This window comes from Perna viridis, chromosome 3 (assembly GCF_037379345.1).
Source record: "Perna viridis isolate PV_CMFRI_1.1 ecotype Kerala chromosome 3, ASM3737934v1, whole genome shotgun sequence".
NCBI lineage: Eukaryota > Metazoa > Mollusca > Bivalvia > Mytilida > Mytilidae > Perna > Perna viridis.
In genome coordinates, this window is record NC_142447.1 from 58,801,602 (window position 1) to 58,873,690 (window position 72,089).

Here is a 72,089-nt window from a genome sequence, read left to right on the forward strand (position 1 = left end):
ATAATTGATTAAAGATGTGCACTTACTTGTAAGAATATAATTATAAGGAGAAATGTAGCACTTTTCATTTTCTGAAAAATGGATTATCGAAATTAAATATCATCTACAATTGGTAGTCAGATTGATAGATACTAGTAACTTTGACATGTTTGTAAATGCAAAAATACCAATCATATATATATATTGCAAATTTCGATATGCTGTACACGTGTTTCAAGGAGAAACCTCCAATCAGGAGCATTAGCTACTAATATATAGAAAGATCTAAATATTAGTTTCATACAGGAAGTACTCAAAACAAAACAAAAATATTGAAATAAGAAGCGAAATCCATTAAAAGAGGTTCTACAATGTGCAATACAAAGAATGAAGCCTCATTTTTTTTAGGTATTTTGAAATTTGTAACACTACAAATATTGATAAATATGATAAAAAAATGTGATATAATTCGGGATCAGACAAGTTTGACTGATGAGTTGGTGAATACCTTCGGGGACCTGTAAAGTTGCATTTTTGCTGAAACTGTCGAAAAGAAACGAATCTTTTTTTGTTCACGATCCTTTAGTATCCTCCGTCCACGATCAAGCGGTGAAACTAGAGAAATATTTTCGATCTGTTAACGACCATTTCTCTCGCTTGGCAGTGTGGCAATGTGAACATATTTTGTACTGGACAATAATAAATCATTTGGAACCAGTTTTTTTCATTCTCGACTTTCTAAACTCTTCATCGTAGAATGAGCGGCATTTTCAAGTTTTCTGCAATGCGTACTAGTAAAATATCTTGTCGTTGAAAAAACCTCCCCGTAAATCCAATGAGATAAACCTATGGGACGCTCTTTTTTATTTTTTCAATATTGACATTTGAAGTTTCTTGTTTTAATAAAAAATCAAATTCATTTTTCGATTTCAGAAAAAAATGATACCGAAAATTCATTTTGATGTATTAAATATGATTTTGTGATATCAAAATACTGATATTTGTGATATCAGAAAATGGAAAATGATTTGCTAATACAAAAAATTAAAATTTATCATATCAGATCATACAAAGATATGTTTGTATATCAACCGATTTCCTAATAATTATCAAGAAATATTTTTGATATAAAAAACAGATTCATAGAGGTAAGAAATTTCATTTATTGATATAAATAAATAGAAACTATTTTCTAATATCAGTTGATTTTGTGATTTCAGAAAATCAAAATGACAAAAGCAATAAGCGGTCCTCAAAAATGGTTTCTTTTTTTATATCATGCAGAAACTGATTTTAAATTACATGTACCTGATGAAAAATGTGGGCTTACCTCAAAAGTCTATCAAAATCATAAGTCGTCATTACGTACTCCACCAAGGAATAATAACTGTAATATTATTTTATGACAAAAAATGCTTAATGTGTGATGAGAATATATATAATGAAAACATTCATGTGACTGACAATATCTAAACGGAACACTATATTGAAATAAAACGCTAGTATCATTCCTAACCTAGCCTCCTAATTGGATATCATACACCACTTGAAACGGTAATCAATTCCGTACCACCAACAAATATGCATATTGTAAATTTTAACAGCAACCTTTCCCCCACAATTTCATGTAATAAAATATCCATTAATTCATGGCTTTCGTACTGGTTTTAATCTAATATTATTAGTAAAAATAAAAAGAAACTACAACATTCCTGGTAACTTACCTTATGAATTCAAACAAATTAAATATATTAAACTGCGAGTCCATAACTACAAACAAGATGCTATTAAATGGACACGGATATTGATGTTACAACTTCAATGGAATCACTAAAAATGATACTGTCTTTAAACTTCTCAAGAGTAAAATAGTCAGATGACTTTTTAATGTAATAGTGGACTAATGATGTTCTTTTTTTATTAAGTTACTACCGTCATTCACCATTCAGTTTCACTCCATTGTATATTTAAATCCACTTACTTAAATAGACGGCAATATAAAATATTTGTTAATAAAATATAACCCCTCTAGGCTCTCAGCTTTGAAAACAAGAAATTCAAATTAGTGCCCCAATGACACTCAGATTAAGACGTATGGCTTTAATAGGTTTACTTTTACATCTCTCCATCGTTTCTAAATTCCATTGTGCAGTTAACTAGCTCCTACTTATAGGTGTTTATTAAGTTAATTCCAACAATAGATTTTATGCTAAATAGACTTGGAAATATTGCTCACTGCGTGTACAAAAATTGGTCACTTGAGAGACGTTTCATTCGTATATTTTCGGTGTGATATTGTGTGTTTAGTGTCTATCCGTGACAAAACCAAAGTACTGTTAATTCTTTTATATGGATATTGTCACACATTAGTCCACATTTTATTATCAAGACACTGTTATTCCGTTGTTTTCAATCTATACAAAGGTAATTACAACTAAAATCATAAACAAAAAGCATTTATTTTTTATAAAAAAGGAAAAATTGAAGATGCTGTGCATTTCCATTATTACATTGCATTTCATTTCTTGTGGAATTGTGTCCACTTGATTCAAGAATCAAACACCACGACAATTTGAACAACTTCGTTCAAAGGTTTGCTGAGATGGCTTCGAGTATAAATCAAGGGAACCAAGGTTATAGCGGAAATCAAAAGAATGTAATCCAGGGACAAAGACCAGACATGGAAAACCGACATATACAACAAAGAACACAAAGTAACTAAAATCACACAAAGTAACAAAAGCAAATGAGCAACTCGGACTCCACTCAAAACCGGGAGCATGGACAAGGTGCACCGGTAGGGTAAGCGTCCTTTACTTTTCTAGAAACACCCGCCGAGTTGCTCATAAAAAGTCAAGTCCGGGGTAGACGAAAGAGGAAAGGAAAACTATGACATATTGAACAATGAAACACACGCCGTTTTAACATAAAAAATACGATAATGCACCATACTAAAAAAACATAATTGATCCCCTTAAAGTATAGAAGTAATAATAAAAATAAGATAAATCACTCGATCTGTGTGCACTTTTTGTCACTCAAGAAACTATGTCGTTCCCCAGGATGAGGGAACGACATACTATCTTAAGTGAATGACATATCATTTTGAGGGGCCGAAATATTCTCCTCATATGTCATTGCGCATGCGCTGATTCTTTCTTTTATTGATTAGCAGAGTCTTACTTAATTACGAAGGTAACATGGAAACAATGAAATATCGCAAATTATTGAATTTTCCTTCATTATATAATACAGACGTTCATACGATGTCAATATTTAAATATTTATCTTTATTTAGTGTTTTTTCTTTTGGGTATTTCCTTTTCTATTTGAAATTTAAACTATTTATTCAAACCCCATAACACTGTTTTAGCACTATGAAGGATACCCGTTGAGATATCTTAAACATGACGACTCGAGTAGTATACATAGAACCAAAAACAGTATTGTGCTGTTTGAATGAAGTGAAAGTAATGCGACATGCCGATTTAGCTATGGCCGAAGAAGGGAGACAGAAAACAGCAAACGATTGTCGGAAGGTACGATCTTAGAAAAACTTGGTGTACATCTCTCACATTCTTCTCTGATATCAAGGGTAAATTAGAGGGAGATAATCTGGCGTTAGAAGTCGGTGTTTTTATCATGAACTCGTTGATCTTTACGGTGTATCCATCTGTGCCATGAAAACTGATCTGTTCAACGTTTTCCTTTCCTCGTTTGTCTACCCCGGACTTGACTTTTTATGAGCAACTCGGCGGGTGTTTCTGAAGCAGAGGACCCTTACCCTACCGGTGCACCTGGTCCATGCTCCCAGTTTTTAGTGGAGTCCGAATTGCTCATTTGCTTTTGTTACTTTGTATGTTTTATTTTAGTTACTTTATGTCCTTTATTGTGTGTATCTGTTTTCAATGTCTGGTCTTTGTCCCTGGATTATATTCCTTCCTTCCTCATATCCACATGCGATATGGATTTTGCCGTGTATTATTCTGTATAAATAGTATAAATAAACACTTTTTGTACAGTGAATACAGACTGTCTAGCAGGCTGAGTACAAATGTGTTGATTATAACAAATTTAGAATTTCGGTCAAACTGCTATCACTATTTTCGGACCTCCATTTGTAAAGATTTTTCCATTTTATTAAGTATATTGAGTTCGCGGAAAAGTGGTATTTGAAATGAATATCGTTTTGTACCCCGAAGAACTATCAAAAGGTCAATTTTTGTATAAACCTTTATCAAAATCTAAATATCTAACTCCATTTAACTATAGGCCTATCTTGAACAAGTGTATTCATTTATGTCGGTCATCTTGATGGAACGATATAGTAGCTTGGTGTAACGCTATAAAGTATATTCTTATAAGTATGTGCGTATAAAGAAAAAAAGTATAAATGAAAAAAAAATATGTGTATAAGGTGGGAAAAGGAACATGTATGAAGAAACGCAACAAATACACCAGCATATGTCAGTAAGAGATTACAAAAATGTCTTCAACGAGTATAAACACGCCATAAGTAATCTCTGAAAGGCCATACAACAAAAGTGATCAAATTCACAGTAACAGAACGATGTCGATTCTAGAAGTAATATAACGACACAAAGGCACATTAATGACCAACATGTTCTGACAGTGGATTGATGTATGCAATATGGGTAGGGTTTACTAGTTTTATAAGGCCTTAACCACCTCCTTTAATGTAAGGTAAAAGTGAACTGAAACAAACAAACACGCTATAAAATCCACTCGGTAATACATCCAATTCCCTCCAGGGAATACCTCAACCTACACCATATAGCCAAAATGAGATATTGGTATATCTATGAGCACTAATTGTGCCCTCTCCTAACCGATATGTTTCTTTGTTCTTACGAATCAAAGTTCCTCCAAAATCTTGTGAGACTTACAGGTTAAAGAGCCTAACATATCAATATATTATTGACGATGTTCTCTGTATTAATATCCTACTAACGTTTATTTACACAGCCGACCTAAAAATTTACGAGACTACTGATACAGCTATTTTCAGACCTTCACCTCGAATTTGACGACAGTATAGTCATGTCAGTACAAAAAATATATGACAAACGAGACGATTTGATTTTAAAATTATAAATTTCCCTTTCTTGTGCAGTTATTTATCAGCTTCCCTTGTACGTGATGTTTATATTTCTCAATCCCCGTGCAGGTCCGGGTGTTAAAAGAATAGGCCTGCAGCAGCGCTAAGCTTGTCGTAAAAGACGACTAAATAGTGCTCAGAACCCTAGCCGGGGGCTAGGATGCTCTGCCCACAGAGCAACTGGGATGTGTGCCCCAGGTGGTGTAATGGAGTGTGTTACATGCTGGGGTTGTCAGACTATAATACGGAAAACCTGACCGCAAACCATAGTGGTGCACCGTGTTGGGAAAGATGACACGTTCCGCGCACGTTAAAGAACCCTGCTGTGGTATTCTCCCGGAGTAGGAACCCTCCGGCTCCGCCACAGGAGGCTAAATTGCCCGACCCTACCCATCTCTCCCTATTTCCATTGGCAATCAAAATTTGCCGACCCTATTGTCCTTGTGTCCCATTCTTCTTCATTTCATCATTTCATGTTCATTTTATCATCAATTTCATGTTCGTCGTCTGAATATAGCTGAAATATTGCTGCTCGGACGTTAAACCCCAACAAACAAACAAACAATATATTTCTCAATTTTTAATGTATGTCAGAGCTAGTAGTGACTATTCTGACTTCTTAAGACGCCACCGTTGCCATAGAGAAAGGCTATTGGGCCAAGGAGAAAATATGTAGGCTGCCTTAAAAGTTCTATATCCGATAAAATTATATCTAATTGAAATCTATTCTGTTTCTTGACAAACAGATTATAGATGATGAATTTTTTTCATTATTTTCTGTAGTTTTTACTTTTTATTATTACTTGAACTTGTCGCACCTTCCCTAAAAATATTCAAGACATTTTGAAACTCGTGGCTTGGATTTACACAACTTTTTATTGTATTTAGTTATTTTTATTTTTTACTTATTTATTGTTCATATCTTCTGTAGTGTTTTGCTACTGAATTATCGATTTTGACTGGAGGTAATTTTATGCATTGGATTGGATAGCAGCAGCTTGTTGCGAAAAGGAAGCCGATAGCGTTAGTCTTCCCTGCAAATTATAGCTTTTCATACAGTAAGACCAATGTGGTATCCTCCCCGAGGTGACATACGGTAACTGGTTCCTCGTAATGCCAGGCCGAACCACAGGGTCTCGGAGGAGACTATAGGCCCCTAGATGCATGGCAGTCTAGGCCCACCGGCATTTGGATATGCCTGCAAATCTAGCCCTCGGCTACGGGTAAATAGCGGGCTAGATAAGGGTCACATGTACGAAAGTGAAAAGCACAAGTAAAATCAGAAATGATTGATTGATTGTTGTTGATTGTTGGAGTTTAACGTCCGAGCAGCAATATTTCAGCTATATTCAAACGATGAACATGAAATGGATGATCAAATGAACATGAAATGATGATGAAATGAAAAAAGGGATGGGACACAAAGATAATAGGGTCGACAAACTTTGATTGCCACTAGAAAAAGGGAGGATGGGTAAAGTTGGGCAATTTAGCCTCCTGCGGCGGAGAGCAAAGGTTCCTACTCCTATCGAATACCACATCACGGTTCTTTAACGTGCGAGGAACGTGACATCTTTCCCAACACGGTGCACCACTATGGTTTGCGGTCATGTTTTCCGTATTATAGCCTGACAACCCAGCAAGATCAGAAATGAGAATATATAACCTGCAAAACTTGGAGTAAATCAGAGTGGATGGACAAAATCTGGTCGGATAACAATAGAGACACGTCACGTGAGACATTGCTTTACTCGGGTCGTGAGGATCTTAAAGAAAGGAATGGAGAAAAAAATACTAGAATGGAAGCCAATAAACAACAGGCTTTTGAAAGCGAGATTCAAAGGTCGTCCATCGTCACAACAACTTTACTGTGATCCAATTTTATGCTCCTACCAATGACCAGCTACATTCTGAAATCATATCATCTCATGACCTTGTTATCGTTGCGGGTGATCAAACGCCAAAGTTGGAAATGCAACTATCGGTGTGGAACGAGTTGTGGGAAAACATGGATGTGGATGTATGAACAACAACGAAGAAAGACTGGTTGACATCGGTTCATCAAAAAACTTCGTAATAGGAGGAACACTTTTCCCACACCCGTCGATACACAAACTTGGAACTCACCTAATGGTAGAGATGAAAACCCAATTTACCAGACCATGGTAAACGAAAAATGGAGAAGATCGCTGATTGATGTTAAAATGAGAGGAGTTGCAGACTATGCAGTGATCACCATCCTGTCGTTGCCTTGTTGAATGTTACCTTGGTGAGTACTGGCAAAACACCAACATCCGGTAAACGTTTTGACACATACAAACTGAAAAATCGTAAAGTTAAGATCACTTTTGTCTACCAGTTAGCATAGATATCAATGATGTGAACAACATTTGGGATTGCGTAAAAGATGCATATGACAAAACAAGTAGACTGTAAAGGCTTTCAAACCAGCAGAGCAAGCAATGGAAAAGTGGCTTACACCTTCCACTTGGGATGCTATTGATAAAAGACAGAACATCAAACTGAAAGAACTTGACACAAAGTCACAAAGGCTAAAAGATCAATATAAAGATGAATACAGAACGGCTGATAAGGAAGTTAAGAAACTAGCAAGGAGAGATAAAAGATCATACATATAGGTCATTGCTAGACATCTAGAAGAAGCTGCTGAAAACAAAAAACAAGGTCAACTTTACAAGTTAACCATGCTAGTAAATGGAAAATACAAAGGCAACACTAACATGCCAGTGAAAGATAAAAATGGTAAACTTCTTAATACAGAGAGTGGACAAGAAGCACGATGGACAGAACACTTTGATATAATACTAAACAGACCGCCACCTGATCAAATAATTGACACACCTGAATCAGAGAATGACTAGGAAGTGAACACAACTCCACCAACAGTTGATGAAATAGTCAGCCATAAAGTCTCTGAAAAACGAAAAAGCGCCAGGTCCAGACGATCTGAATGCTGAATTGTTCAAGGCAGATCCAACTATTCCCGCAATTGTACTTCTAACTTTATTCGAACATGTTTGGAACAACAACAAAGTACCCGATGACAAGGTAGCATTATCAAGATACCAAAGAAAGGGGCATTCAACAACTGCGATAACTGGTGATGTATCTAACTTCTATCTATACTCAGTAAAATTTTAGCAAAGATTATAATAAACATAATTTCAGAAGCTATAGATGAATGCCTGAGAGAAGAGCAAGCGGGATTCAGACAAGAGGCTCCCAGGAGCCTGAATCGCTCACCTGGTTGAATTTTGCCTTTCAAGGGCAATAAATTAAAAAAGTTGTCCAACAATTTCGACTCAAGAAAACTTTGATAGGACTTATCATAAGGATCATTTCAGTAAATGAAAGTCTAAATCTATCATAGTTTTCAAGACGTTGGCTGAAAACTGTAAAAAAAAAACCTGTCATTTTCCCCTGTCAAGGGCAATAACTCTTATAAGAAAGCGTCTGACAAATTTCATGCCTGAAAACTTTTGTAGTCCTAAAAATAAGGATCCTTTCAGCTATTGAAAGAATTTGGCTAAACCTAACGCTTTTGGAGATATATTCGAAAAACTACTGTCTGACCTTTATTTTCTATTTTTAGTAACAGTGGCCACGTTTTTCGACGGATCAAAAATCCCGCATCAGCTCAATGCATGATACCCAAAGGAACATTCATACCAAGTTTGTTTCCAATTAGTCAAGTAGTGTCAGAGGAGAAGATTTTTGAAAGAAAGAACATTAAAATTAGCAAAAAAACGTCGAAAAAGGGCAATAACTCCAACGTGACTGAACAGATTAAAATGACAATTTGACCACAGATAGATCTCACCATGCTGAACACCTTTACCCCTTTCAGAATGGACTAACCCTAACCGTTTTGGAGATATATGCGAAAAACTATTGTCAGACCCCTATGTTCTATTTTTAGTAACGGTGGCCATGTTTTTCGACGGATCAATAATCCCCACATCAGTTCTATGCAGGATACCCAAAGAAACATTCATACTAAGTTTAATTCCAATTGGTCAAGTAGTGTCAGAGGAGAAGATTTTTGAAAAATTGTTAACGACGACGACGACGGACGCCAAGTGATGGCAATAGCTCACATGGCCTTCGGCCAGGTGAGCTAAAAAGGTAGAGGCTGCACTGATCAGGTATTTGTGATAAGTAATATCGTCAAGCAATGTACTGAATGGCAAGGGGAGTTATACATCAATGTCGTTGACTTTCAGACAGCTTTTGACACCATACACAGAGAGTCTATGGAATATATTAAGATGTTATGGTATTCCAAGCAAAATAATAGATATAATCAAGAACTTTTACCGTAACTTCACATGCAGCGTACAAAACAGTGACAACATGTTCCAAGTAGACAGGAGTAAGACAAGAATGTGTTATATCTTCCACCCTTTTTAACTTAGTAATCGACTGGGTGATGAGGAAAGCAACCGAAGATACGAGGAGAAGAATTAGATGGAAAATAAACACTGTTCTAGAAGATCTTGACTTTGTTGAAAACATAGCCTTGTTATCACATACAGGATAAGACCAACCGCCTTTCGAAATTCGCGTAACATATAGGTCTCAACATCAGTGAAACTAAAACAGAAGTTATGACCATAAACACAACGAACACCACACCTATTGAAAATAACGGCAAAAATATTCCGACAACAAACACCTACAACTAACTTGGTAGCATAAGGGACAATGCCTCAGGCGCTAGCGAAGATAGGATTGAAAAGGCTTAGAACATATTTATCTTTTTTCTTTATTTATCTAAGTCCAGCCAGTACAGCAAAACAACAAGAGTTGCATACTTTCAACACTCTTGTACGGCTTTGAGTGCTGGAAAATCACAGAGCAAGACCAAACAAAATTGTCAACATTTCATACCAAGTGTTAAAGACGTATCTTGCGAATATTCTGGCCCAATACCATCAGTTATGAAGAACTGTTGAGAAAATGCAACCAACTTTACATGGCAACAATACTGCTGAGAAGAAGATGGAAGTGGATAGGCCATGTCGTCAGAAAAGACAATACTTCTCACATCAAAGTAACCTTACACTGGACACCAGACTGTAAAAAAAGAGGGAGACCTAAAACATGGAGGATAACCATAGAAGTTGAGATGAAGGACAGAGGCCAAACCTGGGAAACTGTTGAAAGGATGGCCAAAGACCGTCAAGAATGGAGATCTTTGTTGCTGCCCTACATGCCAGCAGACATAACGGGCAGTAAGTAAATAATATTTTGCTGCCTATATACCGGAAATAATGAACCATAATGTAAGCAGGAGGTTTAGCGCGCTGCAAAACCTCTGTGGCGGATCCGGGGGGGGGGGGGGTAGACGGGGTTAGCACCCCCTTTTTATTAGAAAAGGAGTATGTTCAGAAAATATCAAAATCAGCCCCAAAAAACTAAAGTATTTCAAATAAATTTGAAAATTGCATAATTTAATAGTCGAATATGTGCCTTTCGTAAAAAAAAACAAAGTTTCATTGTTGTTAATGCATGTGTTGCACTAAAATTGTTGAGATGAATAACGCAAAATTTGAAAATCTAGCCGAATTGTATTAAAACAGCTTATTTCATGAGACATTTTTACGTAGAAAATATAGAGCGCATTTATCGAACTATTTGATATTTCTACGAAAATAGCCGTCTGTACCATTGCAACTCCTGACAAAATATTATGTTGTGTTGTTCATAACTTGCGCGCCATATTTTTGGATTAAAAAACTACCCATTATCCTTACATTTTTGTGAAAATTCTTCGAAAACTGTTTAGATGTAGAGTTTTGTGCCCTTCTTACGACAAAATTATCACACAACAGCATGTATTTTCTGTACATTAGTATTCAGATAGTATTTTAGCTTTAAAATAGGCAAATAGTAAATTTCAAAAAGTAAGTTGAAACGCCGGCAAAATAGTAGGCCAGAAACTAGAGTTTGTGAATTTACCCCTTTGTCACTTTTATGTGTAAAATCGACAAAAATATGGCAAATGATGTCCTGGCACCCCCTTTTTCTGAGGAAAACCGGCTGCCATCACTCTTTTTCAAAGTGTCTGGATCCGCCCTTGAAACCTGGTTAAAGGTAGTAAGGGAGGTAATCCAAATAGATAGGTCACTAAGAGTAGGCCTGCAGCAGCGCTAAGCTTGTCGTAAAAGGCGACTAAATATTGCTCAGAAACCTAGCCGCGGGCTAGGCGCTCTGCCCACAGAGCAACTGGGAGGTGTGCCCCAGGTGATGGAATAGGGTATCCCTGGCATGTTACATGATGTTGATTGTCAGGCTATAATACGGAAAACATGACCGAAAACCATAGTGGTGCATCGTGTTGGGAAAGATGCCACGTTCCTCGCACGTTAAAAACCCTGCTGTGATATTCGATACGAGTAGGAACCCTTGCGCTCCGCCACAGGAGGCTAAACTGCCCGACCTTGCCCATCCCCCCTTTTTCTAGTGGCAATCAAATATTGTCGACCCTATTGTCCTTGTGCTCCATCCTTTTTTTTTTTTATTATTTCATCATTTCATGTTCATTTTATTATCCATCTCGTGTTCATCGTCTGAATACAGCTGAAATATTGCTGCTCGGACGTTAAACTCCAACAATCAATCAATCATACAACATTCTGTGCTCGGCAATACTCTTTATTTAATATAAGTCATCATAATTTGATACATGTATGTTTAAAATAATTACACGATTTTAGCCATTAATTTGACAGATAAAGGATTTTTTAAATGCTGTACTTGGGACCATTACAGTGGTTTCCAACTTTTCGTTTTTATCCTAAATTATTGTCTTTTGTTATACGGGCTTTCCCTTTTGACTACTGCCTAGATTTTATCGGTTCGGTTATTTTGTAATTACCCTTCATCCATTTAAAGAACGCTCGCAATTACTGAAAGCTAGCTCAGAACATATTAAAGTATGACAATACCATCAAAATAATCGGACACCACGTACTGTGGACTGGATGTAGAGTAGTAACGCCCAGTTCTTTCAAAATAGGAAGGATCTGACTAGTGCAATACTAAAATATGACTTAGTTTTTACGTAGAGTTGTTGAAATTATGGATCGAATATCTCTATTTGTGAAAACAAGGTTCAATGAATAAAATATAATTAGAAAATCGCTTACTTTTAGATTAAATTTATGACGCAGGGATGCACTTAGTTGTCGAACATCTCTATTTGTGATAGCAAGGTTCAAAGACGAAATAGTTTGAAAACGGCGCTCCATGCGTCCGACTTGAGATTGTCATGTATCGGACAGGTTTTTTTAACTAGACTGAGAAAATCTGCTTAGTCTAGTTAAAACATCTGTCCGATCAGACCTAAGTCCCTATCAAATAGATCCAACTTATTCAAAACTTTCTTGAATCCCTCAATATTAAAGCTGCATTAGCTGCCAAATTGGTTAGTTTTGATTCTACTGAATTTTGCCGATTCAATGAAATAAGTTTGTAGTAATGCAATTGAAGCAATTAATGTCGATACCTACAGAATGTTGTAAAAACAATGTTTCTTTAATCAGAGAAGATCGATAGGTCTGATCTAGTTTTTTTTGTCTCGCAATACAATAAATGTATAGACACCTATTTCATGTATTTAACACATTTTATTAGTGGATATCGAATGAAATTATATAGGAAAAGTACAATTTAGTATAATTATGGTATATTTCAACAGATTTTTTACGAAAATGACAGCTAATGCTGCTTTAACTAAATATCTCGATAAAATTTTGGACTAAGAAAACTGCACGAGTTTCAGTAGTTTTGCAGTGTTGTAAGTCCTATGACGTGAATACTAAATGTAGTTATGTGTCATGGTATACACAATGTATAAACAAGATATTACGGCGATCCACGTGCACATACCTTTTAATATATACCTCACAGAAATTAATTTAGTACTACTAACAACTAAACATACGTCTGAAATATGCTCCATTGGTCTATTAGCTCTTTAAGACTCCAATCGTCATCACGAATATCCAAATGAAAATCGAAATTGGACGAGGTGTACTCCATGTTGGTGTGTACTGTACAACGGTCTATAATACAGGTCAGTCTGCTAACAGGTTGATTACAGGTCAGCCCGTCAGTCAGGATGTAAACAGATTAATACCTGTGTTGATTAACACTTGTAGTCGATGTCAATATTACGAGGGTTAAGATTGCTACTTAAGTGAAGAATGTAATTAGTTAACGTGTTTGATTGTTCGCATTGTATTTAATTGTTTTGGTAATTACAAAATCCGAGCAGCAAATATGTTCCCCAGAAAACCAATATTCAATTGATATCGAATATAAGAACTGAATTTTCCAGGTCTGAGGAGACTTAGTACGGTTTGCGCAGTGTAATTGAACATTAGCCTTTTCTGATTCTGTTAAATACTTGCATTATTCAATTATTATATACATTCTGTCCATAAAGGTATTTACGTTAAACGTTAACGTTTATTACATGTAATAATATATTTCCAGCCAAATTGTCTTCGTTCAAAAAACCGAAGTTCTAGAATCCATACAAAGCAACCGAAGGCTGTACCCACCACAAACTGATTTTTATATTGTTAATACACAAGGCCTTTATACCATGCCTATAAATTAAAATGTTTTCTTTATAGAAATGTGCTTCGTAAGACAGTTATTTTCCTCAATGGAAGGATTCAGGTGCTATAAAATTAAAATTATATAAAGTTTTTTATATAAGTTTGATTACCATTTTATTCATTAAATAATTCACCTGATGAAGAGCTTAACAAAACCAACCATAACTATAATTATAAAACTAATGAAAAATAAAAGTCCCAATGATTATACACAGCAATAATTGAGCACCTGATATATTAGTAACCCTCAATACTATCAACCACTAACTTATTCCCAAACAGAACCAGAATCTCATCTGTCTGTACAGTAGCTAACTCTTGTAGTGTAAAAAGATTAATCATTACAACTTCTATAATCCTTTCTTCTGATCTAAATCTGGAATTTCATTGATCTCTTCACTTTCATTCTGTTCTTCTTGATTATCCATTTTAGGAGGTTCTACTTTTAATTTGGGTTTTGACTTTTTATCATGTTCTCCAGCCAACCAGACCAGAAATCTCTGAATCCAGTTAATTAATGTCAGCACTATCAACAAACCCAGAACAAGTAGAACAACAGTGGAGAACAGACTGAGTTGATAAGTATAGGCTACCATGGTGTGATTTCCTTAGTACTGGTTTCATTCACTTACTAATGTTTAGTTTACAGAGTTTGGATCTTCCTTATTCATGAAGTAAACCTTAACAATTCCTTTAGAAGTTTTGACCTCTTCTTCAAATTTAATGAATATCCATGATGCAAACCCATAAGTCAGACATGGAATACCTGAAAGTGAAATGTCAACAATGATATGTAAACTCCTAAGTCAGGCATGGAATACCTGAAAGTGCAATGTTAACACTGATATGTGGCCCGTAAGTCAGACATGAAAGTGAAATGTTAACACCAATATGTGGCCCGTAAGTCAGACATGGAATACCTGAAAGTGAAATGTTAACACTGATATGTGGCCCATAAATCAGACATGGAATTCCTGAAAGTGAAATGTTAAGTACCATTCTGTGTAAGAATCAGACAATGGGCACATCTTATATGATTAAATGATTTATTACCAACGATTGGGACTGACTGTGTAAATATTGATGTGGGACATTTGATCTTTTGATGGTTATGGAAACATTGACCATGCATCCACTGAAAATGAAATTGACTATGTTTGTATGGCTTGTTTTTTCATCCAAGTCAATGAAGGAACTATGTGATTTTTTTCAATATGGAGCACTCTCATGGTCATCAACCATCAAAATGCCATAACGTAATATTTCATCTTCAGCACCTCCTGCCAAGAAAGCAAAGTACTGTTCCAAATTCAATGCTGAATGGAAGTCAAAATTAAAGTGGTGCCATGCCAGTAATGACTATTTCAAATGAAATCATTTTGATGCATATTTATGCAATAGTAGCAATTGCATCGAGTGACAATTTTTAAATGAAAATTATTTAATAACAGTAGCTATATAGTAATGATGACACTTTTAAATAGAAAGCTATTTATGTTTTGCTGTTCTTGTTATGTAAATATTGCCATTAATAAATAAAATCATTAAAATGTCCAAGTGTTACTCCATCAAAAGGGTCATTCCAACCATTCAAATCGAGTATTCAGCATATTTTCTCATGGAAACAGACTTAATGCAAGGTTTTCCATAAGTTTCACACATTTTTGACTTGTTACGCCACAAAAAGAACCGCTGATAAAAAACCTCCAGTTTTCAAACCAAATCTGCAGCTGAAAAATGATAAATCTCCAGTTTTGAAGGAATGACTTTATCACATGTATGTATATCTCAATTTGGTCTTTTCTGGCCTCAAATATATTCAATACATCTAGAAAACAACTGAACAGCTCTTTAAATTTATCCTGAAGCATATGTGACATAGATATTTTTTGACTGCTTATATAAGGAAAAAGTTTGGGAAAAATTTCCTGCCATTTTTCCCTAGTCCATTGCAACATAATCTGACCTATGAATATCTTAAAAAGGCAAATTTTACAAACACTTTGATGGTTATTTCTGGAGGTCATGAGGTATAAATACTTGCATTATGCAGTAAAATATTTACTTCAAGTGCCACAAATTATACACATTTTGCCTGATTCTTAGTCGCAGAAGTACTTAACACTGATATGTGACCCATAAGTCAGACAGGGAAAATACCTTAAAGTGAAATGTTAACACTGATATGTAAACCCATAAGTAAGACATTGAATGCCCAAAAGTAAAATGTGAACACCGATATGTGACTTGTAAGTCAGACATGGAATACCTGAAAGGGAAATGTTAACACTGATATGTGGCCCGTAAGTCAGATATGGAATTCCTTAAAGCAAAATGTGAACAATGATATATAAACAAAAAGATAGGAGTTACTAGTAAAAACCACAAAATAAAAAAAAAACAAACTTGTATTATATTATAGTAATTAGGTCAATACGATTTATTGTTAGATTGATAATATATTTGGCAGTCCATCAATGAAAAAGACATAACAAAAAAAAAACAAAAAAAACAGCACTTAGTTATTTTTTTTCAATTAGCTACAAATGAAATTAAAATGCTGGTTATTGGGTAGACCTATTGATTCCTGTACAACTTCATACAAAGATAGACAACTCCTAGCTTACCAAAATTAATCAGTTTAAGTGCTGTAAAGAACAAATCTTCTCTGTCCAGATCCTGATATGGACGCCTAGTGCAGTGGTATTTGATGAATGGGAAACAGCCAGTTCTCAACACATGGTAGTTAGTACCATCTACTGTCCAGTTAAAGTGAGAAAATCCAAATTTGTCATTTATCACATCTCTATTAAAAGAAAATTATGCTAAGTCATGATGAAGTAATGACTGGTGGGCTTAGGTGTTCTGCGTCACAGATAATTTGCAACATATGATAATATATTTTCCAAACACACAATAGTTTTCTTAATTTAGGACTAACATGGGAAACTTAAACAAAACATATGTTTATGATGGATGAAAAATATAACAAGAGGCTCCCAGGAGCCTGAATTGCCCAACTAGTTCAATTTTTGCCTTTCAATGGCAAAAACTCTTAACAAATTTGACTCACAAAGACTTTGGTAGAACTTATCATAGGAATCATTTAATCAATTGAAAGTTTTTATCTATTACAATTTTCAAAATATTGGCTGAAAACTGCTAAAAAACATCATTTTTCGCCTTTCAAGGGCAATAAGTATAACAAGGAGTGGTCCGACAACTTTAACTCAAGAAGACTTTGGTAGGACTTATCATAAGGATCATTTCAACAATTGAAAGTTTTTATCTATTACAATTTTCAAAATATTGGCTGAAAACTGCTAAAAAACATCATTTTTCGCCTTTCAAGGGCAATAAGTATAACAAGGAGTGGTCCGACAACTTTAACTCAAGAAGACTTTGGTAGGACTCATCATAAGGATCATTTCAACAATTGAAAGTTTCTTTCTATCTATCACAGTTTTCAAGATATTGGCTGAAAACTAAAAAAAAGTCATTTTTCACCTTTTAGGGGCAATATCTCCTACAAGGAGTGGTCAGACAACTTTTATCCCTGAAGATTTTTGTAGGCCTTATAATAAGGATCATTTCAGCACTTCAAATAATTTGGCTAAACTTAATGGTTATGGAGATATATGTGAAAAACTGCTGTCAGACCCTATGTTCTATTTTTAGTAACAGTGGCCATGTTTTTCGAGGGATCAAAAATCCCCACAGTTCTATGCAGGATACCCCCAAGGAACATTCATACCATTAGTTTTGTTCCAATTGGTCAAGTAGTGTCAGAGGAGAAGATTTTTAAAAGAAATGATATTAAAAAGAGCAATAACTCCAACATGGCTTTAGTCATCAGATTCAAATAAAAACTTGACCACAGATAGATCTCATCATGCTGAACACTTTTACCTGGTAAAGAATTTGGCTTAACCTGACAATTTTGAAAATAAACGTAAAAAACTATTTTCAGACCCCTATTTTCTATTTTTAGTAACGGCGGCCAGGTTTTTTTTTAGGGATCCATAATCCCCACACCAGTTCTATGCAGGATACCCCAAGAAACATTCAAAACAAGGTTGGTTCCAATTGGTCAAGTAGTGTCCGAGGAGAAGAGTTTTGAAAAATTGTTAACGACAACAATGACTGACGCCAAGTGAGCTAAAAATTGTTAACAACAATGGACGCCAAGTGATAGCAATAGCTCACATGGCCTTTGGCCAGGTGAGCTAAAAACTTAAAGTGGTTTTACATGTGAAAATACTTTAACTTAATACTAGTCTCAAACTTATGTAAGCATATGAAAACATATTTTGCAATTTTTCTTATGTAGAGACAATAATGATGAAGTATTAACTTGTGGTCTAGTGTTATGCTGTGTAATTTCAGTGGATATGTGATTTCAATTTTTCTTTACATTTCAAAGGGGTACAACTGTCTGGTGTAAAGTATATTAAGTTAATTGTTCTTATTTCAGAATTGTAGTTCAGATAACTTTTATTATACACTTAGGCTCCACTAAACCAAATACATTATGTACAGTGTACACACAATGTAGTAAACCATCCATTTTCATTTGATTTATACATATAGGACCTTTTATAAATAACAAATGATGTCCAGTGTGGTGTTTTTCTTTGTTTAAGATGACAAGTCAGCACTTCGGAACTCAATGGTTTACAGGAATTTCTATGTAGAAATAAAATCAGCCTTCTGATTATAATGTTAACACCATTCAGCATTTAAATCTGTAAAATAGAGAATCGATGATGTATCCCTATTGTTTTCTTACAATGTACTGTCTTCATTTAAAACAATATAGTCCCTCCTCTACTAGATGATTAAAAAAACATTCTCAAAAGTACCAGTATATATTTTATTCATTTCAAGGAATTCAAAAGGCTTTCCCTGCATAAAAAATATACTTTTTACAAGAAACTTACGAATCCCATATTGCCATGGTGTTGGCCATAATTTATATAGGTGATTCATTTCAAGTTTTCATGGACTAGAATTTTTAGATAAAGACATTCCTGCATTTGTTGAAATTTGTGTTGGGCTAAAGAATATATGTAGGTTGATAAATGTCTTACTTTTGTGAAGGCTTATCAGGCCTTCACTAAGTAGCATTAAAGTATCATCCTAGTTCTTTGACATTCATGTGATTTCAAGCAATATGGTCATTTTTAGACTTGATACCTCTACATGGCAGACGATGAGGCATTCTTGTAATGTGACATTTTGAGGCCGATAATTGATGTGACGTAGGGACCAACTCTGAGAGATATGTGGACCAACTCTGGGAGACATGTGGACGAACTCAGGGAGACAAGTGGGCCAACTCTGGGAGACGTGTGTACAACCCCAGAACAGACTATTATGAGGAAATTTTTGCTTCTTCAATGACTCCATTCAGAAAAGGAGATATCCAATGTACGGTGTTACAAAATGTACCTTAAATTCCATACTTTTTTTGTTAATGAAGTAGTTTACTGTGTGGTACAATGTCAAATGCTAAAACTTACAGCCTCGGATTACATAGCTGATAGTTTTTTTTTCCATTTTTCAAATCAAACCTACAAACGAAGTCCAAAGGTTGAGCTGATTTGGCTATCCAATCAGAAAACAGCTTTGGACACTAAATCCCAAAAGGAATTAAGGTTACAGCATGTATGGGAATGGTCCATTTTTTTTTTTTGCTTGGTGGTCTCCCTTTGTAGATATCAGATTGAAAAAAATGCCTTGTTAATACTTCATGATTATTGAGACTAGAATCAGTGCTTAATAATAAATACTTTGTTTTATATTGGTCCTAAATAAATGGGTATTCATTTTTATACCTTAATGTTTTCTTTTTCATCTTGTTCTATTTTAAAAATTCAATAAGGAAAATGACTTATTTCAATATTGATATTTTCACATCGTTGGGAAAAAAAATTATTCTTTGGACGATAGTTAAATTACAATTTCTGTGAAAAGTAGCTCTTTTGAAGGAGAAATTGTTCAACCATATTTATACAAACATGTAGCAATCCTTTTCTTCTTTTCAACAAACTGGGCTAGATCTAAAGATGGGCATGCAGGACTTAAGTCCCCCTCGTTGAAAAAGGGCAATAACTCCAACATGGCTTAATGAATTAAAACCAAAATTTGACCAATGATAGATCTCATCATAATGAAAACTTTTACCCTTTCAGAATTTATCTAAACCAAACAGTTTTGGAGATATATGTGAAAAACCACTGTCTGAGCCCTATGTTCTATTTTCAGTAACAGCGGCAATGTTTTTCAACAGATAAAAAAAAACCACATCAGTTCTATGCAGGATACCCCAAGGAACATTCATACCAAGTTTAGTTCTTACAATGTACTCTATTTTTTTGTGCCTACCGTTAACATTTTATGGCCATTTTGGCTCAAGCCCTGTTAAACTCTAGATAGTTGCCCCTCTAACACAATGCAAAATGTTTTTGAAAAATAAAATAATTTCCCTACCTATATGTGGTACATACTGAAATGTGTAAACTGTACTTGTGCTACAAATGTAACTTCTCCCCTTACCCAAATACTCTTTTGCTGATGTCTTCATTAGTATGTAATATTTACATCTGATTATTTGTACACATTCACAAAGTGATATGATGGATAGACTAGAATCAATGATTTTAAAATTTTTTTTTTTTCAAAAATTTGAAATTTATTTGTTTTCCAGATTTCAAAAGTACTGAAATCTGTAACTAAAAATTCCCATACTCAAAATCGAAGTCCAGTACTTTTGTTATTTGTACAATTTTATTACGTATTTCACATAAGAACACCATAATAATATTCAAGGGCAATAAATTAAAATACATGTAGTATCAGATTCTATTTATGAGACTTCCTTTTTCATTCTTGATAAGATCGTATTCATTCTTTGCTGGTACGGGGATTTGTTCTACAATATAGTATGGAATTCCAGACATTCCTTTTTTAAAACAATATCAAATCTTTCATAACATTATCTAAAGTCTTTAGGTGAAATTTTAACCTCTGACTGTTTTCAGAAAAACATAGAAGTTGGACTGGAAAGTGAGAAATGATCAATTATCAGTTTGGTATAGTAACTTCTAGTTACACATGTCTGGAACATTAAATCAACTGAATTTAAAAATATCATAAATGTTTTCAATTACTTTTAACTTCAATTGATTTTATACATCATTCAGAACTTTAGGACCTAGTGTCAGTATAAAATTCCTAACAATAATAGAAAAATTGGCAATACAGTAATTTGAGTAAAGGGAATTTGGTATGGGTACGGGTTACACATTTCTGGTTGTACCCCTACGTGTACATGTACCTACCCTATTTTTCTCTTGCTGGTAGCAGGAAATAAGACTAATATTACTTTTGGCCTAAGATAGATGAAACCATTGTCTACTTCAACTTAACCAATGTTAGTGCTAAATTAAAAGCAAAAACATTGCCAAAATTATTGGGCAAGTCTGGTGTGGAAAGTGTTGATAGATTTAAACTGCACACTGTGGTGGGACCACAGGCACTTGTCTCACAAAAAGGAGAGTGTACATGGAGTGTATATTAGAGGGAGGAGTCACTTGTAATATTCTATATAGAGCACTGCCATTGCTATTTGGCTCTTTATTAGCCAATTTTCTCAAATTTCTCTGTTTTAAATAGGGTTACTTTACTGTGTCTTCTATGTCTAATAATTTTGTCTGGTTTTGTGTTTTGGACTTCAAAATTCAAACCTCCTTAAGGCTTTTAATGTTTAGTTGTTAAAAACAATCAGTCTGGCACTGGACAAAGACTGGGGGATACTCTTGAATATGATCTGTTTAAGTTGTAATTGAACCTGCACAAGAAAATCTAATTATTGAATCAGTCTATTTGGAAGTGCTGACATGAGAGATTTACTTTCTTGGTGACAGCATTTATTATATTTTAGTTCCACGATACTCGTGGCTTCCATTGTGCTCATCATCAGTAATACGTTTGGATTTACATGATATAAATCAGTCTCCTATTCAAACGCTATTGTGACCTGGTTTTAAGCATACTTTCGGTTTTACCGGAAATGATCCGTATTATACCGGAAATTGGCAGAAATTACCGATTTGGTTAATTTTAGAGAAAAAATTAGGGTTGGTCGGGAAACCCAAAATAGACATATTTTTTTTTGGCCTAAATAAAATTAAATGAAAGAGGAAAACTTGAATGGCAATGGCAATATTTTTAAAAAATGTGCTTTGAATAACAATAACATGATGACTAAATGAATGTACCTATGTCTTGTGGAAGAAATTTTCAATTTCAAGAACTATTGACACTCCAGTAAGCTGTTAATCATTGTGTCTATCTGCTTGTTTAACCTTTTGAATTTACTACCAATTAAAAGATTAAAAAACCTCTTTAAAATGATATAATTTTTATTGCATCATAATGAGCTTAAAATACTTAATTACCAGTCAGAAGTTGACCAGTTCATTAACTTTCCCTGGGGCAATTACTGATAACTTACATGTACATGTATAATACATAAGTAATTATTGATTTTTACATTTTCATCATAGTTGAGTGTTCTGACAACACACCTTTCCTCAGTATTTTCATCAAAACTTTTTCATAGTCAATTTGTGAATTAATAACTTATATAACTAAAATCCTGAATAATTTCTCTCTCCTAGTATGTATAAGTCAAATATAAACCTGGATAATTTCTCTTATTGGCATATATATGTATGTCAAATGTAAATCGTATAGTCTTTAAAGTTTACCCAGTATAAAGACCGGGCAGGCAGTTATTTTTGTACATTATATAGACTTTGTTAGGAGTGACCAGTCCCTGCAATACCGCCAGAATTCGATACTGTTAGTATACATGTAGTACTAATGGGAGGTCATGTAGATGTACCGCCCTACCGCAGTACCGGTAAAATTATACAGCATAATAGATGGTTGGAAAATGCTCATGTGTCAATGTTTAAGAATGAAAGCAGTGAAACCTTAAGTCATTATCATACAAGTATTTTCGAGGCATGGATTAAAATTACCGTTAAATCCTCGTGTTCTCGTATAATTATTCGACTATTATTCTTAACACCAGCTGTTGTTTCAAAAACAACTTTAAGGGAAGTAACTCTAAAGAATAAAGAGCTAGAACAGGAATATATTTCGGAAGCGTGTCAAATTAATACAACATGAGGGCAAAGAAGTTCGTTCGGTAAGGGTAAAATTTGGTCTCAAAATCAATTTCTACATGACGAAATTTTTATGATGTTTCTCCAGCTCTTTAATGTGTTTTATAGTTGTTTTGATTGGTTTATGGTCATAATTTGAAAATATACGGTCATATATGCCCTTAAAACTAGGCTGCGATCGGGAAAATCTGTTAAAAACTGGAAAACACAAAATTTTGTGCATTTTTTTCAATCTTTTAACAGTGGCCACTTGTGTTGATTCTCGTACTTCATATAATTTGTGTATAATTGTTTGTTACAACTCGTGTAAAAACACCTTGAGTCAACAGATGTGTGGCCACTAAGTCTTCCGTTCCACACAAATACCACCTAGAGAATTGCAGAAATGTAAATACTGTTATTTTTGGAATAACGTTATAAATCTCGTCAAAACATTTTGTATTCAGTGTTTGCGACTATTGTACTATATTACTATTATCTAGAAATCAGCCTTAATCAAATTTTTAAAAATGCCCAAATTATGAGGTCAAAAGGGGTCCTTACCGAACTTTCTCCTTTAGCACACCAAACAAACAACACAACCCTAGAGGTATACCATTCCATCTTCAAAAAGTAACCTTAAAGTAAAAACGCAGTAATCAGTGACTTTATAGTATTACAGTAATATAAAGTCCCTTTAGTAATTCACTTTTACACTTACACTAAAGCATACTACTTTTTTATTGCCCCTCCTACAAAAAATCAAATTCCAAGATAAATGGATTAAATAATGGTTCATCATTTCTCATCATAATAATAGCAAAATGGAGAAAATATCCTCCAATTTTCAGTGGCAAAACTTTATATGCATACACACGTGTATCATAGATAATCCCAGCAAACACACAACGTTGTGCCGACGTTGGGGATTGGTCGTGACAACGTAATATCGTGAAAATACGTCGTCACAACGTTGCGTGGACGTAATTCTACAACGAAATCTTATAATGTTGTGACACCATATTATGATTACGTCCACTTCACGTAAAAGTTAAACCAATTGACAACATAATGTTATTACGTATTAACAACGTAAAAGTATTACCAATTCACAACGTAACATTTTATTTATTTATGACAACGTGCTTTACATGTAATACCTAACTTTCCCATTTGCATATTAAAAGCATTATAAAAAATAGTTTTGGAGAAAGAAATGGCTCATTTACTGCAATTCAAAATATCTCTTTTATATTTTAAAATACGACTTAAAATACGACTTTTAAAAATGTATTAAAAAATAATAAAAATGCATAACTAATCAACATGATTGAAAGTAATATAAAACAGTTTGAGTGTTGCAGAATATTGCTTAAATGTGATAAACCAAATTTTTTCAACAGTTTCAAAATTTACTGCCTATTTCAACTCGCCCTGCAAATGCGCTTTTCTACGTCCCGCTCTTCAAATTTGAAGATGTAAATAAATGCTGATCGTGAGGAATGAGAAGACAAATTCTATTATAGAACAGATTTATTTGATTCATTGGAGATATGTAAGTTATTATAGTGTAAACATTAATAGAGTATATATTTGATATCACATAATGTGTAAATAATTTTATTTTTTTTTATCAAACTGTTGTTTTCATAGAAAAAGGGGACTCATTTGTAAACAAGTACGATGCATAGCACAGATCATTTAATGAAGACAATTTAATGGGGAATTACTACAGGAAATTAAAGTAATGAATTAGTTATCAGTAGGATTTCTTTCTCTCTATTTAGTTTCATACTGAGGTTGTTTGTTTTCTGACATATTGGGTTACTTGTTTCTATGCTATTTTGATGACCAATGTTTCTGCTATATGCAATTTACATTGAATTATTGTGATCTTAAAATTTTCAAGTTAAAAGTTTATTTTTTTTTTAAATACCATTGTTTCTCACTAAAATCTGAGTCAAATACATCTTTTGAAGAAATGCCCAGTCATAGTATAATAGTATAATATTTATATATGTTCATTTATGTCAATGAATATTTTTAAACATAAAAATAAATCTACTTACAACAATTTATTTCAACTTCAGAAATTGGAAGAAAACTTAAAGGAAACAATTTTAAAAGTGATGGAAGTAGAAACCAAGTCCTGCACATGAACATGATATTCTGAGGTACAAGAAGCAGAGAAACAGAGTCAATAATTTAAAAAAAGCTGCCAAAGAAAAGTTTGAAAGTAATCTTGACAATTATATCTTAGATAATGTAAATAATCCTAAAGCGTATTAAGAAGATTATGAAAATGCTGATAAAATCAAACAAAGGTACAAATTCTATCCCGCCCCTTCAAAATATAATAAACGATGATGTATTAAGTGACATAGTATACACAGATGATGAAAAATGTTCATTACTGAATAAATATTTTTATTCTATCTCAAAACTAGAGAAGGAAAACCATCAGTTATCGGATTTCGAAAGTAAGACAAATAGCTGTATTTCAAATATTAGAATAGATGAAAACGAAATCGTTTATATATTAAAGATTTTAAAACCCAACAAAGCATCGGGACCAGATATTGTTACTCATAGGATGCTCCAGCTTTGTCCAGAAAAAGTCGCTATCCCCTTAAAGAAAATTTTTAATAAATCAATCCAACAATGCAAATACCCAACTAGCTGGAAGATGGCAAATGTTACTGCTTTATTCAAGAAAGGAGATCCCTCTTTGCCTTCAAACTATAGACCAATATCGTTAATAAGTTGTGTTGGCAAAGTCATGGAAAGAATTATATTTAAACATGTATATAATCATTTATATAGTAATAAGCTAATTTATCAGTACCAATCTGGTTTTCTGCCAAAATACTCTACCGTGCATCAACTTCTTGAGATATACAGTAACATTTTAAATTCTCTTGAGCAAAAAGAAATGAACTGTTTTGTTTTTTGTGATTTTTCGAAAGCGTTTGATAAAGTTTGGCACAAAGGTTTATTAAAAAAGATTAAATCATATGGTATTTCAGGAAATTTATTTAGTTGGTTTAAAAGTTACTTAGATGGTAGACGTCAAAAGGTAATGTTGAATACAGCATCCTCAGATGATTGCCATCTTTCAGCTGGTGTTCCACAGGGATCTGTACTTGGACCTCTTCTTTTTATTATATACATAAATGATATAGCAGGTAACTTCACATCCTTGTGCAGACTTTTCGCAGACGACACTTCCTTCAATTACTCAGATTCTAACAGTGAACAGATCCTCTCTGTAATCAGTCACGATCTGGGTGAATTGGATGAATGGTCCAAAAAGTGGCTGATGTCCTTTAATCCAGATAAAACCGAAATTTTGATATTCTCCAATTGCGAAACTCCCAACTTCACGTTCTCCTTGAATGGAATAGACATCCCAATCAAAAACCAACATAAACATTTAGGAGTAACATTTAGCAGTAATGCCAAGTGGAACGACCATGTAGAAAATATTATAGCTAGTGTTAAAAAACATCTAAATATTCTTCGGAAGTTGAAGTATCAACTTACTAGAAACACTTTAGAGAAGTTATATTTAATATATATAAGACCTTTACTTGAATATGCACATGAAGTTTGGGATAATTGTGGTGTATGTAATACCTCCAAATTAGAAAGACTTCAATTAGAAGCATCGAGAATTGTCACGGGTTTACCTATTTTTACAAAGATAGAAAAAATATATCAAGAAGTTCATTAGGAACCACTAGATGTTAGACGCAACAGAAGAAAGTTACAAATGATTTATACATAAAAATGCCCCATCTTATTTGCTTGACATAATATCACCCAAAGTACAATCCCTTACTAAGTATCTCCTTAGAAACGGAGATGACATATTACAGCCATTTGTAGATTATCTGTAACAGTCTTTTTCCCCTGCTACTATTAAAGAATGGAATAAACTTGATGTATTCACTCGACAATAAGACACTATTTCCAAATTTAAAACAGAGTTAAAGAAGGATACACGCAAACCACTAGTTCCTAATTATTATTCTATTGGTGAACGAAAACTGAATATTATTTGGACACAATTAAGATGTTCTGCTTCTTCTTTAAACCATGACTTATGTAGAGTCAATATCGTAAGTAGTTCTTTATGTAGATGCGGAGATGTTGAGGATGCTCATCATTTCTTTCTTGACTGTCCCTTACACGAAAACACTCGAGTAATCCTTATGAATAACATTAGTTGGCTGCCCGATGATTTGCCATTGAATGTAAATCTTTTGACTCATGGAAATCCAAATTTAACTTATGATCAAAATGTTCGTTTATAAAACATGTCCATAGATATATCAAAGAAACTAAAAGATTTTCTGTTGTTTGATGAAATTTGATGAAATAGTGATATGCCCATGTTTTCTTCACCATCACCACATTCCTCTCAATTCTCTTATTTTTTTTTCCTTTTCTCAAACGCTTCTCTTCTATGTCTTATTTTTCACTTTATTTTTTATCTAGTGTTTGAAAAATGTAATTGATGCATGCTCGGTTTGACAAAATATTGTACATTGCTATTGTATATGGGAGAGGACCTCGTAAGTATGTTTTACTTTTGTCCAAACCTTTTTGTTTATTACAAATAAAATATGTTTAAACTAACATTTTATTCGCATAATTCACCCACTTTACCTAAACAGGATTAATGATAAACTGTTGACATCTGACTTGCTTGACTTGTTTGATTGGGGAAACTATTCTCTGTTTATATTTTTTCTGTATACCAATCAAATAATAGATGCAAAACAAACAAAAATGAATCAAAATTATGTTCGTCATTTTATGACGTTGAGACAACTTCATTAACAATATGACGTGGTGACGACGCTGTGTGGATGATCGTGTTCACGTGCCCAAGTTTCGATTTCACAAAAGTCGTAAGTGTAAAGTTGATCGCAAGTAATGACATCATAAACTAAAATAGCATTGTGACGTAATGATTTACGATCAATTTCACACTTACGACTTCATGTGAAACGGACGCCTGGAGTCTACAAAATTACGTCCAGATAACGTAGTAATATAACGTTTCGACGGCATAAAGTATTACGTTGTGACAATGTCCTCCCAACGTCGGACTGTTTGCTGGGAAAGAACTTTTAAAAATGCCTTGGTCACGATACTATGCCAACATTACATTACATGTACATCTTGTGTAACATATAGTTTTTGATGCTTTCAAGACCTGTCAATTGATATTATCACAAAGAAAGTATTTTTTCTCTGTTAAAACCGAACGAGGATTATGGTTTTTTGTATTAGATAGTAAACACAACTTGGTCGTGTTTTTGTTTGTTCTCACAGAATTACAAATTGTAGGAATAACTCTGTAACATGTTTATGAAAATAATATTTGTTAATTTATTAGTTAATTACTACTTTTAATGGTTATTTCAGGTAATTTGGTCGAACTTGAAAGGTAACAAATTATTATAAACATTTCCTGAGCTTATAAAATAAGCAGAGGTATAGAGGGACACTCACACAGTTCCAGCCGCTCACCAGTCAAGGCAAGTAGTCTAACTGATCATATTTATTACTTTCAAATATTTTGGACAAGTTAAACTAATTGATATTTGAACAAATAATTGCGGATAAAACGAATTTATTCGCTGATAGGGATATGAAAGATGCTTTGTTAAATATCTGACTTTATCAATTTTTTCCCTTTTCCCTTTCAGGATGAAGTGTGCCTTAATCTTGTCATGTGTGGTTCTCTCAGTGACTGCTAAGAATTATGGTAGAGGCGGAGGTAAGGATAACTTACATTTTAATAAGGTATAAGGCGTGATTCTGTATAAACTTTGCAACCGCTAAAACAAGTTGCAATGAAAAAAGTTAAAAACTTATCCCCTTTCACGTATCAATACCAGTAAAAGGCTTAAAACGTAAACGTATATCACTGTAATATATAAATCTGTAGGAAGTGGGATATATATTCTAAAATTATCACATTTAAAGCGACATCCATTGTAGTCAATATCTATTCTATTTCCATTTTTTTTTGCTTTTCAGTGTATTACTTTATTGGAGAGAATAGAAAAAAATCATTGAACAATATGAAGCCTTAAATAAACTGTTGTAAATTTTATAACAACAGCAAATAATCTATTTCTCAAGTTTAAAGTTTAATACATGTACAGAAGACTTTTGGTATTGACTTTCAGATAATAATTGTTAAAATACGTATTTTAGCATAATACTTATATGTACCTGTAAATTGGATGGTTTTACTTTTAAAGGAGTACTTTGGGGAGGAGGTGCTGTAGGAGGAATAGGGGGAATTGCTGGCTCCACTAATAGTGGATGGCGAGGTGGTGCAGTTATCGGTGGAGGACGGAGAATTGGCGGTGTTGGCGGTATCGGAAGTGGTGGTTGGCCTTCAGGTGGATCCCTTGGTTCAGGTGGTATGGGAGAGGGATGGCCTTCTGGGGGATCCCTTGGTTCAGGTGGCGGTGGATGGCCGTCTGGGGGATCTCTCGGTTTAGGTGGTGGATGGCCATCTGGTGGCAATGTATGGCCCAGCGGTAATGGAGGTGGTATTCTGCCAGGAGGAAGTAGTGGTATTTTACCAGGTGGGGGTGGCTCCAGCGTTGGTGAATGGCCAAGTGGAGGTGGTTCCATCTTGCCAGGGTCCAGTGGAGGATGGCCTGGCGGTTCTATCATCGGAGGCAAAAAACGTAAGAATTTTTTAAGATTCTTTGTAGAATCTCGACCGATATAAACGTTACCATAGAATATCTCCGGACACATATGTTTAAATTCCAAACACTTCTCATACATTTCGCTGTACGTTTACCTTTGAAAACCTTTATTTTGAACTTTTATGTTGCTGAACAGTAATAATCTTTAATTCATATTTCTAAGGTTTGGTTGTTTTTCCTTAATTTCATGATTTTATTTGTTATATAGTATATAGTTTAAAGACAAGAAAAGAGAAAATGGCAATATTGTATTTGTACCGATTGTATGAACTTAGAAACGCAATCACATATCTATTAGTCTGATGATTTTCTATATTTTAGGTGGTGGCTACTAGACGGAATTCCTAAAGATTGGTGGTACACAAGTAAATCATCTATCAGCCATGTATTTGTATTGTATTTTTACCAGTCAAATAAATGCATATACAAATTCTTCTAAAGACATTCTACATTGAAATATGATTATGACAGAAATAAATACAAAAAACAAAAACAAAAACAAAGAAGATAAATCAAAGCAAACAAGACCCCAAACAACTAAACAGACAAAATAAAACAAATGCAAAAAAACTAATAAGGAAGAAAAAAATTGTCATGTTTCGAATGTCACTGAAATATTTGACAACCGTTTGACAAATGTTTATGAATAAAAATCATATCAACAACATAAACGTTGTTACTTTACAAGTACGGAAAGTTCAACAGAGCTCGGTTAGTAGATAAGATAAACATAACCACCCGTTTACGAAGTCTTGGTGGCAGATATGTAACCAAATTTCAGGTATGAAACAATGTAGTTAGTATACCTCCATTGCAAATAAATGGTAATCTTATCACCGATGATACTGCCAAAGCGGGTGAGCTTAATGAGTTTTTGTCTTGAAAACGGAACTAGACGACTCTATCACTCATCTTCCTCATCCTATCATGGGTGAAAATGAGATTAACGAATGCGAAATCAGTGAATTCGAGGTCGAAGATGCGTTAATACGGGTAAGGCTACCGGCCCTGACCTTATTAGCCATAGACATATCAAGGCCGCATACTCCGAAGAGTCACTTATGTAGACTTTTCAACCTCTCCCTCTCTCTCGAAGTCTCTCTTTCCATCTTGACGCCAGTTTTTAAGAGCGGAAATGCGCGAAAAGTTAAAAATTATCGGCCTATTTCGCCACTGAGTTTTATTTCAAAATGTATGGAACGTTGCGTATATAAGCACGTACATAATTTTCTGAGAGATAATCGGATTATTACTCAACACCAATCTGGATTTACCCATGGTTACTCAGCTATCAACCAGATATTTCAAATTCATTTGGCCAAGCTTTGGATAACGGAAAGGAAATTTGCGTTGTTTTCTGCGATATCTTCAAGGCCTTTGATCGTGTTTGGCATAGAGGCTTACTACACAAATTACAACATTACGGTATAACAGGACGTATTTTGCGATGGTTTAGTAGTTATATGTCGGACCGACATCAGCGATCGAGTTGTTTTAAACGGTTGCTTTTCTGGTTGGAAACCAGTGAGAGTTGGAGTTCGGCAAGGATCTATACGAAGCTCTTTATTATTTCTTGTTTTTATTAACTACATCGTCAACGATATCGATGCTTGTATTAAATTAATCGTCGACGACACTAGTCTTTATGTCATAGTAGAGACGCCAGATATTGCAGCTCGAACATAGAATAGTGATATGAAAAAAAAATCCACCAATGGGCTACGCGATGGTTTGTGCGATTTAATCCTCATAAAACGGATCCGCTTGTGATGTTGATAACACGTAAAAATGCGAGGCAAAACCACCTTCTTTTACAGATGAATAATTCTGTTCTTCAAGAGGTCATCAGTTACAGGCATCTCGGTATCTACTTCTCCGACGACGGTTCCTGGCATGATCATGTTGATTATATCATTAAAAAGGCATACAATAGGATTAATATCCTACGACGTGTGCGATTGTTTCTTGATCGCTTTATCTTAGAAAAAATATATATGTCGTTTATCAGACCGGTGTTAGATACGGAGACATTGTTTGGAATAACGGTTTAACAAGATCGAGGGAGTCTAAGCAATCGGAACACATCAGCCTTTCTAGTTACACTTAGTGTAGCAGAAATGGCCTAGTAGTTCCGATTGGGAGTAGAAGCCATGCGAATTATTACAGGTGGTAGCAAATTAACACCGCTGGACGAGCTATATCGCGAAACCAGTTCGGAAAAACTCTCCGATAGGAGGAAAAAACATAAACTTGTGATGATGTATAGGATAGTGAATGGTAATACCCCCGAGTATTTGAATACCCTGGTGCCAAAATCAGCGGACTAGCATCCATGACCACTTTACCCGTTAATCACATAACGTAACCGAGTTACGTACTAGGACGTCATTATACTCCAATTATTTTCTGCCGTCCACTATCAAAATGTGGAACGACCTTCCTGTCACCACTTGTGATTCTAGGTCTTTGAACATATTTAAAACGCGTATTAATATTTCGAACGATCGTAAAAAAACCTTTGAACTATAATATTGGTAGTAGATCCGGTCAGGTCTTGCACGCCAGTATGTGCATCTGTACAGACGAGGACTGGTAGCTAGTCCAACTGTATCTGCGGACAAAGAGAAACAAACAACCACTTCTTACTTGAATGTAACAATTACTCAGAGATTCGACGTATCACTATACATACTTTGAATATCGGTATTGACATTCTTTTCAAAAGGTCTGATACTCTAACTTTAGAACAAAATACAGATTTATTCTTAAAGGTGCAATCTTACATTTTAACAAGTAAACGATTTGTCAATGCTTAATTGTGTATATACATATATATATCTTTGTATTGTGTGTTATCTTCTATGCATTTCTTCTGTGCATTTCAACTCCTCAATACTCTTTGACAGATATTAGCATAAGCTTCAGCTTCAGCTTGTTTCCGAATTCTTGTGTTGTATTATAATATCGTCATATCATATATTGATGTATTCTTTGAAATAAAATGTTTAAACTAACACTAACCAACAAGGTATCAGTATCGCATTGCATATCCCTGAGCGGTTGTACAAAAACATGGAGGCTATAAAAATACAGTGGATTTTCTTTTTGCCTCTCTACAATCTAACGTTTTGTCAAAAGATATAAATACTATAAGATGCCAAACTTTTTTTAAAAGAAAATCTAACATATTAACATAAAAAATGTTCCACTGAGAAGGTTGGTATGATGAGTGCAAAACGAAAGTGAAAGTACAGAAAATGGCTATTTATAGTTTAAGACTACTTTTCTGTCCGATCTTCGTGGACTCATCCTACTTTCCTTGTAGGAAATTATTTTTTCTTTTGGAGACAATCAGTTCAAAACTATTGTCTGAATATAATAGATATTAAAACCTATGATTTTTCAAAACTGTATACTTCTATTCCCCATACACAGTTAAAATCCCGACTTAAAACATTATACATCGTTGTTTTTCCAAAAAAGATGGAACACCTAGATACAAATATATAGTCATTGGTAGAGATTCCTCATACTTTGTAAGAAATAATTCCAAATCATCTTCCAAATATACAGAGGAAGATGTTTACAAAATGCTTGAATTTTAATCGACAACATATTTGTCCAGTGTGGTAGACGTGTTTTTCAACAAACGGTCGGCATTCCAATGGGGACAAATTGTGCTCCTTTACTTGCTGACCTATTCCTTTACTCTTATGAGGCTGACTTTATAGCTGATCTAATCAGAAAGAAAGAATATCGTTTGGTTAGATCCTTCAATCTCAGTTTCCGCTATATAGATGACGTATTATCTTTAATCAATCCTAATTTCGGAGATTTGATACATCTCATCTACCCAAAAGAACTTGAGATAAAGGATACTACAGACACTGTGAAGTCAGCCTCATATCTTGACCTACACTTAGAAATCGATGGTAAAAGAAAACTATTGACCAAACTTTACGACAAACGTGATGACGTTTCATTCAGAATTGTCAACTTTCCTTTCATCTGTGGCAACATCCCTTCGGCTCCTGCATATGGAGTGTTCATATCACAACTCACGTTATGCCAGAGCTTGCCGAAACTACGCAGACGTTTTGTATCGCGCTAGAACTCTAACAAATAGGCTTCTGGAACAGAGTTATGACGCTACAAGATTGAAGTCATCACTACAGAAGTTTTATGGTCGTCATCATGAACTCGTGGATCGTTATGGTATATCCATCAGCACCATGAAAACTGATTTATTCAACGGGTCATGGTTTTCCTTTCCTCGTTTGTCTACCCCGGACTTGACTTTTTATGAGCAACTCGGCGGGTGTTTCTAGAAAAGCAGAGGACGTTTACCTACCGGTGCACCTGGTCCATGCTCCCAGATTTTAGTGGAGTCCAAGTTGCTCATTTACTTTTGTTACTTTGTATGTATGATTTTAGTTACTTTATGTTCTTTGTTGTGTATGTCTGTTTTCCATGTCTGGTCTTTGTCCCTGGATTACATTCTTTTGATTACCGCTATAACATTGGTTCCCTTGATTACTCTTAGAAATGCTACATAAGTGAAAGTTTTATTGAATTAATTTACATATTCTAAAAATCCTAAAAATATGCACTTCACTATAGAAGTCTATGGGAAAATTAATACGATACTGAGAAAAACAAATGCATTTATTTTATTCCTTGTCAAATATTTACAAATTCTATGATCACCATTTTTATTGTTTATTCCCTGACGTTGAAAACAAAATTATTCTAAATTATAAATCTATTAAAAAAATAACTTGATTTAATTAACGAATGACTGTTATTATCATGTAGAGTCTATATTACCTTATCCAGTGTTTATATTTCCGTTAGAGAAGGAGACTTTCCAGTGCAAACACTTCCGTAACCGACATTTTCGAACCGCAGATTCCCCTACCCCACACACACATAAAAGATGAAAACATATTGTTCTGTCCATGACTACTTTTTTGGTTTATTCAAATATTTTCATTTATACTTTTAGTGTTTTCGTTAACGACAATGTAGAGTCTATATTACCTTATCCAGTGTTTATATTTCCGTTAGAGAAGGATACTTTCCAGTGCAAACACTTCCGTAACCGACATTTTCGAAAAGACATGGGGTATGATAATACATTCTAAGGATATATTTGAACAAGTTGTGGACAGCCACTCGTACAAATCGCTTGTCAAAAGTACAGTTTCAGTATCACATAGTGTAGTTTTTGATATCGTCAACATAACATATGATCATTGTAAAATGTGGCAAAATTGTAAATATGAGAAAATTATTTTAGTCCGATTGCATACCGACCGAAATTTATTTACTTTTCGATTATACTGGGCATGTAGAAGTCTTAACAGAAGTATATAGGAAAGGGTAAATGTCTATTACAGGCAAGACTATTTTGTACTAACCTTTTTATCCGCATATCTTGGATTCGGTAGAATTTTAGCCAAGCCCAAGGGAACGAAGGTTTTCACTGTTATATTGAAATGTGCGAAACAAAACAAAACAAGATAAAACCAATTATTTCGATAACTTTAGGTGATATTTGGTGCCTGTGGCTATATACATATATACAAAGATAAATCATTGATGTTCTCATTATATTGAATTATAGACTTTTTGACTACATCAATGTTTACTAACTTGATAAATATCTACGTGGCTTTAGTTTATTAATTGATTTGAAATAAAGATTTGAAGTAGCGATGTACCATTTTCCTTATTTCAGAGCTAGTTTCATTCTGTTTTGTGTTCAGCATCGCAATGTTTTCATACAATCGTAAAGTTACTTAGTACTTTCATCACACTAACAGCATATGAAATCCATGTCTATCCTGCAAACTATGTACGAACATAAGAACAATCTACATAGGTTTAGAACCTAAACGATTCAGAAAAATAATTAAATATACAGGTATAATCCATCCAAAACTACCCGAGATGAAAAAAAAGCTTGTCTTTAAGAATAACCGTTACATTTTGTTCAAATAATACAATCAACCACATTCACGACATTTATGTGTAAAACTATCACATTAACCGTGTTAAGCTACGTTTTTTTCGGCTTGGGTGGTTTAATGAAGTGGATATTTATCTCCAAGTGATTTAAGATTCAAAATCAATAATGTTGTAAAGGTTTTATTTACAACCAAAATACATATAAAGGTAATTTTTGTATTTAGATTTGGCAGTTTACAAAAACCAAAAATAAAACCAAACCAACCCCCCCCCCAAAAAAAAAAACAAAAACAAAAACAAAACAAAACAAAACAAAGACACAAAGAACCAAACATACACACAAAAAAACAATATTTGTGAAAAGTTCATTGAAAAATATTTATAACTTTAAAGTGGCAATTATCCAAATCTATAATATAAAAGTCAATATAACGAATTATGATTTTGCATTAAGGATATGTTTAAGACATCCTAACATAGGATGCATCGAAGATAGTTTTGAAACACAACTAACGTTTAAATTTCTAAAGAATCCTAAATCAACCCTAAAAATGATCTTATAACGTCTTATGATAATTTTGAGAATATCACTCATAGTTTACAGATGAATATTCATTTGTTTTTTAAAAGTTAGTCCATTCTTGTCAACATACTGCGTATACCACCATCACTGCAGTAGTGTTTACTGATTCAACTCACATTGCAAAATGGTGTATTTCTTTCTTTTTCAGTAGCTCCCGATATTGTAGGCATGTCTGTACAAGGCTTGGCTTGACACTGATCCGTAGTAACTTATTGTTTTGATCTATAGGAAATCGTTCTAACCACGGCATCTCCTCTCTAGATTCTTAGGTCGAAATAATGATAAAGAATCATGTATTTTAAAGTTTTGCGATATCAAACGTCGTTCTGTGTTTACACGTATCAAAGAGTGCACTCCAGGTTAGGAAACACAGGTCAGTAAACTTTTTTAAGAGACGGTTTAAGATATTAACTCGATTATGGGTTTCCTTGAAAGTTTTTTTTTATAGGATGGTATTCAAAATCATAACATTTCCATATTCAGTAGACCATAAAATACCATTTCATTTCAGTTTTTGGATTATAGTCCTTATGAAAATCGGAAAGAAAACATATTTTTGTCGTGACTTATCTTTTAAACACTATGGTGAAGACAACACAAAAAAGGAACATTCCACTTTTGACTCAAAGGAGAAAAAAATGATCTTTTCAACAAACGCGTTAACTATTTATTTTTCGATAAGGTTCGGTGAACAGTATTGCAAATTGAAAAACAATGTCTGTTAACGTAGGTTCTTTGTCAGATGAAGGATCTTTTAAACTATATATACAACACCACATATTGTTTTATATACGTAGTAACACTGTCCATCAGAATGTTGACAACCAGTGTTTTTGGGAGTAACAATCTGTTCTCGTTGTTCATACTGTTTAATTACCATTTCTAATTAAAGCTGTAAAGAAATATGTAATTGTTGACAATGTATACAATTGTCATGAAATGCTTCCTATATATTTGTAGCAAATGAACCTCTGCATTCACTGACAGCAGAACCAGTAAATCTGAGTAAGACCTCTCATTGTAGCTCAACTGTAGAACCAGTAAACCAGAGTAAGACCTCTCATTCTAGATGCGTTAGGTTATCACAGTTACAGTATAGGATTTAATTATCTTTAGACTGATTTATGTAAAACTTTCATTATTCTATAAACTTGTAGGATGCAGTTGTATGTGATCTTTTTCTGTATAGGGGTGACATACGGATTCAATCAAAATAACAGTATAGGTAAGTGAGTACTATCTGGTTGTAGGATATTCTACTTAATATCATACATGGACATATGCATTCTTCAAATAAATGTTTTAACCTATGAATTAGTAACAGACAGTAATTCGGAGACGCATAATTTATTCTACCAAAACAAAGGAAATACCGTTAGTCACGTGATGATTTGGCGTGTTTACTTTCAAAATGACAAAAATATTTTTGCGAAATATATATTTTTTTCATTTCTCAAAGAGAAGTTGCCTCAAAAATTTTGCAGGCAGGATAAAATGTTTTCCTATCTTTAGAGAGAATACTTCAACTCAATCCACGATCAAATTAAGGTAATTGTTTTTCTAATTGTTTCAATAATTTCTGATTAATTTATGAAAAGGTTTAAGATTTTCTCTAATTTACATAAGACCATGGACACAATTTTGCTTTTAAAAGTTAAAAAGTATTAGCAGTGTAAGTATAAATGTAAATTATTGTGTATGTACAATATGAAATACTTATCTTGTTATGATGTAATAACATACATACAAACCCGAATCAACGAAATCTGTTTTAACAATTTTCATGTTATTACAATTTCATAAACGACTGATCTTTGCATAACTGGGAATAGTCGGAACAAATAATATATCATAACTCAAATAACTAACATCAGAGAAAAACTAGAACAAAATGTAGCACCTTGTACCAGTATATTTCACATTTTATGAGATTTTTTAAGTCCCGTCGAAATAACCTTGAGCAGAATCAAATAGTATACTCAGATATAAGACAGAAATCTGTTATAAAAGCACATGGAATATAAAAAAAAACACAAAATCACCAGTCACAAATAGAACAAGTCATCAGTTAAAAACTTGAAGGACAGCCTACCCACAGCAACGTACCTACATAGCAATCCAATAGTATACTGTGTGACAAACGCTTTGCATAAAGTAGATACTAGTATATATACATGTAAACATCTTTTAAGTCTAACTATAATGCTGAAATAATTGCATAAGTTCAAATTCACTGCAGTTGAACACGTATTGCAGTGTTTAGTTTGTGTCATTCTAGGTAATATATGGAATCAAATAGTCAGTGGTGTTAGGATGATTGAGGCATTAAACCATAGATCAGTTTTGCCACTGAGTAGGAATGACCTTGGTTCAACCCCTACAATAAACAATGACTTGCAAATGTCCAATTCAAATATCAAACCATCTTTAAGTGTAAATACTTTTCCTTTTGTAAACGAATCGCGGCAATCAAATGGTGGATCATCTGGTGCAGGTTTAAACAGCGATCGGTGGAAGGGGACAGGAGTTCTACATGTAAGTTCTCAAGGTAGAATGCGACACGATAGGCTCGGCCCAACTCAAGTGAACAATAAATTAGTCCAAGAGAATACTGGAAGTCAACAAATACATGGTCAGCCTATTCAAACTGACATAGACGTTGGAAGTATACCCTTAATACCAACGAATAAAAATATTTTTTTTCAAAATCCCAGAAGTCTAAACACTCAGATAAACCCATTTGTTCAACCAGGCGATCAAGTGGCTCAACAACAAATGGGTTTCCCAGTTTTGAAAAGGCCAATTAAAAGACACGAAGATAACAGGATACGACAAGGAAGCTCTGGAAAAAGACACGTGGCAAGTCCAAGGTTAGATTTAAGCATTCTGTCAAACCAACAACCTAAAAATGTTATATTGCCAAATGACACCCTAGATATGATTCCTTCAATGCCAGGCCTATTTAGGCATGCAGGTCATGTTAAATTCCCGGAACCAAGGCAACAGATACAACCAGAAAGACCGATACAAAATGTACAACCAGAAAGACCAATGCAGCAGATACAACCAGAAAGGCCAGTACAACCACAATTTTTAAATCAAGTATTGCCGGGATCATCTGCTGTTTTACAACCTTTAATACCTCTTTTGGATGACAATAACCCTGCTGAACTACTACGGCCGAGCCATATATTGTCTCAAGATATTGCTTCTAGAGATGGTTTAATACCACATGCACAACAACCACAAAATGTCCCACAACGACGCACAGATATGGATTTTTTTGTGGGAAGGAAAGGTAAGTCTTTGAAAATGAAAACAATCATTTTTATGTTTTAGTTTTTATTATTAAGACTCTTTAAAAATGTAATAATTTTATGCAAATATACAAAACCTCGTGCGGTGACAATTCAACGACTGGATAGCAACCAACTGTCATACAAAATATTATCATGCACTTGTTATATTTCAGGTGGTTACTAGATTTAATACTTGGATAAATAATATGGACTTTAGAAGAAAAAAAGGAATATCTTTTCTCCCCTAAATTAAAGAGAAGCAAATAACATCTTTACAATTTTGTTACTTTCTGTCAAATTGCCATATTGTTAAGCACATTATTGCATTTAGTAGATGAAACAAATGTCATTTTAAAAAATACAAAACTCACATGTATAATATACTAGATTAGCTATGTGAATGAATTATATTGTTACTAGTTTGAAACAAAAGCCTCCAGAAGAACAAGTAAATTTCTGTGATTAAAGTAAACATGTGAAAAACTGCAAGATATTCAACTATCTACCTTTGAGACTTTTCTTGTCGTTAATAAAATGTTCCTGAAAAAAGAAAAAACATTGATCTTTATGTATCAAATTTATATGAAATCAAGGAGAAAATGATTATAGATGATTGGTAATGCTATTGAGAGTTGTGTATTCAACAGTGGATACAAGCTGTAAAATCATAATGGTTCCCATTCCTATTAATCTTTAAAAAGTAAACAATATACAATAGTTTGTCAATCAGTTGTATCAGTTTTCAAAGACCCCGATGTAGCAAAAACATTGTCTACTATACATGACGAATATGTGTCGTACCAGCAGACAAAGCCCAAAACAACATTGTTTTTGTATGCAAAACGTTATACATCCAATGTTTATTATCAGACGTAGAAATAAATAGCAGTGATAAGACTCATACTGCTACCACACTCTCCAAAGAAGAGATTGTGGAAAACCATAAATCTGTGCTATCCTCTTTTGGTCTCTCCACCAAGGACGATGATTGTGATTTACCGTCTATGTACTGGATTCCTCCACAAGAATCAATACAAGCAAAGTGTCATAGCTGGATCTGCAAAATGTACCACCAAACCTCTTTCTAAACTTTTAACTTCTATACTCACAACTGTCAAAGAGGGTCTGCAGTTCTACCAACAACATTTGTTACTCCCGTAGTGGTATTAATTCAATGTGGATTCTGAAAAATTCGAAAGATCTTTTGGAGACAATCAGTTCAAGACTGTTGTCTGAATATAATAGCATTAAAACCTATGATTTTTTTAACACTGTATACTTCTATTCCCCATGCTCAGTTAAAATCCCGACTGAAAAACATTATACATTGTTGTTTTTCCAAACAAGATGGTACACCTAGATACCAATATATAGTTCTTAGTAGAGATTCCTCATACTTTGTAAGAAATAATTCCAAATCATCTTCCAAATATACAGAGGAAGATGTTTACAAAATGCTGGAATTTTCAATCGACAACATATTTGTCCAGTGTGTTAGACGTGTTTTTCAACAAATGTTCGGCATTCCAATGGGAACAAATTGTGCTCCTTTACTTGCTGACCTATTCCTTCACTCTTATGAGGCTGACTTTATAGCTGAATATCGTTTGGTTAGATCCTGTAATCTCAGTTTCTGCTATATAGATGACGTATTATCTTTAAACAATCCTAATTTCGGGGATTTGATACATCGCATCTACCCCAAAGAAATTGAGATAAAGAATACTACAGACACTGTGAAGTCAGGCTCATATCTTGACCTATACTTAGAAATCAATGGCAAAGGAAAACTATTGACCAAACTTTACGACAAACGTGATGACGTTTCATTTAGAATTGTCAACTGTCCTTTCATCTATGGCAACATCCCTTCAGCACCTGCGTATGGAGTGTTCATGTCACAACTCATACTTTATGTCAGAGCTTGCCGACACTACACAAACATTTTGTATCTGGCTATAACTCTAACAAATAGGCTTCTGGAACAGGGTTATGTTGCTACAAGATTGAAGTCATCACTACAGAAGTTTCATGGTCGTCATCATGAACTCGTGGATCGTTATGGTGTATCCATCTGCACCATGACAACTGATTTATTCAACGGGTCATAGTTTTCCTTTCCTCGTTTGTCTACCCCGGACTTGACTTTTTATGAGCAACTCGGTGGGTGTTTCTAGAAAAGCAGAAGACGCTTACCCTACCGGTGCATCTGGTCCATGCTCCCAGTTTTTAGTGGAGGCCGATTTGCTCATTGCTTTTGTTACTTTGTATGTATGATTTTAGTTACTTTATGTTCTTTGTTGTGTATGTCTATTTTCCATGTCTGGTCTTTGTCCCTGGATTACATTCTTTTGATACCGCTAGAACATTGGTTCCCTTGATTACTCTTTCTGTAGGAGGCTTTTGTCGGTAAGTTGATATCGAAGTAATATGTAATCCAAGTACCATTATATTTTAAAAGCTTACTGTTTCCGATTATATTGGGTTTATATCAAAAAGGTTTTGTCCATTCTGCAAACAAAATTAAATTATATCAAAACCATATTAAACTTGAAAATAAGGAAGAATAAAATTACGTAACCATTAGCTTACAAATGAAGTTTAAAAAGTAGGAAGAATGTCAATAGATTTTAAACATCTGTTAGTGTATTTTGTCTCTAACTCTTCCGAAAATATCATAACAATAGAATGCTTTCGATAATTTTCTTGAGGAAGATGACAGTATATTTATTAATAAACTCCAGATATACTTTTGCAAATAACGCATATGATTACACGACATTTACGTTAATGCCTTGTAACAATAAGCAACAAATAATACAACAGCAAAACATTACGTTCCAAATATCAGCTTACTATCAGGAAGATTTGACGTGAGAACTTTTTCCTATATTGCTATGGAAACCAAGAGCACGTACTTCTCCCTAAAGAGTAGTGTTGGTACACTGTAGAATACAATTAAACATAAACTAGTAGTATTTTATAATCATGAACAGTCTTAATAAAAGTTATAAAGCTTATCCATTGATTGGGAAAGGAGAAAAACGAAAATAAACGCTTCACCAACTATTTCTCACTGAATGATAACACTTCTTGGATTTAAAAAAATGGCAGTAACTTTATTTTGTCAATAATTTGTTCTTATTTTATTATTTAACAATATGAAGATTATGCGGCGATGAAGTCAAAATCTTACCAAACAACAAATCTTAAACTTCAGGTCCTCTTATTATCTCCAACTCCAGGTCTTTATATACTTTTATATAACAGTTCACATATAGACCACAAATCTGACCGGCTTTTAGATGACTGTATCAATGCGTCACTCCCACTCCCTTAATCTCATTATTTATGGGGACTTCCGGGATGAAAATAAAAGGAATTCAATCTTATATCAAATTATTCACAAAAAGGTAGAATATAATAAAATATGGAGTCATACAATAAGGACACAACCCTTGTCATACCAAAAACTGCTTTAACATATAGTGTTTCAATTTCTATGGAAAAGACCCTATGAACGGATCAGTATTAGTGCAGAAAAAACGGCTACCCTTACCGATTTAAAAACAATATCATAACTATATTTCTTACGAATGTGACTATTTAACTGTTTCGTTAACTTATTAGGTGAGTATCGAGCTTTCCGTGCTTTGTGTAGAATATTACCGTAAAACAAAGGATGAGAGACACCCGCACGTTTTAATATTTTACAAGTTTATCTGTCGTTGAAAGTGAGTTTCTTATATCAGTTGAAAAAAATTATAAATATTTTTACGAGCTTGTGATATCGAAAACCTTAATGTAGTAACTTCTCCGTTATTTAAAGATTCATTTCGTTAAAATCCGAAACAATGTTTTAATTCGAGCAAATCGAACCATTCGTGATATGTAAACACCATTTAATGGTGACAAAGGGACGTCACCATAAAAAAATTGATAGTTAATGATAGGGAATAAAAAATCCCTTTTATCGTAAAAGTATAAAGCGTACTATTATCGATATGAATACTATGATCAAGAAACGGACATTCTTTATTATCAATATTTGCTTTATTCAAAGACAGGTCTACAGGATATATTATCTTTAGTATAAATATTGAAGTTATTACTGTTTAGAGCCAAAATATCGTCCAAATATCTAAAGGTGTTATTTACTTTTTCTACCAAATATTGTTTGGAAGAGTTTTTATTTATTCTAGCCACAAATTGTGAATTGTAGGAGTACAATAAGAGGTCCGCAATAAGTAGTGTTTAATTGGTCCATGGTAATCCCAATAACTTGACAATATAACAATAATATTTTTTGCTTTATTCGCAGGAACAAAAACCTTTCTGAGTTCTTTCAATTTTTGTTTTATTCGGGAAATACAGTTTTGATGTTGTTTATTAGGAGTAAAGTGTTCCGAGAAATGTTTTATTCGGATGTCAACTATTTTCATAACTGCTCTCTTGTCTACTTTCTCATGTTTTATCCATATTAAAACAATATGAATGGAGTGAGTACTGGATGGTCTTACGACATTTATTCCAACTGACAGTGGCTGGAGGACGATTCTTTGGTCCTTTTTGAAAAAAAAAAATGTTTTAACTCTCGGTCTTTAACGACATTCAGATTACCTGTAATAACATGGAACCTGGGACCTAAATATATGAGAATGACTTACTTATTCTGATATTCTATTGCATGACTAGGAGAATAAATAATAAATAAATAAGTTTTATTTACAGTCGACATGAAAAACATAATAATAAACATAAGCTATATTGAGCTTTTGACCGACATAACAACAAAGCATGAAAATGGCCAATACAAGAGATGTATATATGATAAGAACTGACAATCGAAGCAAAATAAAAGCAGATGAATAAGTAGCACTAGCACTTAAAACTAAAACTGAGGTGAAAGCAATACAAAAGTGTGAAAGCAAAATCACTTAGATAACGAATTACGATAAAAATCAACATACATAAAATCTGATTGAATGAAAGTATGAGACTGATTCCATTAAGCCCTAACGACAATTATAATCACGTGCCATGGTATTCCGATAATGTTCCCACAATGATATATTAGACATGATATAATTAAATACTTTCACAATCAACTGACATAACAACAAACTACTTCTTTTCGACAGGTTTCAATACCTAACAAAAGGTTCATGATTCAAATGACTAGATTTGAATTGAAGTGACACGAGCGAAAAAATAAATGGTAGTTTTCCTTTAAAGCCAAAAGCCCACAAATTATGTGTGTATTAACTTTTGATCGATATATAAAGTAAATTTGATACTAAGTGAGTGATGTTATGAAGTCCGTTTGCATTTAAAATACATCAAAATATTAATTTACGAAAAAAGAATGCATACTTCAAAGAGATGACAAATAGAAGAAGTAACTATTGCCTTTATCTAAGTTTGATATATTGGTTGCCAAAACACCGATCCGACCCAATAAACTTTCTATAATAAAACAAGGGATCTATAATTGCACATTTGTTTATAACTTTTTTCAATTGAAATGAAATAATGGAATAATCATATGTATGATTTTTGTGTCATTCGCACTGGTAAGTATCCTGTTTTGATATTTTAGATTTCCGAAATGGGTTCAATTTAGAGTATTTAAGCTACAAATCACACGAAACAAAACACTGTATGAAACGATCTGAAAAAAAAGACAAGATCTGGCATGTACCCGTGTAATAGGCATTAGAAAAACAAAAACGTTACCACGAGTACAACAAATGTGTCTACTAAAAATTAAAAAAAAAAAAAAACTACAAACAATCAAACGAACAAACAAATATCAATTAAATTGGATCTATGATAAAAACAAAGTTATATTTTATGAAAAAGTTTTAATACTCTGGTATGTTGTGAGCTTTGTGATTTTAACTCAGTTGAAATCAGTCTGTCAAAACGGAGTAGATATAACTACGTAGTACAATAGGCATCAATATTCTATGTCACAAAATCACTATGATTAATATATAATACATTTATTACTGTTTACCTACTTCTGACAACTTGGTAGTTAAAAGTTTAAATCCAATATTGTCCAATTGATATCTCTTTAGATACTGTGATGATGGCAAACGAAATATAAATAATTATGGGATGTAAGCAGACCAAAGTAAAAGACGAGAAGAAAAAAGTTGAATTCGTCGACTACGTGAGTATTTTTATACACAATGTTTAAAATAATGTTCTGATATTATCTTAAAATAAATACAAACAGCATTACTGAACATAACTTAAATTGGATGAAAAATGTTCTTTTTTAAAATAAATCTAACCCTGGAAATGGTAAAAACTACAAAAGCGTCTTCAGCAACTACAAAGTAAATAAATCCTAAATTGGTTCCACTATTTTCGAAGAAAAAAATATGCTCTGCGAAGAAATTAACGTACTACATGGAAACATGAAATACTGTAGTTAAAGTAAATTGCTGTATGTTGCAGTGAGTCATGGGGTTGACGTCCAGCGCCCGACCTAAATCTAAACTTATACAAGTTAAACCAATACCACAAATTAACGCCATCGGTAAATATTTTCGGGAATCAACTCGTTATTTATCAAGGTCAGATGATGAAGCAACAGAGCAGACCGATCAGCACTCGGAATCTTTAACGAACAAAGTAATCCTAATTTTTTTCATTGCTTTATGTGAGTGTAGATTTGGTTAACGTTTACACTTGTACCATACACGAAAAAAGAGAGAGTGCACTGCTGAACACACACTTTGTTTTAGCTGTCTATTTTTCTATTTAAGAAATGACATTACAAGTATGAGAAATCTGTCTATAATACAAGGTTATAGATTAATAATTCTCCTTATAGAAAAATGTTATTGAATGTCCACCAAGATATCCTTCTGCTTTGGCTCCCACAACAAGACGAAAGGACATTTTTTATCCAGAAAAATTCAAACTAGCAAGTGAAAGGGTGCAAACGGTAGGAACACAGATGTCTTTGAAATTTATTTTAATTCATTCTTGTCATAAAATAATCGTTTATTTAATAATTTAGAAGATATGGTGAAACTGAGGTAACGAAGATAATAATGTTAACGTATTTGTTTTCGTCGTTGCTTATTTTTGCAGATTTTTGTCACGTATATTTTTTGCGGTTTCAACAAATGTTAAGCGTTATATAGTGTTAAAGGTCAATTTCGCAAGTACTAAAATTTGCGCTTTCATGCTCACCGCCAAAAAATCCAAAATAAATTTGTACACCACGATAATTCTTTCATAGTAATACATATGTTGGTCAACATGATTTTTACAGGTGCCTCAATCAGCATTAGGGGATTATAATGCTCTACTCCGACATTTAACAGAGGGCGCGAAATCAGACATTGAAAAACTATGGTCTATCTATCTTTGGGTTGTGAGTCATGATTTTGAGGACCCTGCCCACGGTAAACACAACGCGTCAGATACACCAAGAGGATACCTTCGTTGGATCTATGATGGGATGGGCGATGCACCTTCGTTCTTTGCAATACTCTGCAGGTACCAATTAATGTCAGCTTTAAATTTGTGTTTTGTGTAAGATATTCAACGACACCATTATATGACACTAGTCACTAAAATGTAGTTTTATATGAGAGGTAGTTAAAATATTTAAGATCATATCAAATGCTAGCTATATATGCTATAGAATTGTAGCTTTTAAAGAAAAAAAATAAAGGTTTCTTAGTGGCGTCTTCAGAAGAAATCTTAGTGGAAAAAGTACGATTTAAATGTAGTGCATTAATTTTATCAATTGTAGACGTGCAGAATTCAAATGTATTGTTATTGACGGTATTAGTAAAGGACCTGATTATGAAGTCGGCATGTCAGATCAGGAGATAGTAAAAATGAGAGATCGCTGGAATGCAGTGTATTTAGACAAAAATTGGAGATTCGTTCACCCTCTTTGGGGATCCAAGGCTTCTGATAAGGTAACCCCCACCCTGACGGAGTTAATCTGTCTATAATGCAAAATTGAATAATATCTAACAAAGGACAAACATTTGATTTAACAAAGACGGTTCATGTGGATATTTATTCTACTTTTTAATTAATGGCGGAATAGGTACTTAATATCAGTAAATAGAATAATTTTGGAATTTTAAAGTTGTTCAAGAAGACTCTATGACAAACGCGGCGATTTTGATTTCCTCAGCATCAACGACTCTATTTAGTACCATTTAAGCTGCTCTAACGTATTTGTCTTTAAAGTTGCCCGCTTTGCTATTTCTATGTTAAAACTACAACTTTGTCTTTGTTCTAAAACATTTATTTGCCGTCATATGATATTTTTCATACCATGCTTTAAATGAAAAATGTAACAGCATATAGTATTTCTTTTTTATGTTAAAGATCAAGAACTATTTTTTCCTCACTGAACCTGAAGAATATAACACATGGTGTCGCCCAGATGACCGTGAATGGCAATTACTGACAACAATGGTGACAATGTCAGAATTTTCAGCCTTCCCTTATTGTACTGCAGAATTCTTTATGATGAATATGAAAGTTTTGGCTCCAAAAACTGGAAGAGTTAAAGCTAGAAATGGCCACACTTACATAGAAATATCAACAACAAGAAATGTAGGAAAAACAGTAGTCGTTAACTACAGCTTAATAGGCAAGAAATTACTAAAACCAAGACCTGCCCAGAACGGAAATGCAGGTGAAACAACTCACAGAAGTGTTATAACCAGCAGACTAAACGAAATAGAAGCCGAAGGTGAAGAAACAGAGTTAGTTGCTCCAACTTCATTTCCTGCTGATTTGGAAAACTTTGTCTTTATGTGGAGGAAAGACGCTCATTTCATGTTTGATATCCGTTTGCCTGTGCCTGGTGTTTATATATTTTCGGTGAATGCTGGTCATATTAATCCTGAAGATTATTCTGTATCAGACATGGTAGTAGTTACAGAACTTAAACTTTACTGCTTTGACAATGTCCATGAAGAAGATATTGATTTATTTCCAGACTTACCTGAAATCGGTTGGGGTGTAACCCCTCATTGCATTGTACGGGGAATACGTCCAATCACGCATGTTGATGGGGAGGTGTTTGTACTTCCTGATGCTGACACAACGATCAGATTTGAACTAGACCACGAATATGAATTTGATATTGACATGATAAGTGCTAATTTTGCTGACGATTTACAAAAGTATGTTAGTTTTGAAGTTTATAATAATCTATTGACAATTAAGGTAAGAATACCTGGTGAGGGGAATTATGGACTAAAGATTTATGCCAAAGGAAACAACGATGCGGATTTCATAAATGTTTGCAACTACTTCCTTGTTTTTAACAAGGTTTCTTCAAACATTGAGGTAAGGCGTAAGAAAGTTTATACTGTCCGTTTTTGTAAGGCTTTGATGTCTGTTCACTAAGTTATCAATTTTTATTGCGACTCTATTCATACATTGTTATCGGATACGTAACGTTACTTAAGTAAAGAAAGTTAAGAAAGTAAAACCGTAGAACTTTATTCTCTAAAATGTGTGATGCGTATATTTGAGATAACGCGTATCTCCAGATTATTTTATATATACATGTATATAGTTGAAGTAAACATTATTAATTTAATTCAATACTTGTTATGGTCAGAAATTTCCAAAACGAATGATGAGAGAGAAATTAGAAAAAGCTATTGAGAACAGCGATGCTCATGTTTTGAAAGGCGCCTTAGATGATTTTGTATTACACAATGTTCCTGACAGAGGTGAAATGAAAAAGGCAAAAGATAAGCTCAAATTCTTTGAAGACCAAAAAGGTACAGTAACTGATTCAATCGATAATAAAATAACTTCATTGATTCTTTTCACAAATCTCTCGGTTTTAAACGAAAAGAGTAAACATACTGACATTTTCATTCCGGTGGAGTTGTTCTCTCTTTGACATATAAATCACACCTTTTATCGTTGTATACTATAAAGCACATATATCATTCAAATACAAAATATATTTCCCCTTGTAACCATGTATTTAGAAGTTTATAAAACACAATGACAAAGTACATGCCCTGTGTTGTTCTGTCAGTTACTAAGTTAGATTAACCTTACAACTCAAATCATTTAATACAAAATATGAAAAAATATTAACAGCCTTGGGTGATGCCATAAAAAGAAAGAATCCGACTTACCTGAAAAAGGCAATTGGCGATGCAAAACACTCTAAATTCAGATCTGAGCTTGAGGAAGATATTAAACGAGCGGAGATGATGTTAGCGCGACTAAACCGAATGGAGGGTTATCTACATCCGATTGCTAAGTTAGAAAACTCTACACTTTCGGAAATCAGATCCTATACATGGCCTCCAGATGTTGTGAGAAATGTGTTGACAGCTACATATGTTCTACTAGGAGAAGACTATGAATATTTACAGGTAATAAATTCTTATTAACAAGATTCTTTTTTATTTTTAAACAAATTTTAAACATGTTTATTACGTAATAAACAGGACGGATCAGTAAATAGAATTATAACATACTTAATAAGTCATCTCCTGAAAAAAAAACTATTCCACTAGTGTTAATTTCTGTTTTAAAAAATTAAGACAAGACAGTAAAGATATAACATTAGATGATGTGGTGTGATGTGATGTGGTATGGTGTGATGTGATGTGATACCAATATAGCTCAAGCAACAAGTGATATTTTAGTGCATTAAAAAAAGAATACACACAGTCCAACACAACCTGATATTGTCTTTCTGAGATATTTTATGACCAACTAGTAGATTTAGATTTATGTTGCAAAACCCACTGTAGGTCGTTCATTAGTTTGGTTCTTGAATTGTTATAGTGGACATACAAAGAAATGGTCAGCAGTCTTGTATATATGCCCGCATTAGCACGACGGATTTTGTATGCTATTAACTCTATACAAATCAAAGTTTAAAAAAGGATGAAGAATGACGAAGTTGAGTAATGAATATATAATTAAATTTCTCGGGCCGTAGCAAAAATGTTTAGGAACAGTTAATTTATCACTGGTTTTCAGTAAACACGATTTTTTTCCTTGGGCCCGGATATCTCTTAATGCTGTGTTTAATTTATTCTACTCGACTTTTGTCGGGGTAAAAAAATATTCAGGAGTAATCGACAACCTACAATAGGAGTCAATGATATCCGGTTATACAAGATTCCTCTCACTATTAACTCAGTCAGTGGTATCCGGTTATAGAAGATTCCTCTCACTATTAACTCAGCCAATTGTATCTGGTTATAGAAGATTCCTCTCTCTATTAACTCAGCCAATGATATCCGGTTATAGAAGATTCCTCTCACTTTTAACTCAGTCAATTTTATCCGGTTATAGAAGATTCCTTTCACTATTAACTCAGCCAATGGTATCCGGTTATAGAAGATTCCTCTCACTTTTAACTCAGTCAATGGTATCCGGTTATAGAAGATTCCTCTCACTATTAACTCAGCTAATTGTATCCGGTTATAGAAGATTCCTCTCACTTTTAACTCAGTCAATGGTATCCGGTTATAGAAGATTTCTCTCACTATTAACTCAGCTAATGGTATCCGGTTATAGAAGATTCCTCTCACTATTAACTCAGCCAATGGTATCCGGTTATAGAAGATTCCTCTCACTATTAACTCAGCCAATGGTATCCGGTTATAGAAGATTCCTTTCACTATTAACTCAGCCAATGGTATCCGGTTATAGAAGATTCCTCTCACTATTAACTCAGCCAATGGTATCCGGTTATAGAAGATTCCTCTCACTATTAACTCAGCCAATGGTATCCGGTTATAGAAGATTCCTTTCACTTTTAACTCAGTCAATGGTATCCGGTTATAGAAGATTCCTCTCACTATTAACTCAGCCAATGGTATCCGGTTATAGAAGATTCCTTTCACTTTTAACTCAGTCAATGGTATCCGGTTATAGAAGATTCCTTTCACTATTAACTCAGCCAATGGTATCCGGTTATAGAAGATTCCTCTCACTATTAACTCAGTCAAATTAAATCAAAACCTGAATCAAATACGACTTTCTTTTCTGGAATAAAAGTTTTTAAAATTTAATTTCAAACATCAAATTCTGTCGCATGAACACGAAATATTTAAGATTAAATAATTGTGTAAGTGGATAAATCTTTAATGTACATAATAAGCTTTTGTTGTCTATATATCAATGTTGTTGTTTGTTGCTTTCAACTTTACAAGTACAATAAATTCGCTTTGTAGGACTGGGATTTTATTCAAGGATTAATGTCTAAAGTTGGTAGAGATGGATTGAAAGCTAAAGTGTTGAAACTTGACTTGGAATCAGTACCAGCTCAACAAGTAGATTTAGCAGATATTATCATAGAACCTCACAAGCTTGATGAAGCAAGAGAAGCAAGTACAGGGACAGCAGCGTTATTTCAATGGGTAAAAAGTTACTCATAATAAGAGAATCTTACAGGAAACAAAAGTACAAATATTGCTTTTTCACAAAAGTCTGATACTAGCATTTTGCTTCCTGTTAAGTGTAAGCATTTTTGTTAGGTGCATTTGGCACAGTTAAGAAAGGAAAACAAAGTAAGAATTACATGTAATAAAACATATACAGCCGACAACGTTACGTATTAGAATCATATAGACTACATGATTATTAAATGTAGCATCGTCGGCTGTTATAGTTTAAGGATAAACGATTAAAACAATATAAATAACACAAAAATTGAATATTAACTTACAAAAACGAAAACCTTTAGTATAGACTAAGTGCTCAGGAAAGATTAATCAAGGGAACCAAGGTTATAGTGGTAATGAAAAGAATGTAATCCAGGGGCAAAGACCAGACATGGAAAACAGACGTACACAACAAAGAACATAAAGTAACTAAAATCATACATACAAAGTAACAAAAGCATAAAACTTCTGTAGTGATGACTTCAATCTTGTAGCAACATAACCCTGTTCCAGTAGCCTATTTGTAAGAATTCTAGCGCGATACAAAGTCTGTGTAGTTTCGGCAAGCTCTGGCATAACGTATGAGTTGTGATATGATAAACATGTAATTAATATAATAAACATTGCTAGAAACACTAAATCACTTTTAAAATGAATTAGTCTTCCTTCGTGGAATTGATTTAACGCAACGTAAAACTGTTAAACTTAGTTAATGATATACGGACCGCAACTTTCCTTTTTAATTATTAAAATAATTCCATTTGCTAATTGCCTAAAGTATATTTGATCGGTACTTTTTTTATTACCCTTTATACTTATAATAGTATTTTCCTTATAAAGGGTCATTCACATAGTGGTAAAATGTCATCTTTATATCAAAAGACTTTTCTATGTTACCAATTTTCAGATTAGGAACATAGTTACAGAACGAAAGAGTCAAATGCCATCATCAGCAGATACAAGCACTAATAGTATAAATATTCCCAGGAAACTTCGAGTGAAATATTCACAAAAAGGTGAGAAGGGAAAATTAGGTCGGTTCGGTAGCAATTCACAAAATGGGAGCTTAAATGGTCGGAATGAAAACATGCTCGGCAAAAGAAATGGAGTCCAATCTGATACACATAATGTAGACAGAAAAGGAAATAGCAAATCATTCCCGTACGACAATAGAGTGTATGGAGTTAAAGATAATAGAGTGTTAAATACTCAAAAACCTGTAAGAGATACAAACATTTCATCGCAAGCCCGCATTTCTAAATCTGAACAAAAGCTTGATAATATAGTTGGAATGAAAATCATAAATGAAAAGTCGACCAGATCACCTCAAAGCAATAAATCGCCTTCCCAAAAGTCAACGAAAAGTTTTTCACCCCTATCAAAGAACTCGACACCAAGTAATAGATCACCAGCAAGCAAGTACATATCTCCAACACAAAAAACACCTACAAAGCAGACACCAAGCCAGAAGTCACCAATGGATCGATCACCCAATCAAAAATCTCCTGCATACCATTCACCAAATAAATCTATGACACAGAAGTCGTCCACAAAAGCCCCTCTTGATGAAAAATTACAGAACAGGTTTGAAGTTATCAAGGCTAATGGAAGTAGTTCACCACCTTCAATCCGGTCTGATTCCATGCCTCATCGGTCTCCTCTTCAAAGACCTTCACGGGAAGACGTTCTGTCGCCTATTGGACTTTCACCTATAAATCATTCCGATGAGGAAACATACAGAAATTTCACACCGATATCAGAAGAGAAATAATCACGGGCTACAATTTTATGAATTGACTTCTGTAAGAGATTGTGTAATTTTAATGTTAGATGTTCATTATGGTATCATATCATCTTCTCCTAGTGCTTATTATTAAATTAATTGAACATCTTGTTATTCATGAATAGATAGATAAACATCTTACTTGGAAGAAAAAGAAACACACACACAGACACACACAATATTATTGCGTTATTTCGGTTACTCATCAGACCCCTGTGCCACAAAACTTGAACAATTACTTCAGTTTGAGAAAACTGTTGGTGATATCATCAATTTCATTAACTCTGATTGGAGTTACTGTAGAAGTTAGGTACTAACACTAAAGTATTTTAAAACTTTTTGGCGCCGGGACCAGGACGGACTTTGGTTCTTCATGTGTAAAATAATATATACGGATAAGAACGTAAGTAACTAATGATAATTTAACTTTTTACAATACGCACTAACGTACTTGATACACGTTTTGGACATTAGTTCTTCTACAAATAGAACGATGATCCCAATAACTAAAATCTTTTTTTTTCATCACCCTTCAAAGCCTGATTTTGGTGATTGTAAACATAGCATCAAATTAAAAAGCTGAAAATTTAGGACACAAAAGATACACTGCTTTTTTTCTTGACTTTCCTCTTGAATTGGACGAAAGAGGAAAACTTTCACTAAACTCCACAAGAATCCATACAAACAACGATACATGGCTGGATCTGCGAAATGTACCACCAAACCTCTTTCAAAACTTATAACTTCTATACTCACAACTGTCAAAGAGGGTCTGCAGTCCTATCACAACACTTGTTACTCCCATAGTGGTATTAATTCAATGTGGATCCTGACAAATTCGGAAGATCTTCTGGAGACCATCAGTTCAAGAATATTATCAGAATATAATAGCATTAAAACCTGTGATTTTTCAACACTGTATACTTCTATTCCCCATACTCAGTTAAAATCCCGATTTAAAACATTATACATCGTTGTTTTTTCCGCCAAAAAATGGTACACATAGATACAAATATATAGTTCTTGGTAGAGATTCCGTTTACTTTGTCAGAAATAATTCGAAATCATCTTCCAAATATATAGAAGATGTTTACATATTGCCGGAATTTTTAATCGACAACATTTTTGTCCAGAGTGGTGGACACATTTTTCAACAAACGGTCGGCATTCAAATGGGAACAAATTGTGCTCCTCTACTTGCTGACCTATTCCTGCACTCTTATGAGGCTGACTTTATAGCTGAAAGAACATCGTTTAGCTAGATCCTTTAATTTTAGTTTCCGCTATATAGATGACGCATTATCTTTAAACAATCCTAATTTCGGGGATATAATACATCAGATCTACCCCCGAAGAACTTGAGATCTAAACAATACTACAGACATTGTGATGTAAGCCTCATATCTTAACTTACACTTAGAAATCGATGGTAAGGGAAAACTATTGGCCAAACTTTAGGACAAACGTGATGACTTTTCATTCAGTATTGTCAACTTTCCTTTCATGTGTGGCAACATCCCTTCAGCGGCTGTGTATGGAGTGTTCATATCACAACTCATACGTTATGCCAGAGATTGCCGAAACTACACAGACTTTTTGTATCGCGCTAGACTTCTGGAACAAGTTATGTTGCTCGTCATCATGAAACCGTGGATCGTTACGATGTATCCATCTGCACCATGAAAACTGATTTGTTCGATGTGTCATAATTTTCTTACCTCTTTCGACTAACCCGGACTTGACTTTTTATAAGGAACTCGGCGGGTGTTTCTAGAAAAGCGAAGCGGAGGAGGCATACCCTACCGGTGCACCTGGTCCATGCTCCAAGTTTTAGTCCGAGTTGCTCTTTGCTTTTGTTACTTTGTATGTATTATTTTAGTTACTTTATGTTCTTTGTTGTGTACGTCTGTTTTCCATGTCAGGTCTTTGTCCCTAGATTACATTCTTTTGATTACCACTATAACCGTGGTGCCCTTGATTAGTCTTTCAAATAAACTATGATAAACGCCGCGACTACTATAATTTCTCCACTCTCAACTGTGCTATCCTTCCTTAAAATAACTTTCCAGCTCTTCCAGATAATGTGGAGTTTGTATCTATATCAAACGCTTCGCTGAATATTCCATTGATTTCATCTATTTTCTAGGCAAGGCTCAGCGACTTCTTTAATAAGGATATGTTGCTATATACAAATTTTGTCACTCTAACAGTTCTACAGTCGTCACCATGGTTTGTTTTACCGATATGGACTGTCGATTTCCAATATAATCTCTTTCTATCATTTTATTCCTATACTCTCATCGTAACACAGACTATTACTGATAAATCATACATCTTGAGATATATCTTGAACTGTCCTAAATTCGTATATTATGTATATCAATTATAATTGAATAACTAAATACTACAAAGTGTCTATAGAAAACCAACAGAAAGTTTGACTTTAAAAAACACAATGCAAAAATTAACAAGTGTTAAATCGGTTGTACAAAATAGAAAACTCTCTGAAACCGTTTAGTTTTCCACAATAGAAGTACTCACTAAGTTTACAACTTTGTTTTATCACAAATATGATGCAAAGATAGATCGAAATTAGTGAGGACATTAAAGAGAAGAGTATTAATAGAGAGATTTTTTGTTTGCTGCACTGTAGTGAATAATTAGAACGAAAAATAAGAGCAACAGAGAGCAGATGGAGAAAATAAAATAATTTAAAACACATTTTAGCAGTCCTTGCATCTGTAACGTCTGTTGTTTGACCATTTAATCTATGATTTAGCTTCAAACTCTGAAAAGAAGTGAAAAAGTGAAAAGGAAATAAAGACATATTGATATAAACAGGTAACCAAAACAAAAAATCAGAGCTGCATCTGCACTAATGTATTTTTAAAGTTTTGGAACCAATTTATTTTAACCGATGGAATACATGATTGCTTGGTTTTCCATTTCAGATTAAAAAAAAATCCCCAATTCAATTCCACCAAAATAACTCTCCGCATTCCTAATCTTTCATATTGTCACTGATCAAAGTCTAATTTCACCCATGTGCTTCTATATTCTAATAAATCAATATACTAATCATAAATAAATAAATAAACGGAAATCTTTAACAGGTTATTGAACAAATAATTGTTTCGCTTTTTTGTAAATACCTTAACGTTAGTCAAATCATGAACAGATGTTATCTGCATTTTATGTTAAAACTTCAATCAAGAGGAAGTTGGTAGGATAATTGTCCTTTCTCCTTTGAGCTAGAAACACCACAAATATTATGTACTACGATGGCGTCTAAAACTTAATTTATGGAGTTTCTGTCGAATAGAAAGAGAGTAAGTTAATCTAATAATCTATAAAGCTGACCTTGCAAGCTTTTTCACTCACAAAATTCAGTACAATTCTTAGAATTACTTACCTCATATTGCAACAAAAGTTTTGCATTGCTTTGCATGTAAGATCGTGCATCGATTTTTTATGCACGTATATGTATACATATATACAACTGGATATCAACCGAGTTAATTTCAATGTAATGATTTAATTTTCACATGGAAGCAACTCTACGCGACTTAGTTAAACTTACACCGTTGTCTTGTATCATGAGAAACAACACTATCTAGAGTAAAATTCAAGTTAACTAGCTATGGATAACATATGTACCTGATAGAAACGACATCGTTTCACACAGTTTAGGCAAGACTAGTCCCATTGATTTGTTAAGGATTTCATTGTTCGTAAGTCTAACTAGTGCTTTGTGAAACGAGTTCGTTTTTATCAGTCATTGAAAAGAAACTTCTTCAAAAAAGACAATTCAACAAAACTGTATCAGTTCGAGGCTTGGTTTTATTGATCAAAACTCGGTCACTTTGAGGATGCATTTGTTTGTATTTCAGAATCAAAAATGTCTTTCTTAACAAAACTCTTAGTTATATGCTTCATGGGATTATCTTCTTGCGTGACTAGAATTACAGCTCGACGATGTTCCTTCGCAATACAATGCAGATGCTCCGATTTGTCAACTTTTGTTCAATGTTCCCACAGTGATCTGGTAAATATTCCAAAGTTTCCATGCAATGTCACTACAGTTGATTTGAGCCATAATGAAATAGCTCAAATTGAAGAAAGACATTTTGTACAAAACACATATCTGAGAATTCTGGATCTATCGTTCAACAAAATAAAAAAGGTAATGAAGGAATCATTCGTTGGTTTAAAACATCTATCTGAGCTTAAACTGAACAACAATAAAATAACTGTATGTAATGAAGATGCTTTTGCAAATTTACCTTCTCTAACGTTCCTTGATATTAAACATACTAATATTAATATAACACGACTAAGTTCTCATAAAATGCCACCATTAACCGTACTGAAAGCCGACTTACTGTTAGATAATAAACATTCAAAACTGCCACAATTTCTAAGCAACATAAAGATGTTAGATGTATCGGGATTATCCGGCAAGTGTCGTATGAATACAATAACTCCTACTCTATTTAAACACTTGGCAGCCGTTGAGTATTTAGACATATCAAAATGTCAAATAAACACAATATACAAAGGTTCGATCCGCATGATGACGTCACTTTCAACGTTGGATGTGTCCAATAACATGTGTCTTAGATTCTCCGGTTTAACAAATATTAGTCAAGACCTCCCCTATACCGCCATTAAAAATTTGAAGGCTAACCAAATTTATAAACCTTTCGTTCTGAATACAGAAATTTTTGCTGAAACACTTAGACCTTTGAACAGGACTAACATTACAGAAATTCATATAGAAAGTAATCGAGTACAACTAATAGAAACGGGAGCAATACAATATTTACCGGCTACTATAAAAATGTTGGCAATATCAGATAATCAGTTTTCATATGGTGAATATCTTTTCGAATTGCAAAATATGCAATTTGAGATCATAAACGCATCTAATCTTTTTAAACCGCACAACCCAAATTTTCCAAATGAAACATGTGATCGACAACAAGAGGAAAACTTTTCCACCAAGAAGAGATTGTTAACGCAATACAGTCACTTAGAGCAGAATATCAGGATCAACATCCCCGAAAACCTAAAGATGATCATTTATAGAAATTGTCGACTTCGGTATGCGATACCTGCTTTTAATGTATCAGAGAATAAAATCGAACACTTCGACGGTGGTAATAATTTATTTTTTGCATGGATAGGTCCTGTGTTGATCTTCCATAATGCAAAATATATGGATTTATCATACAATTTCTGTTCAAATGTTTCAATAGTGTTTTTTCAAAGTGTCCCAAATCTTGAAGTGTTAAATATCGAGGGCAATCTTTTAGGATTCATTTTCCCAGAAGACGTACAAGGAAATATACTGCAACACATTCAAAAGGTTGAAAGAATAAATATGGCATGAAATCGAATACCATATTTACCAAAACTATTCTTTAGAGAACAGAAATCAATAACATACCTTAACCTTGCAAATAATATGCTTGAAGATGTACATTTTGATCTGGATCACATGACCTTGATGTCATACCTTGATTTGTCCAAAAACAGATTACAATATTTATCAGAATCAACAAGGAAACAATTAGACAATATAGCGACTAAAACCTCAAATATAACAGTTGATCTGAGTGATAACAATCTTAAATGCACATGTGAAACTATAAAATTCATTAAATGGCTGGGTACTACAAATGTTCATCTCTTCAATGGTAAAACGTACACATGTAAGCAATCAAATGGTGAAACACTGTCATTAGGGAAACCAGTTAGAATGTATGAAACTCTAGAGAAAAACTGTACATCTTATATCCCTTTAATTATGACAGTTGTCGCATTCTGTATATTGTTTATCACGGTGTTATCATTAGGATTGGCCTATAGGAATAGATGGAAGCTCCGTTATATGTATTATATGATCAAAATAAGATTTACCAAGAGTCCAGACGAACATATCGCCGTGGAAAAGATCTATAGTTACGATGCTTTTATTTCCTACGAGGATGGTGATCGAGCATTTGTACATCACATTCTTCTTAAGAAACTTGAACATGACGCAGGAATGAAATTATGTATTCATAAAAGAGACTTTTTACCAGGAAGGGAAATAGCAGAAAACATTACATCAGCAATTCACGATAGCCGTAAAGTGATTGTAATCATGTCTCCGAATTACATCAAATCTTACTGGTGTATGTTTGAATTCAATATGGCAAAAGTAGAAAGCATTTATTCGAGAAATAAGGAAAACATCTTGTTTCTTGTTTTCTTGCATCAGGTTCCGACGAATGAATTACCGCTTAATGTCCTTGAATTAGTGCAAACGCAATCTTACATTGAATATCCTAGAGATGAATTTGGTAACACGTTGTTCTGGGAAAAATTGAAAGAAATTTTGTCGTGAAGTATTGTATATATCAGAGATGGAATACAACAAAACATCTCAAGATAAAAACAACTCTTACTAAAACATTTATCTACAAAACCCTATTAGAATAAAACTGCTCTGGCATACAAAATACAAAACCTATTTTAAAAGCATTATATGAAGTTAATGTTTTTGTGTTATAGCCTCAACTTCCTTGTAGAATTGCTTTATCGTGCAAAACCTCGGTGTATTACAGTTAATTGTAATTTTCACACATTAAAGACAACAGTTCATACCTTTGATTTCAGAACAGTAGGAGTTCAATGATACATACAAATATGTACAAAATCGATGTTCGGATTCGGGTGCAGAAAAAAAGAGGTAACTCGAGTGAAAATAGAATCCCCAGCAGACAAACACAACGGTGTTTCTAAAATTTACAGGGTGTTTCATTTTGTTGGTAGGTTACATAAGGGTGATTTTCATTTGTATCCCGGGTAAAGAAAAATTATGGTGGGGTCAGCAGAACGAGAAATATCCTTTTGACTTTGGAGATTTTCTAAAGTATCGTCGATATCGGATGGAAAACCTTACGTGTTCCGAATAGGCACCTGCTCCAAAAGGGAGATAAATGTTGACAAAATGTTGGTCCGCAAGTCGGGAATATCATAAAACATACTCATACATCACACCACATACTTATACATCATACCACATACTCATGATGATTAAAGATAGTTTGTTGTCTAAGTAATTTAGGCGCAGTTTTTTTTGTGCGTAGATATTTCTTATGAGTGTTTGAGATGTATATTTTACAAATCTTCAGCATATGGTGCATATTTTGTACATTTAATATTACATGTTAGGACAGTATATATATTTATCCAAAGAGATTAGAGAATGTGGTATAACGTCTTATAATCATTAATCTGATGTTATAATGTACATCAAAGAACAAAAATAGTGTTCAATTCATTTAATTGTTGAATACATTTGTTTTAGTATTTAAAAAGCAATTGATATAAAATTGTTTTTATAATCAAAATGTGGTACGATCAATCTTATCAGTTTTGTATATGTACAAAGTCATTTAAATTGTAAATATAACGAGAATGGAAATGGCGAATATTCCAATGGGAATTCAAATGTTAATATTTGTTTTGTGTTGAATGATTTAGATCAAAGAAAAACATTGAATGTTTCACATGTGTGTCTCTTTTCTTTATTTTTTATGAAAATATTATGTTATAACGTACCGGCTCCGCCAAAAAGATATAAAAATAAACCAAAACAACAACAACAAAAAAAGAATAAGGGAAACCACGCCTCTTCAAACTAAGGTTTTCATGTGTTTTAAAGCAAATGGATACATATGTTTAGGACCGATATGGAAAATATGTTTTTGTACTTACTTTGTATTAAATCACGTGAAAACAACAGTTTTCCTCAATTGTATGAAAACTAACTTTCCTTTCATCTGTGGAAACATCCCTTCAGTTGTTACAGGATTGAAGTCATCACTACAGATGTTTTATGGTCGTCATCATGAACTCGTGGATCGTTACGGTGTATCCATCTGCGCCATGAAAACTGATTTGTTCAATGTGTCATAGTTTTCCTTTCCTCTTTCGTATACCACGGATTTGACTTTTTATGAGGCGGGTGTTTCGTTTCTAGAAAAGCAGAGGACGCTTACCCTACCGGTGCACCTGGTACATGCTCCCAGTTTTAGTGGAGTCCGATTTGCTCATTTGCTTTTGTTACTTTGTATGTATGATTTTAGTTACTTTATGTTCTTTGTTGTGTATGTCTGTTTTCCATGTCTGGTCTTTGTCCCTGGATTACATTCTTTTGATTACCGCTATAACCTTGGTTCCCTAGATTACTCTTTGATTACCACTATAACCTTGGTTCCCTTGATTACTCTTTGATTACCGCTATAACCTTGGTTCCCTAGATTACTCTTTGATTACCGCTATAACCTTGGTTCCCTTGATTACTCTTTGATTACCGCTATAACCTTGGTTCCCTAGATTACTCTTTGATTACCGCTATAACCTTGGTTCCCTTGATTACTCTTTGATTACTGCTGTAACCTTGGTTCCCTTGATTACTCTTTGATTACCGCTATAACCTTGGTTCCATTGATTACCGCTATAACCTTGGTTCCCTTGTTTACTCTCATATCCTTTTCATACATTAAGTCCTATACAAGACATATAATAACAATAGTATTTCAATTTTCCTGTTTTGCATGAATTAATTTGTTAGTCTTAAACATATGTCTTCGTGTGTTTTTCATGGCAGTCCTAAACATTTGAAAAACAGAGGAGAAACATGTTTTTCTGGTGTTTTCAAAACATATGAAAAACATATGCTGCAATTCCACCGATACAATAAGCGTTCTCTGGTCAAGTTACTTAGCCATGCATAATAAACATGGGAAAACTAAAAATGGACCTCAGTCGTTTTTCACAAGATTTTGACTACAAGTAAGGCCAATTATAAAACTAACAAGTACAAAAATTAGCAACGCAAAACCTTGAAATGCATTTTTGACTTTTTTGCTCTAATTTGAAGACTCCAAAAAAGCACCTTTTGAACTATTACAAAAACGAAGCTGAAATGACAGTCGTATCAATAATTCATCAACGAAAATAGGAATTGTAAAATCGAGTGTGGTAGATTGATTCCCTCTAGTTTTTACAATGCCCCAATTGACATTTCTTATTTCATTCACACGATACTCCCGATACCATCTAATGATACTTGTTATACCACCTGATGATACTTGTTATACCACCTGATGATACTTGTTATACCACCTGATGATACTTGTTATACCATCTAATGATACTTGTTATATGTTAGACACAGATGTTGGTTGTTTTAATTCAAAGTCAATCTATATATATTAGGTCAATATGTCCTATAACTGGATGTTCCGTTATACGTTTCTAATGACAAATTGACCACAAAAAAATGTCCTTAGCAACATGGATTCTCTATTTAAACTAGTATCATTATTTGTTAAGGGACTCCGGTTGTACCTTCCATCATGAGCAGACGTGTTTTTGTAAACTACTTGCACATTACATTTCTTTTTATACTTAGGACAATAAAAGCATTTGAAATTTAATTCATATTGCATAGGACAGTCGACTGAACGCAGTGAGCTAGAATTCCCTGTTCTCGATAGTCGAACTCAAAGCTCAATATCCCGTTTATTGGCATCAAGCCCCAGAGCTTCTCGGTGAAAAGAGTCGCCCCTGACACAGACTCGTCAGAAATCGTAATAAATTGGTGGAGAATCAAAACGATGCAGCTTTCTCGCAGTGGTTAACGTAGGATTCGGGTGCCTACATCAAACTGTCGTAAAATTGTCATTCTAGCTAGTTAGTGATTATGGATACATGGTGTTTACAGCGTTCGCGTATGTCGGCGGGCTACCGAATTTCAGACCGTGGCAACCCTACCGGGGATTGAATAAAATTCCTCTGGATTCAAAGGGATTTAACTCTAGAAACAGAAAAAACAAACCAGCCTCCAAATGATATAGACTTCGAAATATAAACAACAGAAACACAGAATGCAGAGCTAACGTTTTCATCTCTTGCAAATGAAGAACTTTTAGAAACATTTCCAAAAATAAGTATTCTCTCGGACGCCTGTAAAAAATTACAAATTGAAAATAAAGAACTGAAAGACATGATTAATAAACGTGAATACCTGCCTTTTCCAATTTCAGGATGCTAACACAAAACTGTTTGAACAGAACAATATTTTGCAAAGGAACCTCAAATTTAATTTTGGAAAATCGAATTCAACTATGAATAATACCCATGTGTTGTCTTGCGATCACACGAACGAAATTACCGATACTTTTGATACCGTCAAACGGTACTTTTGATACAATCTAACGAAACTCCTGATACAATCTAACGATACACTTGATACCATCCAATGATACTTTTTATATCATCTAAAGAAACTACTGATACTACCTAACGAAACCTTTTATAACCTGATGATACTCCTGATACCACCTAACGATACCCTTGAAACCATCCTACGAAACTCTTGTATTCCTGATTCTACCAGACAACACTTCTGATAACATCTGTCGATACTCATTATATAACCTCAAAATACTTCTGATACCATCGAACGAAATTGCTTTTATCATCTTAGGATACTCCTAAAACCACTTTATACTCCTGGTGCAACCTAAAAGTATTACTTATAAATTACATCTAACGATACCCCTTATATCATCTACCGGTATTACTTATACCCCTTATACCCCCTCTATATACACGAATCTCGTAGGCATTCGAAGGCATTCATATCGATTTGAAAAAGCAGGTAAAATTGTTTTGACATGTCAAAATTTTTCACACGATTGTCCACGAATCTTTATTGAAAATCTTATTCGTAAGGAGCTCGCAAACCACTCTTAACCATTCGTAAGGCATCGTTAGCCGATCGATAAGAGCTCGTATACATTTGCAAGATCTTTTTGGTTTGCCATTTTATACAGTTGTTTTACGATTTATTTACGAATAACTGCGAGTACTTTGCAAATAAATACGAATAATTTTTCCAGGACGAAGAGAGCTGGATTGTCGTCTATTTTTATTTTTTTATTTTTATTTTAGCTAGTGTGTTTACCTTTACAAAGCTTCTACATTGCATTGGGTTATTGGTGGTCATAACCAAAGCTCGCAAGTGTTCGTTCGAAGAGCAATGCAAGTGTTATTATCTTCCAAAATATCTTATTGTTCGATGTTCATATACGTCACCTAAGTTACATGATGTCTCCATAAATGGTCTCCTTCCTTTCATACAAAAACCTCTTGGATTTCATCACATTAGAACCAAACTTTATGCTATACCTCTCACTCTACTACACTACCTTTACACAATAAGTCTTAACACTCCTGTTACTGACCCCACCTCATCATTATACAGAATTGTTGCATCATTTTAGATATTGGTTTCCACAGACTCTTTAAACCAGTTTGTGTGAAAAGTCAAGATAAAGAAAAACGATCATTTCTTCCACTACCCTTTGTCAACAAAGGTATAGATGTAATTAATTTGGCTAACATCCTCCATCACAAACACGTTACCAACAAAATTCCCCCATATTTCAAAGACAAATCCATACCAATTATTTCATATTCCTATACTTCACCCATTGCATCCAAAATTTTCAATTATAAAAGGCTATTGCAGAACCTCGAGATTGAGGACTTCAAGGCTAAACCACCTGACTGTTCTTGCAAAACCTCTCCATTCAAATATGGTTCTTGTGGTCACGTCGTTACGGGAGATTTAACCATTATCGAAACCGAATCTCTGCGTAATATCCTTTCTAAAGGTCCCAAGTACTGTGAACCACGCTCCATAAATTGGAATTATAATTTTAAAGTTCTTATGGATGCCGTCGAGGACTATGCAAGAAAATGAATAAAACGAGAACAAGTAGACATTGATTCTCTGTCAGAGTGGTTAAAGGCCGTGAGGTCTTTAATTTTGAAAGTTTTAAGTAGGTCAATGAGTGCCAAGGCTACATCAGTTTTCAAAGACCCCCATGTAGCAAAAACATTGTCTACTATACATGACAAATATGTTGTCGTACCAGCAGACAAAGCCCAAAACAACTTTGTTTTTGTCTGCAAAATGTTTTACATCCAATGTTTATTATCAGTGGTAGACGTAGAAAATATAAGCAGTGATAAGACCTATACTGCTACCACTCTCTCCAAAGAAGAGATTGTGAAAAACCATAAATCTGTGCTATCCTCTTTTGGTGTCTCTACCAAGGACGATGATTGTGATTTACCGTCTATGTACTGGATTCCTAAACTCCACAAACATCCATACAAACAACGTTTCATAGCTGGATCTGCAAAATGTACCACCAAACCTCTTTCAAAACTTTTAACTTCTATACTCACAACTGTCAAAGAGGGTCTACAGTCCTACCACAACACTTGTTACTCCCGTAGTGGTATTAATTCAATGTGGATCCTGAAAAATTCGAAAGATCTTTTAGAGACAATCAGTTCAAGACTATTATCTGAATACAATAGCATTAAAATCTATGATTTTTTTAACACTGTATACTTCTATTCCCCATACTCAGTTAAAATCCCGACATAAAAACATTATACATCGTTGTTTTTTTTTCCAAAAAAGATGGTACACCTAGATACAAATATATAGTTCTTGGTATAGATTCCTCATACTTTGTAAGGAATAATTCCAAATCATCTTCCAAATATACAGAGGAAGATGTTTACAAAATGCTGGAATTTTTAATCGATAACATATTTGTCCAGTGTGGTGGACGTGTTTTTCAACAAACGGTCGGCATCCCAATGGGAACAAATTGTGCTCCTTTACTTGCTGACCTATTACTTCACTCTTATGAGGCTGACTTTAAAGCTGATCTGATCAGAAAGAAAGAATGTCGTTTGGCTAGATCCTTCAATCTCAGTTTCCGCTATATAGATGACATATTATCTTTAAACAATCCTAATTTCGGGGATTTGATACATCGCATCTACCCAAAAGAACTTAAGATAAAGGATACTAAAGACACTGTGAAGTCAGGCTCATATCTTGTTTGTACACAAATCGATGGTAACGGAAAACTATTGACCAAACTTTACGATAAACGTGATGACTTTTCATTCAGAATTGTCAACTTTCCTTTCATCTGTGGCAACATCCCTTCGGCACCTGCGTATGGAGTGTTCATATCACAACTCATTCGTTATGCCAGAGCTTGCCGAAACTACGCAGACTTTTTGTATCGCGCTAGAACTCTAACAAATAGGCTTCTGGAGCAGGGTTATGTTGTTACAAGATTGAAGTCATCACTACAGAAGTTTTATGGTCGTCATCATAAACTCGTGGATCGTTAAGGTGTATCCATCTGCGCGAAACATACTGCCTGTAGTAGAGGATGTTACGCTAGAGTATCACACGAGGTAAATATATCACTTGAGACGAAGTCGAGGGTGATATATTTACAGAGTGTGATACTTCTCTGGCCTTTACTTTAACCTGCAGAGGACTATATATCAGCATGATTCTACATATGTCAGCTCACAATTCTCAGAATGGCATGTGGGATTAGCAGACTTGCAGTGCAGTACTGGTCACCGGAAGCGAAGGGTCTGTAAATAGCATGGGAAATCCCAGTGTTTTCACAAGATAGGGGTATATTTACAAATCATTATGGAGATCAGGGTTCACATCACAAGAAGCAAAATGCATCTATAAAATGTACAGAAATGTTTTTCCTTTCAGAAACTGTTTATTTTTTTTTAAATAAAATAAGAACTTTTTTCACCGCACTATGAGGAACAGGGGGTAATTAATGCGTAAGATTATTTTTGCAATAAAATGAGAACTTTTTTCACAGCACTATGAGGAACAGGGGGTAATTTCTGCGTAGGACTATTTTTGCAATAAAATGAGAATTTTTTTCACAGCACTACGAGGAACAGGGAATGATTTCTACCTTGGAATATTTTTGCGTACGTTTCAAATGCTCATTAGTTGAATTGATGGTCTGTAACCTTTACGGAAGTGCAAAAGTAATCTTAAAATCTGGAATGCTTTCGGGTCCGAAACACTATTTCCGGTGTAGAGGGTGATATAACGAGAGGAGAGAGTGTGCTATATCCGAAAGGAGGGCGATATATATCGTTGACGTCGGGGTGATATATCAAGCAGCCAATCACTGTTCAGTGGGGGCGAAACAAGTAATAAAGGATGTGCAGGGATTAGACTAAAACATCTTATCACCCTAATCCCCAATCAGAATTCAAGATTTTTGTACGAAGTATAATATTAAGATAATATTCTGTAAATATCGGCGTTTTGGTGACAAATTCTGCCTCATAAAATGATGTTGAGTTTTTCAAGTCTGTAAATAATGGTGCTTTGAATGTACCATCGTGCATCATACACAAAACACACGCACTTCTGATATAACAACTACAGGCAAAATAAAGAAAAATAAAGAAAAAAATACTAATTTTTGTGCCAAGAAAAAATTAATGAAGTTCGACATGGGTAAACAAAATTGTGTTGTATTCTGTTTTTCATTAAAAAAAAGTTAAGGCGGAAAATAGCATGAAAAAAGAAAAGGGGAGGAGATGAATGGCGTGTACAAATAGTTTGTTTGTTTGTTTATTTGTTTGTTGGGGTTTAACGTCCGAGCAGCAATATTTCAGCTATATTCAGACAATGAACATGAAATGGATGATAAAATGAACATGAAATGAAAAAAAAAAATGGGACACAAGGACAATAGGGTCGACAAACTTTGATTGCCACTGGAAAAAGGGGGATGGGTAAGGTCGGGCAATTTAGCCTCCTGTGGCGGAGCGCAAAGGTTCGTACTCCTATCGAATACTACAGCAGGGTTCTTTAACATGCAAGGAACGTGTGCACCACTATGGTTTGCGGTCAGGTTTTCCGTATTTTGGCCTGACAACCCCAGCATGTAACACGCCAGGGGTACCCCATTCCACCACCTGGGGCACACATCCTAGTTGCTCTGTGGGCAGAGCGCCTAGCCCCCGGCTAGGTTTCTGAGCACTATTTAGTCGCCTTATACGACAAGCTTAGCGCTGCTGCAGGCCTATTCTTTTAACACCCGGACCTGCACGGGGCTGTACAAATAGTGAATATATTATAAACTGTCATTCAACATGTTAAATTATGTATGAAGAAGTATGTATTATATGTCTTTAATATCAACATTTTACGGCTTCAAGAGCCAGAGACTTTTATTTTATATTAATCCAGTCTGATCTGATCCAAAGGAAGGAACATCTGTTTGCTAGATCCTTTAATCTCAGTTTCCGCTATATAGATTACGTATTATCGTTAAAGAATCATAGGTTCGGGGATTTTATACATTACATCTACCCCAAAGAACTTGAGATAAAGGACACTACAGACACTGTGAAGTCAGCCTCGTATCTACACCTAGAGATCGATGGTAAAGGAAAACTTTTGACCAACCTTTACGACAAACGCGATAATTTTTCATCTCGTATTGTCAACTTACTTTTCACCTGTGACAACATCCCTACAGCACCTTGCCGAAACTACGCAGAACTTTTGTACCGCGTAAGACTTCTTACAATTGGTCTTCTGGATTTCCGCTAGATTCTAGGTTCCCTAGATTACTATACCACGTAACATTTTAACCAATAAATATTTTATCTCCAAAAGAGAAGAGATAAGAATACCAGGCCGTCCGATCGTTTCTCAATGTGGTTCTCCAGCGGAATACTTGGGTAGACTTCTTTACTGTTTTACGCGACATCTCTGAACAGTTTCCTATAACAACCATATCAACTAACCAGAGCTATTGACAATGTAAGGCGATTGAAAACAACTAACAAGTTCAGAGCTATTGACAATGTAAGGCGATTGAAAACAACTAACAAGTTCAGAGCTATTGACAATGTAAGGCGATTGAAAACATCTAACAAGTTCAGAGCTATTGACAATGTAAGGCGATTGAAAACATCTACTTTAAAATGAAAAAAAAGACATTACTATTCCACTTTCGATCAAAGAGAGTTTACTTCTAGTATTATAATTCGTTCTGAATACTTATGAATTTAATTTTGCTCACTCTAATTACATCTAGCGTACAGGATGTGCAATGGGGACAGTCCCAGCCCAGAAATATGCGACATACGAGCGTATGAACTCATTAACTTAACTTACTTATTGAAAAGTTCCCAAAGAAGCACAACTAGCCACAACATAATTGTGCATCAAAAGTTCCGAGATGATGGCGTTATTGTCTTAATGGGCCTTTTGATAAGCTTCAAATAAAGAACATGAACTACTAAAATTTATTTATACATGTACGTTCTTAGATATAACAATTAACACGGGCGAAAGGTTTGAAGCAATTGGTCTGCTAGATAAAGGAAACCGAAAGTTTTCAATACCTGTATAGAAAAAGTGCAAATCCAAATGAAACCTTTAACTCATTAAGGGTGAAACCTTACGACACTTAAGAGTTAATAGTAGTCTAATGTGCGTAACGCATAATCTCAACAAAGCTACTCGACTTTTGAAATTCAGCAAAATATGCACCTTGCTTTGCCCATCAGCAGAGCGTGTGCTCTCAGACTGTCAATAAAATAACAAAATACCATCCAACATTACACACAATCTCGTATTTGTTACGAAAGCACTGGTCTTATATAATTAGTGACCCTGAATGCTCTCAACTCCTAGCTTTTAAATGAGGAAATAATATAGCAGACTGTGGTCAAACCTTAATAACACACATCTATCATGAACAATTAAACTATAAATATTACTCCATGGCATTTTTCAACATGCTAAAGATAAAATCATATTTATATTTATATGACAGCGTTCTATGTATATTGACTTCACTGTTTTTTGTCTTGTTTTGTTTATTGTGTTTTACTATACCCAAGCCTTAATAGTAATATTGCTTACTCTTGCGTGTCATGAATTAAACACAGTAATAAATCACGTGTCACTCTATATCAGAGTACATGTATGATATAGAGAACCTCAAACTTCCAGCGATATTATTATGCATATAATCAAAAATAAAGCTTACTATTATCCCACAAAATTATTAATTTTTATAATTATTAAAACGATCTGAAATTTATCTTCTCTTATATTGTTAAAGTAATTGTTAGCCGTCAGCAGCAGTGTAAATTATTATTGTACAATTACAGTCTTGATTGATGGCTAAAAACCCTTTGGCTTAACTAGATCATATTAGAACTATATTATATTAGACATAAAATATATCAATTTCTTGAGTTGATTTCCACAAACACTCATTATACTAGAGTTAATCTCTACTATGACATATCTACCTGTTATAATTTTTGTTTATAGCTTACTTATCTTTCTGTTTTACATATTTATTTTGTGTATGAGTATTGAATGTTTTACAACTCTTCACTTTGCTTTGTATTTTGATTTTGTTGAAAGAGATTTTGTTTGGTGTACTTGTTATTATGTTTTACAAGACGGTTTGATAGAATTATTGTTTGACCACTCTCACTTAACTAAAGATGAATCAGGTGTAACCTAAATGTGTATTGGAATTGAACAATATAGAAGGAGAGTGGGTCTTTTTCATTGTTTAACAAATTGTAAAACCAAAAAAACATTAAGTCTGCTTGATGCTTTTTGTATTTGCATCATGATCTTTAGTGTAAATAATCTTTCGGCATTTACATGTATTGTGAAAATCTATTTTTCGATAATTCGTCCTTCTCTTATATCCAGTTTGTTACATGCGGAGCGAGGCGATAGTTACAAGATCGATACTGTTAAGGGTAAGAGTCTGGTCAAGGAGTCTTCTACTCCTAAAATTTGTCTTACTTTCATGATCATTTTTTTACTGTCTGCATAGCTATCTTATTAATCATCGGTGGTATAGAAATTAACCCTGGTCCTCTAGATGGAAATAATACGTTTAATGATAGTTCATTTTCATCACTTGAAAATTCATCACTGACTTCTAAAATATGCGATATGTTTTCTTCATCCGTCTCATTTGTTCACTTGAACACACAAAATATAATCCCTAAGCTTGAATTAATTGCAGCTGAATATGAAAACTCTGATATTTTAACTTTTTCCGAGTCATGGTTAAATGATAGTCATACTGATGACGCCGTTCACGTACTGAATTATCAAACTCCATTTAGAAATGATTGTGGACATGATAAAAGTGGGGAATGCGTCATTATCTATGTAAGGGATAACTTGAGTGCACTAAGAAGGCATGACTTAGAGGAGGATGGTCTGGAGGGTATTTGGTTGCAATTAAAACTTAATGGTAAGAAGGTCCTGTTCTCCACTTTTGATATTCCTCCAAATAGCAACATCGATATCTTGAGAAAATTAGAAACATCCTTAGAAAAGGCATGTGAGGACAATAGTATTGATTAT

The 72,089-nt window shown here is 34.0% G+C and overlaps 5 protein-coding genes across 12 annotated transcripts; 4 read left to right on the forward strand and 1 right to left on the reverse strand.

Annotated features, from left to right (window-relative positions):
* Positions 1-13,837: 13,837 nt before the first annotated feature.
* On the reverse strand, positions 13,838-22,920 carry LOC148623124 (uncharacterized protein C15orf61-like). 5 transcript variants are annotated; one of them, XM_088573655.1, is made up of 5 exons: positions 22,800-22,874; positions 21,093-21,191; positions 18,343-18,494; positions 16,377-16,555; positions 13,838-14,515 (listed from the first exon to the last, which is right to left on the reverse strand). In XM_088573655.1, the coding sequence occupies exons 3-5, from the start codon at positions 18,486-18,488 to the stop codon at positions 14,388-14,390; spliced, it is 453 nt and encodes a 150-aa protein (XP_088429781.1). In that variant the 5' UTR covers positions 18,489-18,494; positions 21,093-21,191; positions 22,800-22,874; the 3' UTR covers positions 13,838-14,387. The 5 variants fall into 5 exon arrangements, with proteins under 5 accessions (XP_088429781.1, XP_088429780.1, XP_088429782.1 ...); XM_088573654.1 differs by lacking the exon at positions 21,093-21,191 and having other exon boundaries at positions 22,800-22,919; XM_088573656.1 differs by lacking the exons at positions 21,093-21,191; positions 22,800-22,874 and adding an exon at positions 21,651-21,713.
* A 3,084-nt stretch (positions 22,921-26,004) lies between these two features.
* LOC148623125 (uncharacterized) lies at positions 26,005-30,083 on the forward strand. The gene is made up of 4 exons (XM_088574163.1): positions 26,005-26,456; positions 28,646-28,716; positions 29,207-29,644; positions 29,990-30,083. The coding sequence occupies exons 1-4, from the start codon at positions 26,005-26,007 to the stop codon at positions 30,001-30,003; spliced, it is 975 nt and encodes a 324-aa protein (XP_088430289.1). The 3' UTR covers positions 30,004-30,083.
* A 9,376-nt stretch (positions 30,084-39,459) lies between these two features.
* On the forward strand, positions 39,460-53,845 carry LOC148623126 (uncharacterized). Of its 4 annotated transcripts, XM_088573659.1 has the most exons (11): positions 44,820-45,093; positions 45,604-45,698; positions 45,989-46,165; positions 46,368-46,481; positions 46,815-47,041; positions 47,301-47,472; positions 47,894-48,865; positions 49,143-49,308; positions 49,640-49,920; positions 51,739-51,924; positions 52,856-53,845. In XM_088573659.1, exons 3-11 carry the CDS (start codon positions 45,995-45,997, stop codon positions 53,717-53,719), a joined length of 3,153 nt encoding a protein of 1,050 aa, XP_088429785.1. In that variant the 5' UTR covers positions 44,820-45,093; positions 45,604-45,698; positions 45,989-45,994; the 3' UTR covers positions 53,720-53,845. The 4 variants fall into 4 exon arrangements, with proteins under 4 accessions (XP_088429787.1, XP_088429788.1, XP_088429785.1 ...); XM_088573661.1 differs by lacking the exons at positions 44,820-45,093; positions 45,989-46,165 and adding an exon at positions 39,460-39,519; XM_088573662.1 differs by lacking the exon at positions 46,368-46,481 and having other exon boundaries at positions 44,819-45,093.
* A 3,054-nt stretch (positions 53,846-56,899) lies between these two features.
* On the forward strand, positions 56,900-59,123 carry LOC148623127 (toll-like receptor 4). The gene is made up of 2 exons (XM_088573663.1): positions 56,900-57,060; positions 57,622-59,123. The coding sequence occupies exon 2, from the start codon at positions 57,630-57,632 to the stop codon at positions 59,121-59,123; it is 1,494 nt and encodes a 497-aa protein (XP_088429789.1). The 5' UTR covers positions 56,900-57,060; positions 57,622-57,629.
* A 75-nt stretch (positions 59,124-59,198) lies between these two features.
* On the forward strand, positions 59,199-61,205 carry LOC148623128 (toll-like receptor 4). Its single transcript, XM_088573664.1, has one exon. The coding sequence runs from the start codon at positions 59,199-59,201 to the stop codon at positions 60,120-60,122; it is 924 nt and encodes a 307-aa protein (XP_088429790.1). The 3' UTR covers positions 60,123-61,205.
* Positions 61,206-72,089: the final 10,884 nt, after the last annotated feature.

Excerpts from the sequence above, each read along its gene's own strand:
- LOC148623125 (XM_088574163.1), top strand. The coding sequence starts at position 26,005 with ATGTTGAATACAGCATCCTCAGATGATTGCCATCTTTCAGCTGGTGTT. Across the intron at positions 26,457-28,645 it reads AATATTCTTCGGAAGTTGAA|GATGAAGTGTGCCTTAATCT; the intron begins GTATCAACTTAC and ends TTTCCCTTTCAG. Across the intron at positions 28,717-29,206 it reads GAATTATGGTAGAGGCGGAG|GAGTACTTTGGGGAGGAGGT; the intron begins GTAAGGATAACT and ends TTACTTTTAAAG.
- LOC148623126 (XM_088573659.1), top strand. The coding sequence starts at position 45,995 with ATGGGGTTGACGTCCAGCGCCCGACCTAAATCTAAACTTATACAAGTT. Across the intron at positions 48,866-49,142 it reads AGGTTTCTTCAAACATTGAG|AAATTTCCAAAACGAATGAT; the intron begins GTAAGGCGTAAG and ends TGTTATGGTCAG. Across the intron at positions 51,925-52,855 it reads CAGCAGCGTTATTTCAATGG|ATTAGGAACATAGTTACAGA; the intron begins GTAAAAAGTTAC and ends ACCAATTTTCAG.
- LOC148623127 (XM_088573663.1), top strand. The coding sequence starts at position 57,630 with ATGTCTTTCTTAACAAAACTCTTAGTTATATGCTTCATGGGATTATCT.
- LOC148623124 (XM_088573654.1), bottom strand. The coding sequence starts at position 18,488 with ATGCTGAATGGTGTTAACATTATAATCAGAAGGCTGATTTTATTTCTA. Across the intron at positions 16,556-18,342 it reads TCATTTGTTATTTATAAAAG|AGATGTGATAAATGACAAAT; the intron begins GTCCTATATGTA and ends TTCTTTTAATAG. Across the intron at positions 14,516-16,376 it reads ACTTAAACTGATTAATTTTG|GTATTCCATGTCTGACTTAT; the intron begins GTAAGCTAGGAG and ends TTTCACTTTCAG.
- LOC148623128 (XM_088573664.1), top strand. The coding sequence starts at position 59,199 with ATGCTTGAAGATGTACATTTTGATCTGGATCACATGACCTTGATGTCA.